Here is a 72,089-nt window from a genome sequence, read left to right as displayed (position 1 = left end):
TTTACCATAATATTGTCAAACTTGAAAAAAAAGTCCATTGGGCCAGGGATCAGGTAAATTTCATTTGAATATCAAATTTCATAAAATTACTCTTGCAGTGTATTTTTTAAATAGAAAAATGAAATGCAGAAATACTAGTACATAATGTAAAACTATTTTGATATACTATTTGAGTTGTCTGTGTCCTTTCACATTCTCATCTTTCCCTTGCGTTTGGTGTGTGTTCCACTAAAAAACAAATTTATAAGACAATATACATCTTATGTATATTTTCTATGTCATCAGCATCTATTTAATAAGCCATCTCATCTGAAGTTCTTTTGGTGGGTATATTTATGTGTACATTTTGTGTTCTCTCTCTCTCTGTCTCTCTCTCTCTCCTCCATCTCCTCACCTCTGCTTTCTCTCCCTCCCTCTCTTCTTTCTTTCTTCTGTTTTAGAAATTTCTAACTAAAGAAAATATCTTTATCTTTTCTTTAGGTTTCAACCTTAGTACCTGGTGATTAAGCTCTCAGAAAGAACACTTTACAATTGCTCCTATTGACACCAATAAGAAAATGTGGCAGTTCTCTTCATTTGGTTCACAACTGATAATACCATACTTATAAACCAAATATCAGTATTTTTAAAATAATTCGTGATTAGAACACCTGCATTTTAAGATTTTTTCCTGCTTATATTCAAAAATTAGATACATAGAGTTTTATCTGAAATGTCAGAATTGCGAGATGCACCATTTATCAAATGGAAAAAGGAAAGAAGTAACACTCTAGAATTTCATGACTCTCCTTTTATAGTTCTTCCATGGACTCACTTGTGACCTTCAGCAAATGGAGCTCAGTTGAGCTGACTGTAAAACGAGTATAGTCATACTGACCTGTCTACCAGTGGTGTTATAAGACTCAATAAATCAGAGCCTCCACAGTTCTTTAAGGTTCTCAGATGAATTGTGTTATACAAGGGTGAAATGTCAGAGTAGAAAAACTGCTTGTGCCTTTTATACATCAGTTATTACCAAATGGCCACTACAAAATAGTATCAATAGTATCACCTCACACCTTTATAAAATTATTCCCATTTTCTGAAACTAAATAGTTCAGCCACATAAAAACACGATGCTTAATGGATTGTGTTAACCTCAAAAACCTCTTTCATTATCTCAAGTATTCAATAAAACTATGTTGCCTTGTTATCTCTGATAACATAAATAAAGCTTTTTAAAACAAATTATGGATTAATAAATGCATTTTATGTATTTGCATGTTTCAGCATCTTTGCTTGTTTTTCAGATATGTTGTTGGGTGTTAATAGCTATGTTGTCTTTGCCAACCCAATATATAAGAAGTTGGTAGTATATTTTCAATCATCTATATTCAGAGTTCAAATTAATTTTACTTTGATTTTTTTAAACATCCACTGATTAAACTTAAGGAGCTAAACATCTTAGGCATTTAACTTCAGTGTTGTGTCCTCCCTTATCAGAGCAAAATTGGGCATTTTCCTATGCACAATAGAGGAAAAAAAGCAATTACTATCAATCAGTGACTAAGCAACAGATTGGAGTATTTAGAAAGACTCATTCATACACAGATTTGCAGCAGTGTTCAGCTCTTCTGATTAGATTCCATAGATTTTAAATTGTAGCTAATTAGGCTGTCATAGGTTCATTAATGGCTCTACTGATTCAGCACTCCCTCACCTGCATGCATATTAAAGCTCATTAGCTCCCTTGTCTAAAATACCACCTGCATTAATTGCTGCCGATGCACCAGGACTCTTCAGAAGGCTCTTCTGACAACGATGCTACCTGCTTGTAGTGCCCCGTGCCCCAGATAGCTCTTCAGGAGAGCTCACACATAAAGTTCATGGTGCTGCACATGTGGTGAGACTGCAGCTGTTGTAAGGGCAGTCAAGCCTGTTTTACGCTTAACAGCAGGATATAAATAATTAGTGATGCCTGTGCTGTAGGGCTTAACACAAGGCCAGTGTATCCCATTCTAAGCTTCTACTAAACCATCCCTCTCTACAAAATAAGCTCCCAAATCGTCTTTCTTTTGATTCCTGATTCTGTAAGCAGCTCCCACAAAATGCTAAGACTAAGCCAGAAGAGGAGGAACACTGTAGCTTTCTTTTAGTTCATGTCCTTGGTCTCTTGTGTATGTGAGATGAGCCCCTGGATAGGGCTTTTGAAATGATCTCAGTTCATAGCTGCCTGAATCAGTTACCAGCATCAATTAACTAATTATGACCTCACGTGTTTTAAAATATCTTTTATCCCTAAAGTCAAAATAGCCTTTTATTTATTTGTTTATTTATTTATTTACTTGGATATTCATTCCCTCAAAGAAGCATCTTTGTAGCAAAAGAATGTGGAATTCAGAGTTACCAACAGAATCTGATGAAAAATATTACTACTCATGTTAAGACAGAAATTCTACTAAGAATGAGCTGGTAAAAATGATAATAGTTTTGAAGTTGATTAATGATAAAAGTAAGCCTTACTTTCCAGCCCTTTTGTGTGTGTGGTTTTTTTTTTTTTTTTTTTTTTTTTTTGAGACAGAGTCTCTCTGTGTCGCCCAGGCTGGAGTGCAGTGGCACGATCTCGGCTCACTGCAAGCTCTGCCTCCCGGGTTCGTGCCATTCTCCCGCCTCAGCCTCCGGAGTAGCTGGGACTACAGGCGCCCACCACCGCGCCTGGCTAATTTTTTTTGTATTTTTAGTAGAGACAGGGTTTCACCGTGTTAGCCAGGATGGTCTCAATCTCCTGACCTCGTGATCCACCCGCCTCGGCCTCCCAAAGTGCTGGGAGTACAGGCTTGAGCCACCGCGCCCGGCCCCTTTTGTGTTCTTTAATTCTTTCTTCTTGGTGCTAGATCTTTTAATAGTAGGCTGCTACCAACTGCTAGTTATGACTTCTGGGTATTTCTGTGTCTTCCAAATTTATTATTGTAGTGACTCTTATTTGAGGGTTTCAATAATTGAGCGGGTCAAATTACAAGAAAATTCTATATTTTTATATTTATATATAATTGAGAAATCTTTCACTGTTTGCCTAATTTAAATCAACAAACAATAATGAGTAATCAAATTCCATACTTCATATAAATATATGTTAATTATGACTCTTCTATATGCATTGTATTTTCAGTGATCAGTAACTTAATATAACTTATCCCTGGGAAATAAAAAAGAATTATGAGAAAATGGGAAAATAAAGCAAAAATACATCCAGAAAATGTGCTTTGGGTCATAATAATGTAAGTTATTTTCAGATTATAGATAATTTTAGATATTTATTTTTTACTATTTATTTTATGTATCATTTCAGTTTCAATCCATAGGATTTAAAAATAAGATAATTTTAATAAAAATGTTAAAGCAATAAAATTATAAGTGAAGTTTCATTGTATGGGTATCTATAGAATTAAAAGAATGCATTTATGCACGTTATATTCCTCTGGCTATATTATTTTATATAATGAAATTAATTCAATAATATTTATTGGATAAATTATTAATAATTTAATAGTATTTAATACTTATCAATGTTCCCAGGTGCCTTAGTGAACTCCTGTTATTTATCAGCTTTAATATTTCACTTGGCACAGGAGTTAATAGAAGTCAACAGCTACTTAAAAATATGAGGCAAGAGGACTCCACCAAATTCATTTTATTTATTTTATTTATTTTTATTTATTTATTTTTTTGAGACTGAGTCTGGCTCTGTCGCCCAGGCTGGAGTGCAGTGGCCGGATCTCAGCTCACTGCAAGCTCCGCCTCCCGGGTTTACGCCATTCTCCTGCCTCAGCCTCCCGAGTAGCTGGGACCACAGGCGCCCGCCACTTCGCCCGGCTAGTTTTTTGTATTTTTAGTAGAGACGGGGTTTCACCGTGTTAGCCAGGATGGTCTCGATCTCCTGACCTCGTGATCCGCCCGTCTCGGCCTCCCAAAGTGCTGGGATTACAGGCTTGAGCCACCGCGCCCGGCCGACTCCACCAAATTCATAGTTATAAACAAATAAAACTATCCCTCTAGGTTTTATTCCTATCCCACTCCGATTGCGTCACTAGTATGGATGCCAAAATAAGAGAATAACTATCAATATATCTTGCTTCACAAGTTAATAGATAACTTATAAACTTTAGTTATATCTGGAACAGATACATTAGTAAAATATATAATCATTTGTTTCAAGATTTTTCAGCCATTTACTCCAAACCCTGGCCCACTGGATCTCAGATATTAATTACCTTGTAACTTCCATAATTTCTTAGAGGTAGGTACCCATCCTTCAAGAACATTCCCAGCGCAGGGCTCCTCCGAGACCAAGTCTTCAAATTTACAGTTGATTATTGGTGTTTTGTTATGGCTGAGGAACTACAGTGCTTTTTTCCATATGGGCCAATTTTAAAAGATTTTAAATTTCAGAATGTGGAAATTCATTACTGAGTGCAGCCTTTAGTTAAAATGTGAAGGGATGTTTTTTGTTCTCTGTATATAAACCCTTGACGAACATGGCGAGCATAAAAAAGCTAAAAGTAGTTTATTTCACTTTCTGCAGTGTAATGAACTAGATGCTCAGGAGCAGGCTGGGGACTGGGGAGCTCCTACTGCAAATTGACTACATTCTGTGCTGTAGGTTATCAGGAGGGTGTGGAGGGCTTCCTCAATGCCAAGTCCCCAGCATTAGTTGACTACATCGCTCCACTAAAAGCCGCAGTTCAAGTCACAGGAGCTTTCCACGCTGGTATGACATCACCAGTCTCTCTTAATACTTTGGTTCTTTCTATTACTAGACTGAGGGTCTTATGCTATTTCTTACTGGTTTGATTTGATTTGTTTTCTAAATTCTGCCAACACCTTTGCAAATTTTGTTTTCACAAAACTCTCTTCCACCCCAATTTGAGTTTGTCCTCTGTGTCTTCTCCGGCCCGTGATTTATATTGAGAGATATTCAATAAATGTTTGCTGAATTAATAAATAATAAATACATACATTATATTATTCAAATAATTTTATTTTGTTTAATTGATCATCTGCTTTATATCACTTTGTTCTATTTTTATTTCTGCTCTTAACTCTATTTTTTTATTTTCTTCAATTTATTTGGGTTATTTTTTATTTAACCTCTTAAGTATATTGCTAAAATAAATGTTTGTTCACTTTATTTTCTAATATAACATTTAAAACTGTACCCTTACTACAGACACCATCTTATCTGCATCTGATTTTTTAACTTCTAACTATTTTTCTCAGTTTATATTATAATACTTTTTAGACCAATAAGTTATTTGGATGTATATATTTTTACCCAAATTTATACACTTTTGTTTAACTTTTTCTGATAGTTTTAATTTAATTTTGTTTTACTCAGAGGAAATGGTACACAATTTTCATATCATTGATGCTTGTTACATTTTTTAAAGTTCTTTTTTTTCTCTCAGTGTTTCAGTTTGTCATCAGTTGCTTCTTTCAAGTTCACTCATCTAAAATGTCTAATCTCCCATTAATCCTGTTTGGTCTGTTTCTCATCTCACATATTCCAATTTTCATCTCTAGATGTTTTCAGTTATTTTTATACCTTCCATGTCTCTACTAACTTCTTGAACATCTGGAATACAGTTAGAGTAACAATTTTGATATCCTTTAATATCCTGATTCTAACATCTCTTTCATGAAAGTTATGGGTCCTTTGAAGTTAGTTACTTTTTCTCCTAAATCATATAGTCCTGCTTGTTTGCATTCCTGGTAATGTTTGATTGGACATTGTAAATTTCACCTTTTAGGTTCCTAAAATTTATTTTAATTGACAAATAGTAGTTGTACATGTTCATGGAGTACATAGTGTTGTTTTGATACCTAAAATGTATAGTGATCAGATCAGGGTAATTAGCATATTCATCATCACAAACATTGATTATTTATTTGAGTTGGAAACAGTCGATGTTCTCCTGTTTCATATATTCAGAACATTGAATGTTTCCTGTATATATGAAATGTTCAATGTTCTCCTGTTTCATATAATTTTTTTTGTTTAATTGATCATCTGTTTTATATCACTTTGTTCTATTTTATGGGTCCTTTGAGAACACTTAATGTTTCATATATATAGGAGAACATTGAATGTTTCCAACTCAAACAAATACTCAAATAGCTATTTGAAACTGTATACTATTATTAACTATAGTCATCTTACTCTGGTGCAGAACGCTTGACCTTATTCCTCCTATCTAGATGTAATTTTTCAAGCTTTAACCCATCTCTCCCTATCCCTTCCTTCTCACTACCCTTCCCAATCTCTACGTGGAATTTTCTTTTATTTCTGTAAATATTCTTGTGCTGTTAGGGAAATACAGTTAAGTTACTGAAAGCCATTTGTTTTTTTTCTAATCTTGCTGTTAAGATATATTAGACAAGACACAAGCAATATTTAAGGCAAGGCCTAATTATTTCTTATCACTTAAATGCAAGATACTTCTGCATAATCTACCCAGTGCTCTGTCAACTATGAGCTTCTTCTGTCTAGCGGGTGGAGATAGGCGCAGACACTATTTTCTGCCCTGTGTGAGCTCCAGGTACTCTTCTTTCTAATTCTTTTGAGGTGATCTATTTCACAGCCTCAGGTACTTTCCTTATATAAGTCACAAGTATATGTTGATCACTACTCTGCAGAATATTCATGGAATACTCGATAAGCCTCCCAAGTTCCCTGTGCAACTCTTACCTCACCAGTACTCTGATATGTGAATATTAGCCACTTACTCTCCTCAGATTCCCAACTATGTCTTCTGAACTCAGAGTTCTCAAGGCTTAAGAACTTCCAGGCTTCCTTGCACCTGCCATAGGGCTGGAAACTCTCAAGGTAGTCAACTGTGGTAGCTGTAGAACTCACTTGTTTCCCATCTCTCAGGGCTCATTGTCCACTAATGCATGATGTTAAGTGTATTAAAAACCAGATTTTCATACACTGTTTCCAGTTTCAAGAGGCAGAGTCAGTTTGGCCTCTATTCATTCATTATAGGTATAAGCAAGCGATCAATAAATGATGTTTGAAAAAATATGAATGAATGAGAAATTAAGTACCTAGCAACTTAAGAGTATTTTTGTTATTTTTTGTTTGTTTTTGTTTTTTTGGTTTGTTTTTAAAGTGACAACTCATGGAAAGTGAAAAGCAGCTGATTACTTTTTGGTATCTTCTATATCAACAACATTGACTCTTCTTATAATAGAAGCAGCTGGAGGGTACAAATAAAAATTGTTTTTTGTTGTTTTGTTTTGTTTCTCTCATGTTGTCTAAAGCTTTCAGTGCCAGGATTGTCACAGGCAATTGACTGCATAGAAGATGGTAAATTAACTATCTTCTTGTGTCAAAAGGTAAAAGTAAGCCATATTGAGGACGAAGTACCAAAAATTTGTTCTGCAAATGACTTTTATACTAAAAAAATATCTGACATGTTCTCAACTTAAAATTTCATGTTAGCATTTTAGGATGTTGTAAATTTTTCAATAGTTCTTTTAAACAAATTAAGGAATGTTATTTTCCATAGGGTATATATGATGCTGACAGATATTTAATATGAAGAGTAAAATAAAATTGTTATCCTGTTGTGAACAGTCTAGTGGAAGGTATACAGAAAGAGGAGGGGTTACAAGAGAAAAGCATTACTTTAAACTGTTACTAAAAATACCTTACTGTGTGTTTGCTATTCTTTTCTATTAACCAATATTTACCACAATAAAAAAAAATCACCTGTACAGCCCAGGTCATCTGCAGACTACAATGCCTAACCACTCAAGAGATATAGACTGGCATTTTGTATGATAGTGACAGCTGATTCTAACAATCCTTCAAGAGACAACACATCACAATCCTCAGAGATCTAAGAAGGCAATCGTTTGCACTTTATTTCACGCTTTTCTGACCTACCTGCAGTAATGCAAAGAAGTGTCTAATACCAGCATCACTAACATCCTTTCTGTAATTGGAATTCAAAACTCTTTCAGATTCTTAGATCAGGAACAAAGTCATTAAGTGTTTTAGCATTTGAAATTTATCTGACCACCTTTCACTCAAATAGAAACATTTATTAAGCACTTAATATCTGCCAGCGAGACTATTAAGTGCTGGAGATGACGATAGTAGTAATATCATTACTAATTATGTTATATACAATATTGCTTATATATTTATAATAATTGGCTTTCTAATCATGGGACTAATAGATTAAACCATATGAAATTAATTTAGATTTAAAAAAGGCAGTTTCTTATACTTCAATCATATAAAAAAGCCAATACGCTCTCAGTCTAAGGAAAAAAAAATAGCATCAAAGCAAATGCAAATCATATAGTTTGATGAATATAATAAGAATATATATTAAACATAAAATGCCACAGAGACAAGAAAAGGTTACTTCTTTTGGAAAATAGGATCAGTGAAGGCTTTATAGCTGAAGCAGACACAGGAACTGGATTTTATTATAAGTAGGTATTCATGAAGATGAGAGAAAGAAGACATGTTCAAAGTACAGATACAGGACATGTAAGATTTGTTTGAGTGAATGCACAAATACGGTATCATAGTAATATAAATAGAACAGATGCATGTAGGCAGAAACCAGATTATTAAGAACATCAAATGCCATTTCATGTTCATCAATCAAGAACCCCAACTCCCTCCCCAAATGTGTCTATGATGCACAAAATATTCGCCACAGCTATTCACATCCTCCAAAGACTACTCAATTCAGTGAGTCAGATAAGCCAAGCCACAGGCAAAAATATCCATTGATAACAGCTTCCTTTTGCAACTTATCAATGCTGACATGCTTTCAGTTTCAGTGGAGTTTTTATATATTGTGACATCATTTTGTCACTCACTGAAAGATTAGCTTTAGTTAGGATTACACTGGACTCGAAATTGATAAATTAATAGTAAGGAACTAATTATTATCCTTAGAAACAACTAAACAATGCCTAGAGCTTCTGAGTTGTGCCACAAAGCATAATTAACACGTAATTATTCACCGATTCAACAAATAATTGTTGAGGACTTACTGTGTGCCAAGCAGAGTTCTGTATTTGTCTCTAGACCATCTTGTCAAACTATTTCCTGCTCAGGCCAATAAACTTCGAGAAAGGTCTGGTGGACTAGATTTTTTAGCAACGGGAAAGGAGGGCTTTACTGACAGGAAGCCTTGTGAGGCACAAAACCAATCGTACATATTATTGTACACATTTATTTATTGTATGGTTTGAAAAGTGAACATCTGCATAAAACAATAATACCATTTACACCTAAAACGTATTACCCTTAGTAACACAATAATATAACTTTGGAACCCATTCACAACATAAAAGAGTCAGATTTGGGATATTTTAAATATGTTATCGTAGTATTTATGAAGAAGAATGTGTTCCCATTAAAAGGAATAGAAGTTAACTTTAGCACCTACTCTTGATGAGTTAATCTATTCATTGGTGATAAATAACATGCAGTCTTGCTTTTGATAAAGGCAAAATGACATAAGGTCAATTTTTAATATGTGTATAGATTTTCCTGATTGCAAATGCATATTTATAATTATCATTTAGAATTTCTAACTCATACCACTATTTACTATTTCATAAAATATTTTCTGTAAACAGAGATATAAAAAAGAGATTTTTCTGTTTTACATCATACTTAATACACTTCACAATCAATTTTCTTCCACTTGTGACACAGTGATGCAATTGCAGCTAAGTACATGATTTCTGATAAAATGGATTACATCAGATATACATATGTAAAATATCCACATACATTGTTGTAATGCATATATACACTCCACATGCATTGTTATTTATATTTATAATTTTATCAAAGACAAAAATATTTTGTTGTAACAGTTTTTCAGGTGTGCCCTTCTAAAGTCTGACTTCTTCATTCTCTCCTCTACCCAAAAAGAAAGCTTTTAACAATCTTTAAGAAGTCAGAACTGAAGGACAAATATTTGAATTCCTCAAAAATGTGTGATATGTAATTATTTAGCCAAACAAGAGAGCAATGCTTACCATATTCACATCATTATAGACTTTTAAATTTTGGTCTGAGTAAAAAGTATATGGAAATCCACAAATTATGACATTTACAAAACAATTGATTTTAAAGATTTCAGTCTCATTCACAAAATAATAAAATAATGAGTCACTAGCAACATAATTTTCATTAGGTATTTTTAAAATATCACAAGACAATAAAACAATTAAATGCACACATACGTCAGAGATATTGCAAGTTTGGTTCCAGACCACTGCAATAAGGCAAATGTAATAAAGCAAGTTACACAAACTTTCTGATTTCCCAGTGCATATAAAAGCCATTTTTGTACTATACTGCAGTTTGTTAAGTATGCAATAGCATTCTATCTTAAAAATATACATACTTCATTTTAAAATATTGTATTATTAAAACATGCAAAAGATCATCTGAGCCTTCAACAAGTCAGAAGCTTTTTATTGACAGAGGGTCTTGCTTCAACAATGATTTATGCTGACTGATCAGGGTAGTGTTTGCTAAAGGTTGGAGTGGCTGTGGCAATTTCTTAAAATAATAAAGTTTGCAGATTGATTGACTTTTCTTTACAAGAGTTATTTCCTTATATCATGTGATGTTGTTTGATAGCATTTTTTCCCACAGCTCTTCTTTTGAAATTGGAGTCAGTCTTCTCAAAATGTCCTCCTGCTTTATCAACTAAGCTTATATAATATTTTAAATACTTTGTTGTCATCTAAACAATGTTCACAGTATCTTTACCAGACATAGAGTCTATCTCAAGAAACTGCTTTCTTTGCTCATCTATAAAAGCAAATCCTCTTCCACTCAAGTTTCATCGTGAGATTGCAGCAATTCAGTCACCCCTTCAGAGTCTATAATACTTCTAACTCTCCTGCTATTTCCACCATATCTGCAGTGACTTCCTCCACTGATGTTTTGAATCACTCAAAGTCATCCGTGAGGGTTGGAATAAACTGCCTCCTAAATCCTTTTGGTGTTGTTATTTCAACATCTTCCTACACAAATGTTCTTAAAGACATCTAGAATAGTAAATCCTTTACAAAATATTTTCAATTTTCTTAGCCCAGGTTCATCCAGAACAATCACTATCTATAGCAGCTATAGAATTATGAAACGTATTTCTTAAATAAATAATATTTGGCATTCAAATTTACTCCTTAAGCAATGGGCTACAGAATGGATGTTGTGTTAACAGGCATGAGAAAACAACTGTAATTTTCTCACTCATTTCCATCAGAGTGCTTGATTGACTAGGTGCATTGTCAATAAGTGGTAATATTTTGAAATAAATATTTTTTTCTGAGCAGTAGGTCTCAACACTGGACTTAAATTAAAAACATAAATGTAATAGCTGAAACTATGAAACTACTAGAAGAAAATATAGGGAAAATGCTTCATAAAATTGGATTGGGGAAGGACTTTTTTAATCAGTCCTCAAAAACACAGGCAACCAAAGCAAAAACAGACAAATGGGATTATATCAAACTAAAAAGCTTCTGCACAACAAAGGAAGGAAACAATTAATAAAGTGAAGAGACAACCAGCAGAAAGGGAGAAAGTACTTGAAAACTATACATCAGACGAGGAATTAATATCCGTAATACATAAGGAGCTCAAACAACTCAGTAGAAGGAAAAAAATCCCATTTAAAATGGGCAAAAGACCTGAATAAACATTTATCAAAAGAAGACATACAAATGAACAAAAGATATGTGAAAAAAGTTCAACATCACTAATCATCAGAGAAATGCAAAAAAACACAATGAGGTATCACCTTACCTCAGTTAAAATGGCTATTATCTAAAGGACAAACAATAACAAATGTTGTTGAGGATGTAGAGAAAAGGGAACTCATACACTATTGATGGGAATGTAAATTAGTACATGCATTATGGAATAAAGTATGGAGCTTCCGCAAAAGAATGAAAATAGAACTACCATATGATCTAGCAATCTCACTTCTGGATACATATCCAAATAAAATGAAATCAATATGTCAAAGAGACATATGCATACCCATGTTTATTGTATTACTATTCACAATAGCCAAGATATGGACTCCACATAAATGCCCATCTACAGATCTGGGCATTTAAATGGATTCCCTATCTTGGCTATGGAATAGTAATACAATAAACGTGGGTGTGCACATATGGAATGCACATCCATGGAATCTGTAGATGGGCATTTAGGCGGATTCCATATCCTGGCTATTGTGAATAGTAATGCAGGTATATGCATTGAAATATATATGTAGTGGGATATATGTGCAGCTTCTTCACTTCTCTCAGCTTTTATAGAATTGAAGAGAGTTAGGGCCTTGCACTTGATTAGACTTTGGCAAAAGGAAATGTTGCTGGTTGGATCTTCTATCTACACCACTCAAAGTTTCTCCATATCAGCCACTTTCTTTTTCATATTTTCACTTTCTTATCATTCGTGTGTTCATTGGAGTAGCACTTTTAATTTCCTTGGATAACTTTCTTTGCACTTACAGCTTGGCTAACTGATGCAAGTGGTCTAGCTTTTGGCCTGTTTCAGCTTTTAACATATCTTTCTCACTAATTATTTCCAACTTTTGACTTAAAGTGAGATACATGTGACTCTTTTTCTTTACACTTGAACACCTACAGGCTACTAAAATTAGTATTATTAATTGGTCTAATTTTAACAGTTTTGTCTCAGGGGATAGGGAAACCCTAAAAGAGGGAGAGAGATCGGAAACAACTGGTAGATGAAACAGTCGAAACACACAGATTTATTGATTAAGGTCACCATCTTACATGGGCATGATTCATGGTACTCCAAAACAATTATAATAGTAACATCAAAGACAAAGACCACTGAACACAGATCACCATAAGAGATATAATAATAATTAAAAAGTTTTAAATATTGTGAGACTTACTAACACATGACACAGCAACTTCCCACATACTCTGGGAAAACGGCACCAATAGGCTTGCTTGACACAGCATTGTCACAAATCTTCAATTTCTAAAAAAATGCAGTATCTGTGAAGCATAATAAAGTGAAGTGCAGCAAAATGAGATATGCCTGTTTATAACCATAAATCCAGAATAATCCACTATATTTTCTGTGTCTTTGTAAGATTTTACCTTATAATTTTAAATCTATCCAATATCCTGTAGGAAAATTAAGCCATAAGCTTCATGTGTAACATAAATCTCTGATGTATTTTAATAATTTTAAAATCCCTGTACCCTCTATAGGTTGAGGGATAAGATCCAGTGATTGTTAGTACATCCATTTTTTATGAAGAACTAATTTGAAAATGAAAGTTACTTGCATATAAAGGTAACATAAATATACAGTGTATTTTTGTTGGCAAATTATATCTGGTAGATGTTTATCTGTATTTTCTCCTGACTTTCACATCAACTAATTTATTTTCCAACTATTCCAGAATTTGGAAAAATTACCCTAATGTCAATCAGTCGAGCCATTTCTAAGTAGTAGCATGGTGGCAGCTACTCGGTCGGCTTACCACACTTCCATAGATTCAGCTGGCAAGGAAACAATAAATATAAATAAATGTAGGCAGTTTATTAGGTACAGAAATGGTAGTTATTGGTGTCGTTTCCCTGAGCCCTAATTCCCACAGTGTGATGTGATGAGACTTGGGTGTTGCCTCCATATGCTATGGGTATGCATTGCAGGGGAGGAAACCCGAGATTAGGAAACCCTGTTCTATGGGAGACGATGGCAAGCCTGTCCTTTCTCCTCTCTGCAGGGAGACATTATCTTTATTATGTTTAAATGTATCATGTATCTCCAGTAAAAGAAATCTTTACTACACTCTAATGTCCTCCAGGGAGAGGGATATCTCCCTGTTTTCTGTCAGAGAATGTAAATAAATTTGCTCCAGAGAAAAAAACTCTGTCTCTCCTCTTCCACAGATGCCTTAGCATATATTACTGAAAATATAATTCTGGAGTATATGTGCTGTTAATGCCAAGATGTGTAAATAGGTGAGAAATTCATGGATAATGGTTTCCCAATACCCAATCAGGCATTAGAAATAACACATATTACTATGGTTGTTACTGCACATTATCCAATGTTCTGAAATATACTAGAAGGTATTTTTTTAATATCACCAAATATACATCCAAATAGCTAGTCTTCTTAAGGAAACAAATGCTACTAGCTCATATTAACACAGAATTTACTATTATCTTGCCCATGCGCTTTCTATCAATTTGAGATGCACTTTTTCACAAATATTTTTCCCCTAAGGATAAATGCTTTTTCATTTTCTTTTCTAATTCTCACCTAATATTTACTCCCATCTTAAATTCATGGGTGATTATTCTCTGCTCTGAAATACCAGAGTGTAGTTGTACGTGTGACTTATTCGTGTTTATATTACATATAACTATAGGCATGTACATGCAATTACACACAGACCACAGACTGGCAAGATATTTGTGTACTGTCTTCTAGATATAGCCAATACATAGATGTAGATGGATGTAAAGATCTGGAAGAAAATGTATTAAAATATAAAGATATAAAACTACAATATGTGATGAAGAGTGTATGTTGAGGATTCAAACATATGAAATTTCAAACCTAGCCCAATATTATTTTGTGTAAGATTGTTAGTTTATTTCAATCAAATTGTGATGTATTTTCACACAATTTTTAGTGTAAACTAAATTTGGATTTATTTCTCCTTTCAAATTTCTAATATATTCATGCTTTCTTGCTTTCTTCTTCAATCTCAAAAGTTTTTCTCTTTGTGCACTTCTCCGTATTAACTTTATTTTCTCTCTCTCTCTCTTTTTTTTTTTTTTTTTTGAGAAAGAGTCTTGCTCTGTTGGCACAGTCTTGGCTCCCTGCAACCTCTGTCTCCCAGGCTCAAGTAATTCTCCTGCCTCATCCTCCTGAGTAGCTGAGATTACAGGCGTGTGCCACCATGCCCGGCTAATTTTTGTATTTTTTTTTTTTTTTTTTTGTAGAGACAAGGTTTGGCCAGGCTGGTCTTGAATTCCCCATCTCAGGTAATCCGACCACCTTGGCCTCCCAAAGTGCTGGGATTACAGGCGTAAGCCACCGTGCCTGACTTATTTTCTCTTTCATTAAGTCCTGCTTTATTTTTATTATACATTTATACCTATCTTCTTTGGGTTTATTCTGTGTATCATTTTTTAAAAGCGTCTTAATCTGAACACAGTTCATAAATTAATATCAAATATTTTTATAATATAAATACTGAGCTATAAATATTCACATTAATTTCATTTTATAAGATTTGGCATGCAGTATTTTGATTGTCAATTAAATCTAAATTTAATTTCCATTATAATTTCTTCTTTGACCCATTATTTAGAAGTATGTTTTAAATTTTCTAAATAAATAGAAATTTGAAGGAGTTTTATATGTTTACTTACTTTTTAAAATTGATTTTCTTTAGCTACTACGTCAATGTCAATGTATTTTAGTAGCTAGAGGTCTATGCAATAAATTTTTTCACGTTTTTATGGCTTTGAAGAGGTAAAAGGGCTTTTTAGATTTTTTTTCATTTCCTGAGATTTAGATATACAATAAAAGTTGTTTAGGTCATGATCTACAGCCTTTGCAGTACTTACAGCATCATATTTTTGGATACAGAGGCCTCATTAATTTTTTAAATTTTTTAATATGATAAGCAAACTGTTGTCTTGTTCAAGTATATTTCTAGTAAAATTGAGTCTGAAAACTGAGCAAATGAACAGTGTGTGTACTATTTATTTGCTTTATGTTGTAACATCATTACAATGTTCTTCTTTATTTTTTCTTTTCACACTTTTGATAGATTCCCCAGTAAAGGTATTTGAGCCTGGGCTTTTCTTCATGGAAATATTTTTTTTTTATGACTAATTCAGTCTTTTTAGTTGTTGGTATATCCAGGTTTCATTTATTCTTGAGATTTCTTATTTATAAATTTCATATTTCATTTATTTGATTTTTGACATAAAGTTGTTCATAATATTTTCTTCTAATTATTGTGATTTATTTAGAGACTTTAGCGATGTCCCTTCTCTGATTTTTAATTTTGGTAATATGTTGCCATATTATTTTGTTTTTCTTAATGTCAGATTAGATAAATATTTATTGCTTTTTTGATCTTTCCGAAGAATCAACTTTTGATTTCAATTTGTGGATATTTTTCTATTTTTTAATTACATTGATTTTCATTCTTACCTTCATTATTTCTTTAGCTCTACATACTTTGCTTGATTTGTATTTCTTCTACATTCTTTAGGTGGATGCTAAGATTATCGATTTTAGATCCTGTTTTCCTTTTATTATGAGCACTTAATGGTAAAAAATTTCCCTTTTAGCACCACTTTATCTGCATTTTACCAATGTTGATGTAATATATTGATGCTAAGGTATTATCCCCTTGTGTTCCTAGAAACCTGTGAATTAACATGCTTATTTATTGGCTCTGAAAATATTTTCAAATTAATTTGAGAGTTACTTATATTCTGGCAATAAGTTTTTCATTTGGATACAGAATATCCTTTCCAAAATTCAACAAAAACTTAAATGATAGATATTTTAAGTTCCAATTTCACCTTTGATGTAAAAGAAGTTCTGAAGGTGGTCTTATTTAAAAGGGAATATTAGATTCTGGTCTGATAAAAGCATTACCTTTAGGAAACAAAAGAAAAAAAAAAGGATAGAAGTTTACAGGAGAATACTGATAAGTAGCAAATTCTGCCACATAAGCTGGTTCCCCACTAGACTATAGGACTAATTCATCAGTGTACCTCCCTTTAAGCCACTCAGTTATTCATATAGATGGTCCCCAACTTATGATTGTTCAATTTATAAATGTTTGACTTCACGATGAGTTCACTGGAAAGTAACTTCATCTAAGTTGAGGGGCATCTGGACTTACTGTTGCTCGAGTTACAGTTGTTTTTTGTTTTTGTTTTTTTTAACTTTGCAATGAGTTTATTTGGTATTAAATACATTTTTCACTTATTATATTTTCAACTTATTATGGGTTTATTGAAACATCCCCTCATCATAAGTCAGAGAGTATCTATGTAGCGCGAAATTTCCTTATAGTGCTTTCAAATTTTAGGGACTAAATCCAGGTTTAGTTTATTTGATCTTCAGAACAACTGTGGATTTTGTGTGCCCCTCTTATATAAATCTGTAAGCTTCCAAAAAGCAGGAGTCTTCTTTCTTGAATCCTCCACATTGTGAAGAATGTGTAAATATACATTTAATTAAGTTAGCATTTTGACTCACCTTACTTTGGGACTCAGACTGATCTTTGAGATTTAATTCAATATACTCAATCTTGCACGCTATAGGGCATAAATAAACTCCTCAAACTCCTATAAACTTCTCACATTTCATAACGTTAGATCCCTTCCAATTATCGCTGTTTGCATTTGCTGGGTCCTTAGCATCCTTTCCCCTCCATATTCTAAGGCTATACTCATCTTTTTTACTCCACAATTATCTAGATATTGAACTCAGTGATTTTTTTTCCCCCAAAACCATTCACTTAAGATATCCGTGTGTTTGCAAGTTGGGGTGAATAATGAAATTATGTATTAGAGAACTTCTGAAAATAAGCATCAGACATTTTTTGTTCTAAAGCCTTTTTTGTTCACCCTCCCATAAACATTATTTATTTTTCAACTATCTGCATAATCTTCAATTTCCCATAAACCTTCTCTGTCCATTTCCTACATAATATTATCTTGGTCCTCTATTATTTAAGTATTTCCCTGTGACATTTCCTCAAATTTTGAATTAATATTCTCATTATATTAGAATAAAGAGTGATTTAGATCTTTCAACCAAACTGCACACTTAGGCTATAACGGCATGTGGGTCTGTGGGTATGCGTGTATGTGTGTAATAAAAGCCTCACGAATATTATTTGGCAATGTAAGGGCATACATATTCTGCTGCATCCAACACACACACACCTGCAATAGAATTTTAAATCTTCTACTAGTGTTACTAATTAAAAGGGAGTTTATTTTTCAACTAGTGTGAGTTATTCAACCTCTCTAGAGAAGGTAACAGTAGCTACAATCCATCTCATCTTAAAATACCCACATTTTAATTTAATTATATGAACAAATATTTATTTAATGTCTACTCTGTTTGCAAAATGGCACTGGGAAGACATCCAAAAAGGGGGACAAGAAAGAGAAAAAGAGAACAGAAATAATTCCTTCCCTTAGGGGTTTTGATTTATTAGGCCAATAAAATTTCTAAAAAATCAAGCTCTTTTTTTTTCTTAAACTCTCTTCAACTGGTTTGTCCAGTTCTCAGGAGCAAAAAAACTTCTATTTTGCCTACAAAACTAGCTTTCATGCAGCTTGCCCTTGCATGTGTTGCCTATAATAGTACTTCATGGTATAAATAACCATTCCTGAAATTAGAGTACCTAATGAATTATAGATTTGAAACATTAATCCATGTTAAAATTAGATGTTTATGCTGTAGGAGAGGTACAAGATCTTTCTAGTAGATACCAAGCAAGGAATACAAATAAGGCACAAGTTAGAAAAGACCACTTATTATATATAACTTGTTGGGTTTTCTACTCTATCTTCAAATACTGAACGCATTAGTTTTTCTGAATAACAAATTTGAGTAAAATATATTATTTTAGAAAATCAACATTTAATTGCACAAAACCTGTATATGTTTATACTTAATGCATACTGTCATGAAAATACCTTTTAAAAGTTAAATTTTATTTGAAAAACTAAAAGGATGTAAAGGTAAATCTACAAAAATTCACAACATATTAGAGTAATATAATCTGGAAAAATTCTGAAATTCTCTTTATCTTATATTTTTTGTCTGGCGAGCACATTACATGGTCTACTTTTGTGTTACTTTTTTTATTATCTCTTTACCTAGTTTTGCATAGTGATCTTTATCTTACAGAACAAAAATGTCCTTGAGATGGGTGTATAGTGATCAACGATTTCATCATGTTAATACCTAGATACTAAAAGAACTATAGAGTGAGAAATCTGAGAGGTAATTATACAGTGCCTTTACTATCAAAGAAAATCTTTAAGGCCTGGCAGAGGAAGTCTCTGAATCCATCACTTATGGCATAGCCAGAAACAATAAGAATAATTACCACCTGAGAATAATTATCACCAAGTTATGTGATCCTACTATATATGGAACTAGTAAGGAATAGGTATGTAAATAAGTATATAAATTGTCTCCTGATCGAGAAGGGTTTATATTCCAATAGAAAGACTACAATGCAGACATAAGTCTAAATCATAGTTCAAACTAATTTATACCAAGTGTTAGGAAATTACAACTTCTGCTTCCATCAATATTGTAGACTAAGGTTTTACTATTTCTCCTACTATGGAATAATTAGAACACAGGATGACACATGCTTGTGGATAGATCCATCCCCAGCCACTAAAAGATTATTTTAGTCAGAGCTGGAAACCAAGAGGTAGCCAAGAAAGTAAGGTTTACTCTGTGGAAATATGCAAATAGCATCACCCCTGTTCTGTATATTGATCATGGATTTAACAGCAAATCAGAAGAGTCTAGAGTTCCTACCCTAAGGCTGGTCTCTTGAGAGTTGATAAAATAACCATGATAAGTAGCATTTCCTAGCTATCTTTAGGAGCAAAAGTAGTTTTCAAGTAAAGGAAAGTTTCCACAGTTTGGGCCTCCAAAACACATAGAGATTAAAATAATTATTTTAAATAAAATGTCACAAAAGATATAAGAAGACATTTTTACCATAATGAGAATTAGTAGAGACAAATGAAAAATAAAGGAAGATTTATGTCACCAAAGACGGCAAATATAAGAATGGTAAGATTCAGAATATCAAAACTAGGTAATGTATTTTTAGAGAAATAAAAGAGCTAATTATAATGAAGTCTGGATGGACAAGAATAAACAGACAAATATGCAAAAAAATAAGAGTTATAAAAATAAATGATAAAATTGTTGAAATCAAAACTCAGTATATTGTTTTAAATTCAGATTTAGATTCAACTAAGCAGAGAATTTGTGAACTGGAAAATAAAAATAAAGAAAACTTTTAGTACAGAAACATAACAACTTAAAAAGTATGAAAAACAAGTTAAGAAATATGGAGGATTAAAAAAAATGGGTAATACATATCTAATCACATTCGCAGAAGAAGAGAAAATCAGCAAGGCAATATTTGAAGAAATAATGATTCTGACACTTCTAAACGTATGGACAATCATGAATATACGGGTTTTGGGAAGCCCAGGGTGTCCAAAGCAGAAAAACAAATCCATGTCTAGACACGTTGTGCTGAAACTGTGAAATGTCCAAGACAAAATGAGATCATATAAACTGCTAGGAAGAAAGGACAGATAACCAAAAAGGGGCTGCAATTATTTTAACAATGGCAATAATAGAAAAAGAAAATATAATTATATCTTCCAGAAGATGAGATAAAAACATATATTAAGCTAAAACTGGGTCCCCAATGAAAGAATTTTTCAAAGATGTAGACATTAACTTCCCATTTCAGCTCTGCCACATAAAGAAAATGGAAGTCATCGCTCCTGTTATCACAAGAAAATGCTGACAACCTGAACAGCAGTGACTTGTGGTGGAACAATCAGAAAACTGGGCTTGGGTACAAGCGACCATTCTAAAAACTGAAGGAAAAAGCAAATCCAGTAGGTCACAGCGAAGACCTGCTTATCTAACCGGAAGCTGTTGACATCATAAACTAGAAAGAATATTCCTGTACTTTTGACAAATTCCTAGAGCTGAGTAAATTGAGAGAAAAGCCTAAAGACCCCGGTCTTAGAGGAATGTTCACACTTTCATGGTTTTTCTTCTTCAGTAATCCCAGCAGATTCTTACAATGAAGAGCCATGAAAGATTCCATAATATTTCTGACAGGGAGAGGAAAAAAGTAATCATTGTGAAATATACCCAGAGCTTCTTCCATAGCAAGACCTACTCTTCACTAGAAATACTTTATCAGACACTTTCCTTGGGGTGTGGATAAAGATGTTACTTTCACCAAAGCCCCCCATAACGCTTCTTTCTCACCTGAGGGTAAAAAAAAATCTATACAAGGAGAAATGGTCACAGTCCCACTAAAACCTGAGATATAATTGGAAGATTATAGGATGTCCTCCACCCCACACTACAAAGAAACTGGAGAGAACAAAGCAATAGAGAGAAAGTAAGGGAATGGAAACACAAATTTCAGGATTGTGATTACATCTTAGCTACAGATAAAATAGAATGAGATGCACATATATAGGCGTTGTTTGTTCTTAAATAGAAAAGAGATTCATATGTGGTATTTAGTCTGTGTTTTGTAAAATGTATGTTATACCTATCTACCTATCTATCTAGTATTAAATAGAATAAAAATAAACTATTGATTCTCAAGTAACTACAGTAACTAACAACTTGATACACCGATACATTGATGGAATATCTCCCGAGTCAAATATGGATTTAGCCTTTTAAGTCTATTTACATGCTCATTAAATTTTTAAAAGCTTGTAAGTCCTATAGTATCATCATATTTTATTGAATAAGAATATAAGCTCAGAGATGTGAAGTACTTTGTTCAAGATCACAGAGCTAGCAAGTAGTGGAAGTTGGTTTGTTACTAGGGTCCAGTTCCTTTGAGTCTTTGAGTACATTGCACTTACTGTCACAATTAAAACAATAATTCATAGCAATTATACTTAAGAAGAAGAATATAATGTTCACCAAACTCTCACTTTATGTTATAATACTTGGTACATGGTTCCTCAGTGGCTCTCTTCCTTGCTTTAGGAAACCACCTTGGCTGAGTAAGCACTTAACGAATATTGAGTTGGTATAGAGTACTGTGGTTGTAAAAGATCTAATATTTGTAGTAAAATAATTTTAGACATAATTTCAATACATATATACTCACTAAAATATACATCTGTGACTCTAGATTCTTAAATAATAAAGGCCGGGCGTGGTGGCTCAAGCCTGTAATCCCAGCACTTTGGGAGGCCGAGACGGGCGGATCACGAGGTCAGGAGATCGAGACCATCCTGGCTAACACGGTGAAACCCCGTCTCTACTAAAAAAAAATACAAAAAACTAGCCGGGCGTGGTGGCGGGCGCCTGTAGTCCCAGCTACTCGGGAGGCTGAGGCAGGAGAATGTCATGAACCCGGGAGGTGGAGCTTGCAGTGAGCTGAGATGGCGCCACTGCACTCCAGCCTGGGCGACAGAGCGAGACTCCGTCTCAAAAAACAAACAAACAAACAAAAATAACAAAAAAATAAATAATAAAGTACTTAAATCTATTAAATTTACATCATATTTGCATGTAATTTGTTGTTATTTAGAAATAATGAAGCTAGTAATGCTTTTTACATAGGTAATGTCTGCATTTCCATTTGTGAATATCTGAAAAGAAAATCTGAATACATTTAACTACATTTTCTTATCAGAACATTTCCATTAGAGAATGCCTAATCAATCATATGTGTCTAGTAAAACAAACAAATCCTTTGGAAAAATTCTTTGAAACTTACAAAACATCTCTTATTCTGTTTTTAATTATTATTTTAAGTTCAATGAGGTAATTATTTTTATTGAAATAGCAAAATTATTATCTAAAATTAACATACTTAAAGTTAATGGAACAAAAGCTAGTAGCAAAAATGTATGAATATCCATTATAAAGACACTTAGGATCATTAAATTTACTCATTAGCTATCTCATAAAATCAATTTTTTTTCCAATTTTATTTGCATTCTTTCATAGTTGAGAATTTGCGATGTCTCTCAATTACAGAAGCAAGCTTATCTCACTGCTTATCAATATTCTCACCCTTAAAGTGAGAATATTATGCTTTCTCTACCCATCTCACAGATCAAATGAAATAAGTTGTGATACACGATAATGTAACTTGTAGAGCAGAGAAAATTCCTGTAAGGTAATATACAGCTTTTTGTGCTAACCTTATAACTCTAAACATAAACTAAAATATCACAGTAACATGATTATCAGTTATATTATTAATTACATGATTATAGTGATATTAATTATAAAATGCTCCATAAAATTATGAAGGAATTTCTTAGTGGCATCATCATCCTTCTAATGCCAAAATAATTCTTTTGAATGTCATCCATGTCATTTATTTTATCAGTGCTATGTAGAATATATTTGAAACCTCCTGATTTGTTCCATAATAGTTATAAATTTCCCAATTTTACATTTTTACAGCTGTGATTCTAGTCTAAATTATAAGCATGGCTTGCTTTATTCATTCTCAATTATTCTTCAAGTACCTTTAATGTTTCAGGGAATAAATTATACATTGACAATGTAACAATGAAAAAGTTTTTCTCATGGAAAATTTGGTCTGAGTTATAATTTATGAAGTCATTGTCCATTGAGGTATGGTTAAAAATTCCAAAAGAAATATACATGTATACTGAATTTGAACAAGGAGTGGTGGAAGTCAAGTTATGCATTATTGGAATGGGAGGTTACAAACAAGCAAGGAGTGAAAGCTAGGATGACATACATGGTAATGGAATACTGTTGGAGTGTATGTATATGGAGATATATATATATATATGGAGATATATTATATATATGTGTGTATACACATATATAATATTTGTATTTATGTATATATGCACTAGTTAAATACACTCATAGACATTCTTTCTCTGTCAGAGGCCTAGAAGCAATGACACTCCATTGCTTCTCAAATAACAAAAAACAGGTCTCCTTGAAGAAATGGCTGATTACAAGATTAGAACAGAGAATATGTAAGAGTCTGAAGTATTTCATATTATTATAAAGTGAGGAAATGCTCAGGAAAAAGACAAAGGTTGGGATATGTCAAAGAGACATGGGAATCAACTGAAAGAACTCCCACTGGTTAAAGTTGGTGTAATTTTAGCTAATAATAATAATAATAATAATGAGTATTGGTTTATAACCTAAACTATAAAATAAATATGTACAAGTCTATATTGATACAAATAAATGCTTGAGAAAACAAATACATTGTGAAAGAATAGACAAATTTCTATACAAAAACAAATAAATAATTTTTGTAGATACTACACCCTCAAGCAAGTAGAGCATACTTCCCCACTCCATAAATATCTGCTAAATGTATATATTTTGTTCCAAAGACCGTGGTATGGAGAAAAGGTAAAAGAGTAATTTTCCGGTGGAAAAACTTGACAAACGCTACCCAGCCAGATGATTCAGATTCACATCAACAGAGGTAAGTCATACTGAGAGTAATGGGAGTGTACCACTGTGGATTTTTTCCCAATCACTAATAAGCCCTATTTATCCATGAGAAAAACATTAGAACAATCTCAGTTGAAGGACATCCTATAGAGTATCTAATCAGTTTTCCTCAGCACCGTTTAAGTCATTAAAGCAAAGGAAGTCCAAGAAACAGCTGCGGTCTAGAAGAGCCTAAGGAGACATGACAACTCAATGTGATACGAGAACCTGAATGAGATCCTGGAACAGATAAAGGACATTAGGTCAAAACTAGAGACAAATGAATAAAGTATATACGTTAGCTAATAACAGTATGTCAAAGTGGTTCATTATTTATGATAAATATAATATAGAAATGTAAGATGTTAATAGAAAAATTTGGGTGATGGATATATTAGAATTCTTTATATTATCTTCATTTATCTGTAAATCTAAATATATTTTAAAATAAAAATTTATTTAAACGAGTAAAGGTGTCACAGAAACTTACAATTTAGTACAAGGCCATAGTGCATTCTCATTTTATTTTCAATGTGATTTATTTTTCCTCAATTTGTGAAATTATGAATTTAACATTCCAAATGGAAAAACTACTTTGTTCATTAAAAATCATAAAATACAGAATATTCTGCACAGGCAAAAAGATAGAAGTAAGAAATACATTTGGGAACCATTATGAAGAATATTTATGAGGAACTATCTTTTGTCTACAGAACTTGGTAAAATAATGGTATCCCTTTGCTTATTCAGAAGTAGTATTTGCTTTGTGTTTCAAAGGAATTTTTTATCTCTTAAAGTAACTGTTTGTAATTTAAAACAATGATTAAAGAGATATAATTTTGTCCATATTTTTCATCACTAGTTTCAACATATCCCATTGAAACATCCGATTATACAAGGTAAGTAGAGACAGCAGCCAAAGAATGCCATCGTTCTTGCACCAGCCAAGTATGATATACTGAAAAAGGAAGAAATTGAAGAGGGGATTAATGCAACATAAAAGCCTTAAGCAGATATAAACTAAAGACATAATTAGGAACACTCAGCTGAGAATATTAGCATTTTCAAATGCTTATACATCTTATTCTTGCAAAAATGGTCTGAAACTCAGTTGTAAAATGACATTGACAGAATGAATGAGAATGATTCAGCAGCTTGTTATGGGAAAGATTAATAGCTCCTGTCCTCAAACAAGTTAATCTCTCTGTAAAAATATAGTGCTTTTAGGATACCTTAGAAGAAAAGAAATAAATGCTCACATTATAGATCTTGGTGTGTGTGCGATTCCCCAGCTGCACTAATTTTCTATCAATGTTCTCTTTCAGGGAGTGAAAATCTTTAGGCACAGTATACACTCTATAATCATTGCTTCTCTACCTTAATTATGCTAAGGTAGTAAATAAGTTAACATTTTGGAAATTAAAAATAATTGTAGACTGAGAGACACTCAAGTTTAAGAATTTAGCAGATTTTTCAAGCATGCAGAAAGTACCTCATACATTATTTAATTTTCACTAACATGTATTCAATAACAAAACTGTCAGAACTAAGTTTTCCATTAAGACATGTTTATAAAAGTGTATGTCAGACATATTTAAATACTTTTAAAGGATTTTCCTAGTTAGAACTGCAAGAGACCTAGAAGATACATTCTCTGCCATTGTATCTGAATGGAGGTATAACACCCTTTGACCGAAAAAGTTTTAGTAAGCTTTATCTAAGTCATTTACCATAAAACAGCAATAAGGAATCAGATTATAACTATTATGAAGGGATCCAATCAAAATAATACTAAGAATGAGATAGGTCAGAGGTTAACAGGGTAGTTTCTAATGGGAGTAATTTTTAGTATAATAGTTAAAAATAGAAAATTGGAATTGCCTGTACATTTTTTAACGTCTATATGCTCCACATTTCTAATAACCAAAGATAACATTATCATCATCAGTAATATTCTAAGCTCAATTTCTATTTAAAACTGCAATTTTTAGGATTAAAGAAGAGCAATTCAAATCTTTTCTGTCACTTAAGGAAAGGGTAGAGGCAGATACCCATTAACTTTTATAGAGAGCCTACCATATGCTAGGCTTTATGTTAGTAGCATTACATAAACCAAACACATTTAACAGTGAGAGAACTTAGGCAAAACATGGCAAAATTACATGTTAAGATAGCAGAGCTGGCAATCAATTAAGATGAGATGTAAATTAAGGCCTTTTGGACATCCAAGAGTTTATACCACATAATAGACATATACTAATTAATATCTACTAGTTTAGCTAGAGTTAAAAACACATTCATTGAATCAGTGAATAATGGTGATTGAAATGTTCTAAATGTTAAAAACATTAGCTTTGCTGAAATCTAGTAACAACTGCTATAGCTCTCATAGCTATAATATTGCACAAGGTTCCATAAGCTTTGTTGAGAAGTCAACCTTAAGCCTACTTCTCTCTGGACTTACCCTCCATTACTGTGCAAGACTGGTGATGCCAGAAACTGTTGTATAGATTGAGCATGCACTACAGCACTTTTGTTGATGAGCTACATATATTTATTTAGGAAGCTTATCCTGATCTCTCACAGTCTGTGTTCTCATCAGAAAGACGGAGCAATTGGATCATTGTATCAGACACTTTCAAAATGTAAGAAAATACACACCCCTATAAATATTTTCTTGCTTCTGCAAGAAATACACACACATACACAGGCATACATATATGTGTGTGTATGTATATATGCATGTGTCCATGTATACACATACATATGCATATATATACATTTATTATAAAGATTGTCTTTTACTTTGCATCATGTAGGCCTTTCTTACATTAACTGATATTAAAGAATCCTTGTATATATTCAAGGAACATGAAAGTCTACCTCCTCTTAGCCATTAAACTCAAATGGTTTTTCTATTTTCTTTATGACATATTTTTAAAAAGGGCAAGTTGGAAAAGAGAAAGTTGTTTTAACTTATCACTGACCTGCTTCTGAACTGAAATGGTAATAGACATACAAATAATAGACTGTAAAACATACCATTCAAGTAAATGCATCCCCATATTACAGTTATTTTATTCTTCAATAAGAATATTCATTTCTAGAAACCTAAAGACATATCCTGAGGACTTTTTCCAGTATATATATAGAGATGCTCCTTATCTTACAGTGGGATTACATCCCAATAAACCTATTGTAAATTGAAAATATTTTAAGTCAAAAATGCATTTAATACACCTAACACCACAGGAACATCATAGCTTAACCTAACCCACCTTAAACATGCTCAAACACTTACATTAGCCTACCACTGGGCAAAATCGTCTGGCAATACAGTACCCTGTATTGTAGAGTATTGGTTGTTTACCTTCTTGATTGTGTGGCTGACTGGGAGCTGCCTCTCACTGGCACTGCTCAGCATCACGAGAATGTTAAACTGCTTATTGCTAGCCTTGAAAATGATCAAAATTCAAAATTTGAAATATTTTTACTGAATGCATATCACTTTTACACCATCATAAATTTAAAAAAATTTAAGTCAAAACTTGGTAAGTTGGAGACTATCAAATATTAGAAATTTTATTTCAATTTGATAAGCATTCCTAAAACCTTGCAATTGTGTACCTAGAAGCACAGTACACAGTTCCTGTGAAGGTGAAATTTAAATGTGAATCATAACTACATAAAGAATGATTATTAAAATTTGGATAAAGGATACATTGTACTTAAGAATAAATAATATTTTCAGGACTAGAGCTAAAGTCACACACCACTGATTTCAGAACTAATAGCTTTTAGTCAATTATCACCAGAAAATTCTTGTTGATTCAGAAATGCATTGTTGTGAGAGATGCAATGTGTGCAGAAGGAGAGGATGGACACTAAGTCATCAATTTTGCCTTAAGCAAACATCTGCCTTTCATAATCCTATTCCTCCTTCTCAACAAGACCGAGTAAACCCATAAGCAAAAATGATTGATTATGTTGTATAGCCCAGGTAATTAAAGTACTTAACTAAATGGTGCTTTTAATTCTCTCATAATTGTAATAATAATTCATTTATTTTTATAATTTTTGCTTTTCTCAAAATTGCAGGGATGATAATTTTAGTGTGACTAAAGTGAAGATTTTAGTAGTAATTAAAGATTATATTCTGACAGATTTAAAATGATGACTTATACCTTAAAAATCAAATTTTCCTTCAAAAATCTCTTGGGTATGTCATAAACCAATAAGTTAGGTGATTATCTCTTTTCATTTAGGACCAAATTGAGTGACGTATCATGGGAGAGACACATACCTCAGTTTTGATAGATCACACGTTTTACTTTTTATGGCTTCCATTTTCTCATTAAAATTGTCAGAAAATATACAGGACATTGTCTTATTTCCCTCAATGAATTAAATCTATTTTATTCAACCCCAACTCACTTCACCCTGTCTCTCAGTGGAGAGCCTTCAGTGTTTAACCTGGTTACTCTAATCTCCTGCTCTGATTCTTTTCCACTTTTAGTCCCTTAGTCTCAGTAACAATTCCTCAGCTTCTCTTAATACCCTAGGTAGAAATTCTGAGATTTTCTTCTCTAACTTAAATGTCGTGCTTGTCTTATCAATTCTGCTTACTTCCTCAGTCCCAGGAGACCAGTTCTTCTTCCTCTTCATGATTATATTTCAGTCATCCACCTCATCAAAACATACACACATACACACACACCCCCCCCCCATTATTTTCACCTTTTATAATCAAATACTCCAAATTTCTGATTTGGTCTTTATTTCTCTATGTTCTATAAGTTACTTTTCTGAATGATTTTGTCTATTTCTAAGCCGTAAGCTTCCACTCATCCTAATATCCCCTAGCTTCATTCATAAATGACTGTTGAATATGTCTATCTAGCTGTCCTATATTTTGCTTTACTAAAACTGGGCTCCTCTGTACCCCTCCAAACAAGATTTTTTTCTGACATTCTGATACTGAACCGGGCCCATTCTGCCCAATGTGTTGTATACTAATCACTGAGATGACAAGTTTTGCAATAAAGAATTTATTCATGTGACAGTGAAACAAGGAGGCAGGAGAACAGGTCTGAAACCTTCTTCCTCAAAGATGGGGTTTTAGTGATATTTATAACATAGAAGAGTAAGGTTTTCTGAGGCATAAGGAAAGGTTTTGGGGATAAGGAAAAGTGAGGCAATTGGTGTTCCATGCAAACATAGTCAAGTTGTAAGGTTCTTCATAGGATACATGTCCACAAACTGGCATTATTTGCATGATCTGAGAGGGAAGTTTCTGGCCTTCTGACAGTAAAAGGTCCACCACCGGACATTCACATGGGCTCCGTTGAAGAATTGGTGGGCTCAGCAGGCTTGATCTGAAAAAAAACTGACTCTTAAGTTCCAGAAAAACAACTGAAGCAATTATTACTATGGTGACCCACAAGTCAGAAATGTTACCTCTAAGACTTAGCTATGTAACCTTTAAATATATGGACTCCAAGGTCAACTAGAAGCAAGTAAGTAAAAGCAAGTAAGACAATGACTGGGATTGTGATGTTCTTCTATGTTGTGGTTCCCATTTCTTGTTGTATAGTCATAGCCAAAGTCAGACAACTCTTGAGAGGCCTGCTTTGTCCAAGAATGTTGGATTCGTAGTTTTACTCTTTTCAATTTTATTGAGGAATGAGTCACCAGCAGCATCTCATATAGTCCTGTCCAGGGAGTATGAAGTTGATCTTAAACCAGTTTCTTTAGAGTCTGAAGGGCAGTTACTTGAAGAGTCTAGATGTTAGAGTCTAAACATTTTTAGTTAAAGTGAAAGCAGTCAGTGGCAATCTAATACGTTTTTGCATATGAGCTTCAGCTTGCAGCACCTCAGGAACACGGTAGCATCAATTTATCGAATGCAAGTCAGAAAAAATGGAAGAAAACTTGAGGAACATTAGCTTGGAGACTTGTATTCAGGAGAAAGTTTAGGACTCAGTTCAAATTGTAGGCAAATAATAAAAACTCAAAATAAGTCACAAGGCTAGACTCTAATAACAGGTGTACTATAGTTTTCTTCTAAAACACAATTTTTCTCTCTCCAGACTCCCATTCCTATCAAAGACATATCATAATAGGACCAATTTACTTATAAAATAAGTTTTCGTCTTATTAGACTTGAACTGATTATTTGCATGAAGTACAACAAGAATAATGATTGGTCATATAGACTCTTTTAAAATTAGCTTTGTTGGAACCTTGTTAGAAGGAACCGCTAGCTAGATATTTAAAAGCCTTAGGGCTAACCAAGCCAAAGATTTGCTAACAGACTGTGCCTGTAATTCCTATATCAACTGATGTTTCTCTTTTCTCGTGGCCCTAAAATATCTTTAGGTTCCTGGGCCTGTCAGAAAGACCTATTTTGCTTACCCCAAGGACAGAAACCTTGTCAGAGAACCATGGTAGGTACCAGGACAGACATTTCAAGGGACTTTTATTGACTCTATAAAGTCAACAAAACATAAGGATTAGCTATGTGACTTAGTAGATCTTAGTAGATGGTTTTTCAGATTAACTAGAAGCCAGGGACTAAACGCAAGCAAGGCATGTTAAGTTTGCTTGGCCTAAGCAGGTTAGTCCTTAGTTTCAATTCCTTATCTTAGTGAATGACATCATTCATTTAGTCTAGAAGCTTCAGTGATTTTCTATAAAGAATCTTTCCCCACATTGTATAGTAAAACAGTTCCCAGAGACCGGTTCTCTCTTCCTTTTTGAAGTGAATTATGAAGTGAATCATTGATAATGTAAGCACAAAGAAATCCAGAAGCTTTTCCTCCTTAGTAACTTTACCCTTGTTTCGTTTCGTATTTAAAGGTAATAATAACAACTGTTGAGCCTCTATTATGTGTTGGACATCCTGTGTTACATTGACTATGTTGCCATTTAATCTTGACAGTGGTCTTGCAACTTTGGTATTATTTCCAGTTCCTGCATGAGGAAACGAGACCAAATACACCTAAGTATCTTACCCACAATCATATGGGCAGTATGTAAGTCTAAGTTTGTTTACCTCTAAATTCTCATCTTTATAATATCTATATCACTTGTGGCCTCGAAAAGTGATAAATTCGACTACCTGCAAACATCAAATACCTGCAACTAGCATCTCATTCTTGTTTAGTAAGTTCCTCCTGAACTGAAGGAGGAACCAGTAATAACATTGTGTTGTTTTCTTGAAAAATTCTAAGAGAGTGAATGTTAAGTGTTCTCACCACAAAAATGATAACTATATGAGATCATGCATATGTTAATTAGCTAAATGTAGTCATTCCATAATGCATATATATTTCAAAACATCATGTTGTACACAGGATAAATATATGTAATTTTATTTGTCAATTAAAAAAAATTAAAGTCCTTAAATAGTCCTTTTTATATTTTAATAATTTGAAGTTCAAGACTTACCTGCTGAATCATGAATTATTTCATATAGAAAATCGTCATAATGAGATTCCATTCTTCAACCTTTATGCTTAAGTATCATTTTAATGGCTGTTATCCATAAAGATAAAACGTGTCTAAATCACTTGAATCTGAAATCCAATCAACGGTCCTTGAAATGGTGCCATGATACGTAATAATCATTTTCAAGAGGATTTAAATTTGGTTTTAGTTAGTATAGGTACATGTTTGATTTATTCAGTTGGTGAGACCATCTTTGAAGAAGTCTAGGCCGGGCGCGGTGGCTCAAGCCTGTAATCCCAGCACTTTGGGAGGCCGAGACGGGCGGATCACGAGGTCAGGAGATCGAGACCATCCTGGCTAATATGGTGAAACCCCGTCTCTACTAAAAATACAAAAAACTAGCCGGGTGAGGTGGCGGGCGCCTGTAGTCCCAGCTACTCGGGAGGCTGAGGCAGGAGAATGGCGTAAACCCGGGAGGCGGAGCTTGCAGTGAGCTGAGATCCGGCCACTGCACTCCAGCCTGGGCGACAAAGCGAGACTCCGTCTCAAAAAAAAAAAAAAAAAAAAAAAAAAAAGAAGTCTACAATTTTGGTCACCAAGGAAAACAGGTTTACTCAAAGAAATCCTTGTCTTCTGGTAAATCCGTGTGTGTTTTATAATGCCAAAACTAATTAATAAATATGTTGCACCACTCCTTGTACTTTGAGCAGCAGAAAATATTTGTGTGTCTTCTGTTATAAACAAAGCAGCCAGGCTTGGTGGCTCACACCTGTAATCCCAGCACTTTGGGAGGCCGAGGCAGGCAGATCACGAGGTCAGGAGATTGAGACCATCCTGGCTAACACGGTGAAACCCCGTCTCTACTAAAAATACAAAATATTAGCCAGGTGTGGTGGTGGGCACCTGTAGTCCCAGCTACTCGGGAGGCTGAGGCAGGAGAATGACGGGAACCCAGGAGGTGGAGCTTGCAGTGAGCCGAGATCACCCGCTGCACTCCAGCCAGGGCGACAGAGGGAGACTCCGTCTCAAAAAAAAAAAAAAAAAAAAATTAAAGCATTAAACTATAGAAATGTTTTCTTGCTTTCATCGGAGCCTCAAAACAACACAAGGTTATACTTCCAATTTTAAAGATAAAGCACATGTTCAGATAATTAAAATAATTTTCTCAAAGTGAAAAATAGACAAGCTCTTAAACAAAAAGGTCAGGATATGAATATGTGAATATGACTTTAAAATACACCAAAATAGTGGTGACTCAGTAATGTCAGCTTTGTATTTGAAGGACAGGATGATATTGCTGTCACTCCATATTGTCATATCACAGGTTATAGCAATAAAATTAGTTTATAGCAGCATTTTATTGTTGCTCATAAATCAGAGTGTAAAACTTAAACTATATGAAGACACTAGAGGATGTTATGGATAAAGAGCTTCCGAACATAATGAAAATATCTCTAGGTAGCAACAATTGAAATTTGTCTTTGAATTATTCCTGCTCAGTGGCCATTCAAAATTAAGAACTCATAATATCGTGGCCCAGTTATCCATAGTAGAAAAGAAATAAACTCAGCGATTTCAGCTTTACTGATATTGTGGAAATAATACAGATTGATTATTTGGTTAAGACAGAGAGGCCACTGCAAGCTGAATTTACAATTCAGATTTAATTTACAATTAACAATTCTCATTCAATGGATGTAAATTAAATATCTTAGTTCTTTTTAATAGTTTATTAAAATTTAAATGGATAGAAACTTGATTATGCTAGTTATGCAACTTGACATACTTAGACTTTTTTTAATTTTAAGAATTTAAGTAGAGAGGCAAATATTCTTGCATATTGAGGTGTGTTTATGTTTTTCTGTTCTTTTATGTTTTCAAATTTAATACTTAAATGTGACCAGCAGTTAGTCCACAATTTACTCTAATCACAGATGATCAAGATAATGAAGTTTAAAAATCAAATACCATGCATGTGGTAGCTTCTGCCAGCTGCAACTTGCTATGCTTCTACAATAAACATACAATACTTTTAATGTGACTGGTATAGACCTCCAACTAAGAGTTGCTAACTTAACAAGGAGCTAGCAAATTCTTTTAAAAAAGAATGATTGGTGTTTGGATATCTCCTGCTGTGTTAAAAATTTCAATGGCAGTAATTAGCAGCAGGTTTTTCCATCTGGGCATGATAGGCAGCAGAAAGGAGCCCCTGGAAAGGAGGATATAAAGAAAGCAAAAACTAGAGGGGAACTGTAACAATTGAGCAGATGACATGTTGTTTGATCAATCGCTACCGTCGTAATAAATGTTTCATAGAAAGGTATCAGAACTTTGTACAGTGAAACACTAGAAATTACATTCGTAAGATATTCATCAATTAGAAAATTATGTCTCAGCTTTGTGATTTTTAACATTAAAAAAGATAAGTACAATTAGGCACATACTGTTTTAATGCTAAACATTAGAAACATATTTATTTACTTGATTATTTTAAATATAGTTTCTGACTTGTTCAAATCATGGCTTTGATTTATTGGCAATTTTTAAGTGTAACATCCAGAGCATTTTCTTTTTTAAAGATATACACCATAAATCAGTACTTTAAGATCATAAAAAGACTTAAAACAGCCATTTTAGAAAAAAAGAGTTTGTACTATAAGTATCTTGGTCTTAAATGTTAATTATGAAAAATGAGCAAAAGGAATGATAAATTACTAAATATATTTTAAAAATATTCCATGAGTATATTCTTAAAACGAACAAGATATTTAAGAAAAATTTTCCAAATTGTTAAGAATGTATGCCTTATTTATGGCAAGGCCAACCTTGTAAACCCACATACTTTGGTCTGAAATCAGGTAGAAAAAAAGTATCTATCTATCTATTTATCTACCTATCTCCCTCTATCTATCCATCCATCGCTGTATAAAACCTATCTAAAATGAGAATTTGACATCTGAATTATTATCTGTGTAACAACTGGTGTTGAGATAGTTGTATCTGGAGCAAACATATCTGATAAAAGATAATGAGCTTTGTTTTAAAGAACTGATCCAAAGATCCCAGGTTGAGCTTCATTTCTTGGCAGCATCTATTTTTAGTACAGGAATAAAGGAACAGGCACTACCTATTTTAGCTCCAAATGGTGGGTTTGTTTCTCAACAAAAGGGAAGTTTTATATTTATTTTAAGAAACAAAATATCTTCTAGAACATTTCTTATCAGAACTAAAACTCTTAATGCATAAATCCTTTTCAATTTTTTAGCAGGAGATTTCATTCTTCTCTAATTCTGCTTAGGACCCACTTTAGTAAGACTTTCTGCCTTAGATTAATTACCCTGATCTAATTCATTTAGTGGAGGACAGCTGTGGTACGTGGGTTGCCCACTGATGTATTGTGTTAAATGACGCCCATCTGTCATTGCAGCATATCAGCATGGATTCAGTGTCATCCACTTCATTGGTTCTGCTGAGATGTGAAGTATGGCTACAATGTTTACTACTGTTGTTAATTTAATATCTACACCTTTAATAACCTGACTGCTGTCATTCCCTGAACAATGATACATGATGGCCGGCAAAGAACCAGATAGAAAGCATTAACTAGACAGCGAAGCAGACCCTCTAGTATAGTTAATTAGAACACTTGTGGGCAAAGTTGCTATCCGGGGCCCTGTAGGGCATTCTCCTAGGGAAATTCTTTATTGAGAAATAAAGTTAAAAGGATCTGTGTTAATAGCACTTCTGACAAATTTAATCATTAATTAATGATTAAATTCTGACACATTTAATCCTTCATTCTCTTAAAACAGAACTATTTTTTAATAGTCCTTTTATCTTTTTAAGAGTTCATCTCGGATGCTTCATTTCTTTATTGTCTTGTTACTTTACCACAGCTCCCCAAATATGTAATATATGTGCTTCATTGGAAACTGGTTGATGCAAGTATAATATACCATAGGTAATGTTTTGCTTTTAATGTTTTCTTTCTTATCTAAACTACCTTAGCCCAAAATCTCTTGAGAAGATCCAAGGATTTCAAAGTATACATGTTATCTATAATGCTTGATTCTGTTTTCAAAATAAGTCATTAAATATTAATATTTTATATATGTGAATTGCTTGTATAATGTGGTAAAATAAAATTTAAAAATAAGAGTAATATGCATGTTTACATCCTAAATACATCACAAGTTGACCTTATAAAATATTTAAAATCATTAAAAAATTGATGAATATACAAACAGAAAAATTTTGTTTTTAATACTTTATAAAAGCTAAAGAATATGTCATTTGATTTTTATGTCCATTTAGTTATTCTTTTTCATTTTCAATGTTTGTTCATCTTATTTACATTATATTCATGTTTAATGACCCTTTAAAAAATATCAATCTCTTCAAATTTTCCGTCCATTTTTTTGCCTTGAATGAAACTTGGTCCTATAGGTGGCTGCTTTCATTAGACTGTCTTCAAATAGGTTCTAATGTATTCTCCCACAATCTATATACTTACATTTGGAAAACTGAGTCATTATTTCAGTAATACTCAAAGGCCAGCAATACACAGTTACTCTTAACTTTTGTTTACATATAAATTTCTCTTTTAAGGCTTATGCTAGCTGGATAAAATATCTTCTCTCCCTCTTTATTTAAATTTCCTGTCTGTTCCACCTATTAAAAATCAAACTGTTTCAAAGTAAATCAACTGTGTACCAGAACAAGACTTAAGAATATTAACCAAAATAGAACAAAACAAGATTATCCAGCAACAACAACAACAACAACAAAACACCTAAAATTTATAATGTTTAATTCAACAAGTAATTACAAGGCATGTAAAGAAGCAGAAAAATATAACCCATAATGAGTAAAACCAATCAAAACTGACTGAGAAATTACACCAATTATGGAATAAGTGGATGTGAAACTTTTACAAGAGTTGTAACTATAATACTCAAGAATGCAGAGGAAAACAAGTTTGTTAAAGAAAGACATGAGAGATATAAAAGCCACTCAGATTGAAATTCTAGAGATGGAAAATGAACCAGACAAATATTTTCAGCAGATTAGACATTTGCAGAATAATGAACTTGATAATACAGCAATAGAGAGAGATTACTCAAAATAAGACACACAAAAATATTTTTTTAAGAAAACCAGTTTATTAGTAAGCTATGTGACAACTTCAAATATCCTAATGCATATGTAATGTAAGTACCTGAAGGAGAGAAGAAAGTGAAGCAGACAGAAAACTTATTTGAAGAAATAATGACTCAAAATTTTCCAAATCTAATGACAAATGTAAACCCACAGATCAAAAAGCTCAACAGAACACAATCAGAAGAAACAGGAAGAAAACTGCCTCAAAGGTACATCTTAATGAAATTTCTTAAAACTGTAATGAGAATTCCAGTTCCACAGTGTTGCCAGCATGTGGCATAGTACATTTTTTTGCTTCTATGAGTCATTTTAATAGCTGTTTAGTAGTGTCCCATTCTGGATTTAATTCACATTTCCTTGTAACTAAATACATTGATATTTGTTTATTTTTATCTGCTTATTTTCTATACATACATTGTTTTTGGTAAAATGTCTATTCAAGTCTTTTGATTCATGTTTTAATTATCTGTTTTCTAATAATTGAGGTTTTATTAGGTTGCCAATGGTGTTTTATGGCATTGGCTATCATTTGTTTAAAATATGAACTTTAAACTTCTGACCTGTTTAAGAAGTATGAAGGATTTGGGGCATTATTATATACACATAATATCAGTCCCTCAAAACATGCTGAAAATAACAAATATTAAAATTGTAAAACTTTTAAATATTATATGGTATATATATGAAATTATTTTAGTAATTAAATTTATAGAGTTTTATGTATACAATAATTTCATTATATTATAAAATAATTTTAATTTTCAGAGTCCAATTTTTCAACTTTTTGTTTCATGAACAATATTTTGATCTTATATCTAAAAACATCATGAACTAACTCAAGGTTGCAGCAATTTTTTCCTTTGTTTGACCCCAGAAATTTTATAGTCTCAGATTTTATATTGATGTCTATGAACAATTATTTGAAAAATGTTGGTTTCATTTTTTGTATAGTTTAAGAAATGAATCAGCATTCTCTTTTTTGTGTGTGATGCCATATCCCCAAATATGGTAGCATCACTTGTTGAGGAAACTATCATTCTTCATTGAATTGCTTTTGCTTTTCCATCTTTCTCTAAAATCAATTGACCATATACGTATGGGTCTATTGCTGCTCCTTTGATCTGTACAAACTCTGTCAATATCTTTTTTTCTGATTTCTAGTGCTTTATAATAATTGATAAAATCATATAATTCAAGTCCTCCATCTTTCTTCTGATTCAATTTTTAGGTTTCCTACTTTTTTTCTTTTTGCCTTTCTGTATAAATTTAAATCAACTTCTCTATTTCTCTAAGTAAATCCCACTGGTATTTTGAATAAAATTATGTTGAATCTATACTTATTTACTTCTCCAATATAAGAACATTATAATTCCCTTGAATTATTTAGATCTCCTTAATTTCAATGAGTAAATATTTTAACTTTCCATTCCAAAATTTGGCAAATATCTTTTTTAGGTGTATTGCAAGGTATCTTATATTTTTGATGCCTGGCCTAAATCATGAAATTAATTTCCAAAAGATAGTACATATTATTTTCTTACTAGTTTTTAATTTCTGTTGGTAGTGATTATGTTCCCTTTATTCATTCCTGATATTGGTAATTGGTGTTTTTTTTCCCTTGACTATTCCTCCTGTTTTCTCAACTCTTCAATGAATCAACCTTTGAATTTTTTATTTATTTCCCATTGTGTCTCTTTCTCTTTCAAAAATTTTTGTTCTTAATTTTATTACTTTATTTTCTTATTACTACCATTACTGGCAGGCAGATTTTTCTAGTTCATCCTTTATCTGAGTTTATAGTCCATGGCTTTGCACGTGGTCCTCATTTCCAATTCCTTGTCTTGTGCAGTCCAATGGCCTTTTCTTGCATTTTCTTATGGGATCTTTAAAATCTTCAGACCCCAGTTGCCTGATATCAGCACGACTAATATCCACCATGATAACATATACTGCCATACTATGGTGAAAGTATTGAAATATTTCTACAAAAGTTTGTTAATGACTGCTTTTCTGAGCTCCATGAGTGTCTTCCGGCCATCCTGGCCTGGCTGGTCATTCCCACTTTCACATTGTACCTGCTCATAACTCATCAGGGATTTTCAGGACCCGGCTCAGTCAAGGTCTCTGCCTTTGTAAAATAGGTGCTTACTTATTACGAATGTCAGCTCTCAAATGTCATTTAGTATCCTTAGGTAGATTTAGCTTCTGAGTTTGCTTAGCATTTAGGTTTTTATCCTTTCTCTGAAGGAGGATGGAGTGTGTTACTGGGATTTCTCCTTAGTTTTGGGGGGAAGTTAGCTAAGTATTTGCAAAAATAGTTATTGGTTTTCTGCCATCTAGTATTTTACACTGGAAGGATTTTCCAGACTATCTAGAAGATTACATTGCTAGATTGTTTTTCTCAAATCTCAATCTTATCTTTACCAATGATGACCTGGGGAACTATAATATTATCTGCCATTATTTCTATGTAAATTTTTCAAATATCTACTATTTGACTAAAAACACAGTTTGGAATTTAATGTACACAAATATTTGGCCCAGACATAGGGACAACAGATTGCATGAAAAATTATTTTTACAGACAGATACAAAGTAGGTTAACATGAGAATTATTTTCTGAGCTCTGTAACTCTTTCCATCATGCACCTTCATCACCATTTGTGAAAAAATGCTTTAGACAAACTCGCAGGCATTGCTGGAAATGATACAATTGAACTATTGAGGTATAAAAAGTTATGAAAAGAACTAGTCTTTTCAAATTGAGTAGTTTCTTCAGTAGTTGAATGAAATCTTCTATTTGCAACAAATCTAGGATGGTAGAATTATATACACAGCAGGCATAAATTGGAAAGAAAAATGAAGTAATTTGTAGTCTTGAATTAATAATAGTGATGTTTCAATCTCCAATTTTTTTGACCTATGAGAATTAACACAAGCTCTATGTAAACACTTATGGAAGAATCACTTGATTAAGAGATTTCTAGGGAAAAAAAAGTTCAGTCACAAATATATAAACATTAATGAGCAATAAATGATTTTCTTTGCAGTCAGAATCAACCGATAGTTTTTACTTCAGTTTAAATGTATTACAAGTACATGTGTTTTATACCTTACCTCTTGACACTCATGAACTCAGTGAAAGAAAGTAAAAGGGAGATATTTTTCTTTCACATTTTTATATCTAATAGACTGTCTTTGTTCAAACATCTAGGAACACAACCGATGTGTACGATAAACAAATGGATGATTTGTTACATTGACCTCTAAGCTTTTAAATGCTTTTCTAGGATCAAAATGTAAGAAATGATAATGTAGCAAAATGAAGAATTTCAGAGAAGCCTATGTGAAACCAATCCAAAATGCTTCTGGAGCTAAATATGCTGTGCATAGCCATGTGTAGCATTTGCCATTTTGAACATGAAAAGTGCTAATTACTAAATTGTATAGGTAGAAATCATTTGAAGTTACACTTTAGAAATTATATTTGTTATTTGTAATCTAAAATGCACTGCCCACTTAAAACATACACACATACACACATGCGTGTGTGTTCCTGTTTGCCTCTGCACATATGTGCGTGAGTGTGCAGTGTTTATGAGAGTAGATAGTTCCAGGACAGTTAATAATGTTCATTTGATTTAAGCAATGCAATCTATTACATTGGTTCAGAACATAAATATAATATATTGTTCACGAAAGATATTTATCCTGTGTTGGCTCAGGGAAGTCATTCTTTCTAGGTTTGGAGGTTGGTTCTAGCATTTGCCTACCACATGTTCTTTTGACAAGCTTCTAAATTTTGTTCTGCCCATTTTATCACATGAAAAAATAGGTATTATTATATCTGCCATTGAAAAGAAATTCATTGTGAGAATTTCATAATATAGTTCCTACATAACCCATGGCACAGCATCAGCTAGCACAGCATCAGCATATTTGGTATATATTTAGTGTATACCATTATTATCATTACTATCATCATTATTATATAATACTATAGTAAGATTTTAGATTATACCAACTCATTATAAAGTCCATTATTATTGTGAGAAAGCGCACTGTAGGCCGGGCGCGGTGGCTCAAGCCTGTAATCCCAGCACTTTGGGAGGCCGAGACGGGCGGATCACTAGGCCAGGAGATCGAGAGACGATCCCGGCTAACACGGTGAAACCCCGTCTCTACTAAAAAATACAAAAAAACTAGCCGGGCGAGGTGGCGGGCGCCTGTAGTCCCAGCTACTCGGGAGGCTGAGGCAGGAGAACGGCGTAAACCCGGGAGGCGGAGCTTGCAGTGAGCTGAGATCCGGCCACTGCACTCCAGCCTGGGTGAGAGAGCAAGACTCCGTCTCAAAAAAAAAAAAAAAAAAAAAAAAAAAAAAAAAAAAAAAAGCGCACTGTAAAATTTAACTTGAGGCTCCACTGAAGGAGAGTGAGCTTGTTGGTTCTAGTGACATCAGCACTAGGACTTAGTTCTAGCTTTGACTTTGACTGTCATGTTGCATGCTTTACTTAGCTGCTTGGGTATGAGACATTTGCCTGTCCCTATTACCAAATGTGTTCCAACTTTACACTAATCTCTAATATATTTATAAAACACCTACATTATATTGTGCTTTCTTTCAAAAATTTCAAGCTGTGCACCTACCAACTCAATAAGACATGAGAAGATGTAGAAATGGAGATAATGGCAAATATTGAGCTAAATATTTGGTGTAGGCCTCTCCTCAAAAATCTTCCATGAAAGGAGAACTCTTGGAGGGAGGGACCAATTAGCTTTCCTCATAGTCAGAGGTTGTCAAAATTATTGTACCCGTATGAAGGGCTGAACATAGAGTCCTGAAATCCCAGGCACTGGTCAGTGAAGGAGACTTTGTAAATGTACAGAAAAATACTTTATCTTTTCAAGCATCTGAGAAATGCTATTAGAATGTACCTGACTTTTTTTACATCTTACCCCAGGTATCTTTAAAACAGTAATGAAATAGCTCAAGTACCTAAAGTAGTCCTAATATTCTGAATCTAGTTTTTTTCAGTAAGTAGTAATAATAGCATTATAGCTGGTATATATTGAGTGATTCTTATATGCTAAAAATTGTGCAGGATTTGTAGAAATATTATTTTACCTTTCCTCAGGAAAATTTATAGATTAGGTGCTATTGATAATAGATTGGAGAGGAACACTGAAGCATATGAAATAAATGAGTACAACTCATTTATTTTTTAGTACAACTATCACTAGCACAATTAAGCTACCAACAATTACAATAGGAAGGGAATAATTAAGAGATTAAAAAGGAACTGTAAAGGAAAAGAGAGTTGAAAAAGGCTCATGAATTTATTGTTTTCTATGAATGTCATCAACAATTTCTTCAAAAAGTATTTAATACTCTTCATATCATAGGCTGACCATTATGAAGGATATAAGAGATTAGAGTGGGTGTTAGCGGAATGAGGAATGAAAATATCTCTTCTAGTTAAATCTACAATTGTGGAAAGTCTGCCCATTCTTCACCTCTAGGCTTAAAAGATTCTTCTATTTACTTTTTTCATTTTTTAGAAAATAAAAAATACACTTTTTTTCATAGAGACAGGGTCTCACCATGTTGCCCAGGCTGGTCTCAAACTCCTGGACTTAAGCAGTCCTCCAGCCTCAGCCTTCCAAAGTGCTGGGATTACAGGCATGAGCCACCATACCTATCCTTAAAAGATTATTAAAAAGAGGTGAAAATGTTATGAGATTTTATTATAAAATACATTGGTTTATATTTTTGTTTCAGTGGAATGGGAATACAGGTTACATATATATTCTTCAGTCTATAAAAAGAAATGCATGTTTTCAATCTCATATCTAAAATAAATTTGCTGAATGTATTTACTCTGTGTTAAGCCCACAATACCAAAAATTAAAAATAAAAATCTGTCCCTTGGGAATATCCTGATCATGTCCAGTTGGCTCTATTCAGATGGAGTAAGAGAATAGTTTTACAACAATCTGGCTAAATGTACAACACTGAATCATCTACTCAAAGAACATTTTCAGTTTCACACTATTTTTGTCCACTTGTGGTTTAGTCAAACCCACTTTAAAGGCATTTTTGCAACAGCCTTGATAGCCTGCATTTCTACTGGGCCCAGCCTAAGTGTCTAAAAGTTTAAAAGTATGCCGATGATTCACAGCAAGTCAAGATATGTTGTTTGAGTGATTATCAGATGAATCTAGATGTCAACTTTGCTTAATCTATACACGCAGACTAAGCCAGTCTCTATGACATGTCTGAAAACATCATGATAACCATTTGTTGTTATCCATACATTTTTATGAATGTTGCCCCTTGAAGACCCATTTCATCCTTGAAACATATATGAATATGCCCAATACAAATCCTAAGAATTTACTCTGCATATCAGTAACCAGAAAGAAAATCTATTTCTACAAAACAATTGTATAGCAATATTAATAGGAGCTTTTTTCTTAGCAGGCAAAAATTAGAAAAAAAAATCAAGGTTTTTCAATAAGAAAAGGGTAATAATTTTAGGTATATTTATACAATAAAGTTATACTCAGTACTAAGAAAGAATTAATAATTAATACATGTAGCAACATGGACAAAGGCTTCAAGCATTATGCTAAATGAAATTAGCTAGACACAGAAGAGTGCATTGTCTCTTACTCTATATGATATTCAAAATAGGCACAGCTGATCTATGTTACAAAAAGTATAAAATTGTTAAAAAGTTAATAAATATCACACATTATATAGTCAATGTTAGTTGCAATAGGGAAAGTTAGGTGTGTGTAGATACATAGTGTTTACACCTATTAATGTAACTTTAATTTTTAAGAATAATAAATGATTTTTTAAAACTTCCGTGTTTTCAGTTTAAGGAAAGTATTTCCCATAATTTTAAGTACCACATTTGGCTGTAAAGAAAAATTTAACAGCTCATATGGGTGCCAATTACAGTCAATTACACTCCAGTTTTCTGCCTTGTCACTACTCTACCTCTAAACAGCCATGTCGCCTTTGCAAGTGAAGAATTTACTGCTCATAATCCAAACTATTAGGGTGTTTCTGATTTCACGGGTCCTTTATTGAGAAATAATTTAGATACATAGCTTCAGGGAATAATGCCAAAACCAATTCTAAAGTATTTTCTCACCAAAGTTATAGCTTAAGAATATATATTATTGATGAACATAGACATTATTTACTTTAGGAAACCTGTTTGTTCACATTTCAATCACTTCTCTATTATAAACGATATGCAAAGAAGAAGAAACAAGAGTTCCTATGCTCCCTTTCCAAGTGTTTAGGAAACACACTCATCAATTCAGCATTGATAACTTTTTCTTTACTGTCTGACTCCCACCGCCTCTTCTAAATCTAGGGTCAAAAACCTTCAGGTCATTTCACAGAATATTTCCTACCTCTTAAGCCAATATAAACACTGTAGGTAAACAATTTTAAACAATTTAGGTTATACCTTCTTCAGGGAATGATGCCTCCACGTGGTTAAAAATATCCACACACACAGGCCGAAACATGAGCAAAGTGCTTCTATGAATCAGATGACAAAAGTGGCCGTAAAAATATTACACCGTCATCTTCATACTTGGGCTTTTCAAAAAGCACTGTTCACACTGAAAACCATCTCTACTTGGAGTATTCACTTGTTGATTCTGTTATCTTTCATTCTGCAAAGTTGCCTACCTTTAGACATCAGCGTCAAATCAATTTTTTTCTTGGTTAACTCTTTAGAGAACTTAATGCATCGTCATACCACCAATGAGCATGAACTCAGCTCTCAGCTGATAATGAACACTGAGCAACAGTAAAGGCACTCTTTTCCAGGTCAAAAAAGATTTCCGACCACCTAGAAAGTTACTAACAAAATCATATCGCTTATTTCAATTCAACACTCATTATCCCTCCTTCCATTACTACTAAAGTGACTATGAGCATACTAAGTTATTTCATACATTCTACTTTGAGAAATTTTATGAAAATGTTAATATACACAAAAATAACATGGTTTCATAAACTCTCACATATCCACTAACACCTCTAGCCGATTTCATAATTATCAATATATCAGCATTTTTGCTTCATCCATAAAATGTGTTCTCTCTGTGCTGAATTATTTTAAAGCATATACTAGAAATCTGAAAATTATATGGACTTGTTTACATAGTCATAATAGCATTATTCTACCTGCAAATATTAATAACAATTCCTTGGAATTATCAGATGCCAAATTGATGTTAAAATTTCTCTTCTCTTTTTATGATTATTTTAAATAAGAAACAAACAGGCCTATAAATTGAATATGGTTAAAATCTTCCTTAAACACATTTGAATCTAGAGAAATTATTTCTACTTTTCTATTTTTTTTGGTGAGGAAATTCACATTTCATTGCAATTATTTATTTTCATAAGTTATCTCCTTACCCATGTCTTTTCTTACTTTCCATCTTTATAGATATAGAAAATAACAAAAGGAGCATAAATTAGATGCTTGATTTAAAATATATATATATATATTTCCATAGGTTTTGGGGGAACAGGTGGTATTTGGATACATCAGTAACTTCTTTGTGGTGATTAGTAAGATTTTGGTGCACTCATCACCCAAGCAGTATACACTGAACCCAATCTGTAGTTTTTTTTATCCCTCACCCTTTTCCCACCCTTTCCCCCTGAGTTTCCAAAGTCCATTGTATCATTCTTATACCTTTGCATCCTCATAGCTTAGCTCCCACTTACTAGTAAGAGCGTATGATATTTGGTTTTCCATTCCTGAGTTACTTCATTTAGAATAATAGTCTCCATTTCCATCCAGGTTGCTGCAAATGCCATTAATTCATTCTTTTTTTTATCACGGAGTAGTATTCCATCATGAATACTACCGTGAATCAAGAAATGAATAATAAAATAAATGATTAAATGACTAAATGAATACTACTGTGAATAAAGAAATGAATAAATTTGCAATGAGTGAATACAGAAACTGTGACCCACAGTTCTTTAGGAGTTAAAGAGAAATCATTTAGGCTGATAGTGAGGGTAGGGGAGTCCTTGGTAAGGTTTTCCTCTTAATGAAAAGCAACCCCAAAATCCATTTTCTTTTCTAACAAACAGCAGCCTGTAAAATCAAGCTGCAGACATAGACTAGCAAGCTGGAAGCTTTCACGCGTGAATGCCAGCAGTTGTGCCAATAGGAAAAGGCTACCTGCGATAAGGCATGTTCAAAATGGTGGCTCCGTCTTCTCTTCTCTTTGCCAAACCATGTGTACAGTAAGGAAAAGACAATACAGTGCAGGCCAAAGACCCAATTTGCATAATAAGATTAGGGTGGGACAACTACCCTTCCCTTCACGCTATGTAAATGTCACACTTGGTCGAACCAATTTGTGCGCTCTGTGTAAATCACACACTGTCTCCTCAAGTCTGCCTATAAAATCTGGTGCTGTCTGCTGCAGGCTGGATTTTTCCTTTCCGGAGCCCCTCTCTCTCACAGGGAGAGAGCAATTCTCCTTTCTCTTTCTTCTGCCTGTTAAACCTCCACTCTTAAACTCACTCCTCTTGTGTGTCTATATCCTTAATCTTCTTAGCGCAAGATGACAAATCCCGGGTATTTACCCCAGACAACTACCCTGCTTCATATTGGGAATCTCGACCGGGATTCCAAGGTACATTCACCTGAATGGTGAGTAGAGGAGCAGACCCCAACTCTGTCCTTCCATTTTGAGGCTCTTGGTCTCCATTTTAGAACCAAATCAAGCCAAATACTAGGTCCACTTCAGTCACTTAAAAACAATTAGCGTGGCTGCCAGCCTTGCAATACTTGAGGGGCAAGCTTGCTGGGGAGAACATGAAGAATTTCCCAGTACCCACGGCTTGCTGGGCATCTTGACCATGTTTGGACCATTTTCCTTTCACAGAGGACCTAGCCGTAGCATGGGGATAGAAGAGGTCCTGGAGCAACTGAGGATTTCTGACTGCGGCTACCCCCTGGTGTTATCCAAAGGTTTCTGGATTGACCCCAGCCTTCGCCCACCCAATGGGGTGTCAGCAACGGAATCTTCAACTTTGCTATTATAATTTCTTCCTTTCCTGTCCGCAACCACCATGTCTCCTATTCTCTCTCTGTAAGCAATGCCGTGGATGTTTTACAGTTCAGGGAAGTAATTCTGTTAGGCAAAGTCAGGAAATGCTGTAGTAACTGGGGCTATAGCTCAGGGGAATGCCATTGTGATTTTCTGGGAACAGAGCGTCCCTCCCCCACCAACAGTGAGGTCACTCTCTGCTCTTGGTCTAGAGAACACATAGCATTTCCAGGTCACTCTCTGCCGTTGTTCTGGAGAGCATATGGCGTGTCAAGGTCACTCTGCTCTTAGTTTGGAGAGCACATAGCACTTCAAGGTCAACAGCGCCTCCTAGTGGAATAGAAATCCTCTCCTTGAGGCACATTGTCAGCCCTTTGCCAACACGCTAGCTTCCGAATTTTCCCTTTTTGTGTCCCTCTACTGGAGACCAGGCTTTAGGCTGCTTCTATAAATAAGAAAATTCTGCCTTAAACAATTAGGAGTAAAATGTCTGCCAAAACCAAATTTTAATCTCAATACTATCCCATCAGCAGAAAAACCACCATTTGGACCCTACATTTTTTGAAGTTACCTATTCTGCCTCCAATTAGAACAGTACTTAAATACAAGGGGAAAAGTCCAGAAATTAACTGGAACCATTCTCTAAATGTAAATGCTTTGGCATGGGCCACAATAGCAGAATATAGCGCTCAAAAAAGCATACCCCCCTCCATAAAAAAAGGGGAATGCAATAGTTTCCCAAATTCAACTGTTACACAGTCTTTCCTGAGACCCATCTATCCGGGACCCACACAGACCACATAAATCTAACGAGTCAAAGGGAAATCTCAAGTGGAGAACTAGAGTCACATGGGTAAGCGTGACTAATCCCAATCGATTAGTTCCTCTGGTTCCATGGCTGCAGGGAGGGAAGGGAAAATCACACCTGCAACCATGGGTGTCACATTTAAAAAGGTGGCAGGAGCCAGAAACCAAGGAGGGAAAACAGCAGGGGGGAACTGTCTTCCCCTCCATCCTGGGTCACACCAAAAGGAAGGAGAAAAAAGGGATGTCTTTTTCTCAGTTCTCTGACGCACTAGGACTCCTTTGTCCCTGAAAGTTTGAAGAAAATGCGGCTCATTTTCTTTTGCACAAGGGCATCACCCTCTTACTAGACCTTTGCAAGCACTACAAAATCAACCCAGCTCTTTTAGCAATCATATCAGGCAGGACTATAGAGGATGTTTCCCCAAATTAATTAGTGAAGCAACTTATAGGGAACCATCTAAGGATCCCCCTCATTCAGGGTGCCTGGAAGTTTCCTTCTCATTACAGGACCTTAGACAAATAAAGGGAGACTTAGGCCAATTTTCTGACAACTCTTACAGGTATATAGAAGCTTTTGAAAATTTAACTCAAGTATTTGACTTCTCATGGATGGATGTTATCTACTCCTAAGCCAAGCCCCAACCATGGCTAAAAAAAACCGGCAGTTCTGCAGGAAGCAGAGAATTTCAGAGGTGAGCAATATGTCTCCTATGTTAGGTCAAAAGGGGAAAGAGAAAATAGGGAAAATGAAGAAATTAGGGAATCATCATTCCCTATAGGAAGAGAGGCAGTACCTCTTGACAACCCAAATTGAAATCCTCAAGTGCAACTCCTAGATGCCCTGGCCTTTCCTGCCCCCTTATCCACATTGTCAGCTCCTCCAGCTCTACCACCCAAACCCCAAGACTTTTCTATGGTATTTTTTGTTCCTTCTTTCAAAGTTTGAAATGGCTCCTATCTCCTCTTTTATAATGTTCTTACAACCTGGGAAAAGTTAATTTCCTCAAACTATAAGTGCTTGCCTTGGAGTTCAGTTTGAGGGAAGGGAACCCAAAAGCCTGACATGCCAGCAAAAGGGTCAAAGTTTTTTTACTAGTCAGGCTTTTGGCTTATCTTTCCCTGTGCAAACTGATAAAAGAAATATTCTCTGTAAGGTTTTAATTAATGAAAAGCATTTGTGAGGTTGGTCTTAAGCTGTAGACTATCTGGTGCACTTTGCATGTCTTTCTGTATGGTTCTGTCAAAAGAGAGGGTACCTTAGGTTAGGATGCAGTCCCAGGACCCCATAAGCCTGCTGTTCAAACCAGGCCAACAAAATGGTCAGTAACAAACTCCGCTAAAGCCTTCTATATTGTTTTATGTCCTTGGGAACATGACCTGTAATCACATGGCAATTATTTTTTTTCATTCTCTGCCATTTTACAATGGTGGCCGTCTTCGTGTGCTAGTAAGTCAGTTTCTAGGTGAGGATGACAAAATCAGATAAGCCAGTTTATCGATTTGGGTAGTGCTAGCTGATCCATCAAGGGCAGGGTTTACAAAATATCTTAAGCACTGATCTTGAGAACAGTTTAGCCAGGGTAGCCTCCAACTGCATGACTCCTAAGCCATGTTTTCAAATCTTGTAACTATTGTCTTGGTCTGGTCCCCAGGCAAGAGTGAAGTTTATTTTCAGAAGAGGCCACTGTCATCTTTGTTCTGGACTATCCAACCCCTCCCAGAGTTGGTTCAGCCTATACCCAGGGATAGGCAAGGACAGCTTGGGGGCTGGAAACAAGATGAAATTGGTTGGGTTGGATCTCTTTCACTGTCTTAGTGACCATTTTGCAATGACAGTTTCAAAAGCTGCTTACCACCCCTTTGAAAATACCTCATACACTTGAGGCTAAATCATAACCTAATTAAATCTTGTGAGGTTACTTTCTGTAAAGTTCAAAAGCCAAAAATCTTAACCACTTGGCATAGCTAAAGTTGAGTAACAAGGTATGTAAAATACTTTTTTTTTTGAGACGTAGCCTCGCTGTTGTCACCCAGGCTGGAGTGCAGTGGCACAATCTCGGTTCACTGCAACCTCTTCTTCCCAGATTCCAGTAATTCTCCTGCCTCATCCTTCTTAGTAGCTGAGATTATAGGCACCCAACACCACGCCCCGCTAATTTTTGTTATTTTTAATAGAGATGGGGTTTTCACTATATTGGCCAGGCTGGTCTCGAAGTTCTGACTTCAGGTAATCCACCCGCCTCGACCTCCCAAAATGCTGGGATTACAGGGGTGAGCCACCATGCCCGGCCTGAAAGGATTTTCTTAAAGAGTGCTCAGCTTAATTAAAAGTAGATATCCAGCCAGGTGCAGTGGCTCAAGCCTGTAATCCCAGCACTTCGGTAGGCCAAAGTGAGTGGGTCACCTGAGGTGGGGAGTTCGAGACCAGTATGGCCAAATTGGTGAAACCCCACCTCTACTAAAAATACAAAAATTAGCCAGGCACGGTGGTGCATGCCTGTAATCCCAGCTACTTGGGAGGCTGAGGCAGGAGAATCGCTTGAGTCCAGGAGGCAGAGGTTACAGGGAAAGAAGATCACGCCACTGCATTCCAGCCTGGATGACAGAATGAGACTTCATGTCAAAAAAAAAAAAAAAAAAAAAAACAGTGGATATCCAAGCCACAGGTACATTAAAAAGGCCACTATGTTTTTTTTCTCTTCTTGCATCTTGTTTTCCTGAAAAAGGTTTTTCTTCAGTTGACTGAATTATTTTTCTTGATTTTTTGTCTTGTCACTTTTAATGCACACATGAGAGGCCCTAAGATAACTTCTGGTAGCCAGGCACCCCTTGAGAAAAACAGAGGCAGCGCCACAGACCTCATTTTGGAAAACAAAACAAAATAACACCTCTGTTTTCCTCATGAGAGCCAGGAATTAAATGTGGATAGATTCCTTTCAAAATCAAAGGCGCTCTTCTTTTTTGTATTGTATTATCTAACAGTTTTGAGTTTATCCACTCATTCATTGATGGGCACTTGGGTTGATTCCACATTTTTGTAATTGCCAATTGTGCTGCTATAAACATGCGTGTGCAAGTATTTTTTTTGTATAATGACTTCTTTTCCTCTGGGTAGATACCCGGTAGTGGGACTGCTGTATCAAATGGTAGTTCTACTCTAATACTTTAAGGAATATCCACACTGTTTTCCATAGTGGTTTTACTAGTTTATATTCCCACTACCAGTGTAGAACTGTTCCCCTTTCACTGCATCCACGTCAAAATCCATTATTTTTTGATTTTTTGATTGTGGCTATTCTTGAGAGAGTACGATGGTATTGTGTTGTGGTTTTTACTTGCATTTTCCTGATCATTAATGATGTTAAGCATTTTTTCTTTTTTTTTTTTTTTGGCCATTTGTGTATCTTCTTTTGACAATTGTCTATTCATGTCCTTAGCCCACTTTTTAATGAGATTGTATGTATTTTTCTTGCTAATTTTTTGAGTTCCTTGTAGATTCTGGATATTAGTCCTTTGTTGGATATATAGATTGTGAAGATTTTCTCCCACTCTGTGGGTTGTCTATTTGCTCTTCTGACTGTTTCTTTTGCTGTGCAATTGTAACCAAATGGATGTTTCTACCTTTCCATTTCATAAAGCTTGTAATCAAACTACTTGGTTTTTATATGTGAATGGTCTGAAAATCAGTTGCATTTATTATTCTCTTTGATGATCAAATTGTCCCACAACTGGCCCATGAGAGCCCCTACATGTTGGACTTTATGTCTTTTGGCACACTCCTGTTCATCTTACAGAGCTTTTGTACTTTCTTGTAGCAACCAAATATTTCAGGTTTATCTAAAACAGTTCTCACCTAAGAATCTATTTTATTTATTATTTCAAAACAAAATGATGCTTTTTTTCTCCAAGAGACTTGAAATATTTTTAAGCAGTATCATATTGAGAGATTATAATCTCAGAAGTTGCTGTGCACAGTATTATTGGATTGTCAAATGTTATGGGCTAAGAAATACATATATTTATATATGTATTTGCATGTAGACATAAATATGTTTAAAATCTATGCTTATTTTGAACATTAAATATCACACACTTTGAAATGTTTCCAAAACACAAGTAAATATCAACTGAACAAGTTTTTTCTTAGAAATTCAGGCTAGAATGATCCCACTAAGTATTCTTAAATAGAAGAAATTAGCTGTTTATCACTTCTTTTTTTCATTTGGTATGTTATTGTAATCTTCAAGAGTAGCAAATTCATGTGGTCATATTCTTGACTTCTCTGTGTATTTAAAGAATACAACATCTGACTGGGTGATTTTAGCCTACTTGTAAACCACAGTTTATGAAGATGAATTTGTTCTTTTTTTTTTTTTAATTTATTTATTATTATTATACTTTAAGTTGTAGGGTACATGTGCATAACGTGCAGGTTTGTTACATATGTATACTTGTGCCATGTTGGTGTGCTGCACCCATCAACTCGTCATTTACATCAGATATAACTCCCAATGCAATCCCTCCCCCCTCCCCCCTCCCCATGATAGGCCCCGGTGTGAGATGTTCCCCTTCCTGAGTCCGAGTGATCTCATTGTTCAGTTCCCACCTATGAGTGAGAACATGCGGTGTTTGGTTTTCTGTTCTTGTGATAGTTTGCTAAGAATGATGGATTCCAGCTGCATCCAAGTCCATACAAAGGACTCAAACTCATCCTTTTTTATGGCTGCATAGTATTCCATGGTGTATATGTGCCACATTTTCTTAATCCAATCTGTCACTGATGGACATTTGGGTTGATTCCAAGTCTTTGCTATTGTGAATAGTGCTGCAATAAACATATGTGTGCATGTGTATTTAGAGCAGCATAATTTATAATCCTTTGGGTATATACCCAGTAATGGGATGGCTGGGTCATATGGTACATCTAGTTCTAGATCCTTGAGGAATCGCCATACTGTTTTCCATAATGGTTGAACTAGTTTACAATCCCACCAACAGTGTAAAAGTGTTCCTATTTCTCCACATCCTCTCCAGCACCTGTTGTTTCCTGACTTTTTAATGATCGCCATTCTAACTGGTGTGAGATGGTATCTCATTGTGGTTTTGATTTGCATTTCTCTGATGGCCAGTGATGATGAGCATTTTTTCATGTGTCTGTTGGCTGTATGAATGTCTTCTTTTGAGAAATGTCTGTTCATATCCTTTGCCCACTTTTTGATGGGGTTGTTTGTTTTTTTCTTGTAAATTTGTTTGAGTTCTTTGTAGGTTCTGGATATTAGCCCTTTGTCAGATGAGTAGATTGCAAAAATTTTCTCCCATTCTGTAGGTTGCCTGTTCACTCTGATGGTAGTGTCTTTTGCTGTGCAGAAGCTCTTTAGTTTAATTAGATCCCATTTGTCAATTTTGGCTTTTGCTGCCGTTGCTTTTGGTGTTTTAGACATGAAATCTTTGCCCATGCCTATGTCCTGAATGGTACTACCTAGGTTTTCCTCTAGGATTTTTATGGTATTAGGTCTAACATTTAAGTCTCTAATCCATCTTGAATTAATTTTCGTATAAGGAGTAAGGAAAGGATCCAGTTTCAGCTTTCTACTTATGGCTAGCCAATTTTCCCAGCACCATTTATTAAATAGGGAATCCTTTCCCCATTTCTTGTTTCTCTCAGGTTTGTCAAAGATCAGATGGCTGTAGATGTGTGGTATTATTTCTGAGGACTCTGTTCTGTTCCATTGGTCTATATCTCTGTTTTGGTACCAGTACCATGCTGTTTTGGTTACTGTAGCCTTGTAGTAGAGTTTGAAGTCAGGTAGCGTGATGCCTCCAGCTTTGTTCTTTTGACTTAGGATTGTCTTGGAGATGCGGGCTCTTTTTTGGTTCCATATGAACTTTAAAGCAGTTTTTTCCAATTCTGTGAAGAAACTCATTGGTAGCTTGATGGGGATGGCATTGAATCTATAAATTACCTTGGGCAGTATGGCCATTTTCACGATATTGATTCTTCCTATCCATGAGCATGGTATGTTCTTCCATTTGTTTGTGTCCTCTTTGATTTCACTGAGCAGTGGTTTGTAGTTCTCCTTGAAGAAGTCCTTTACATCCCTTGTAAGTTGGATTCCTAGGTATTTTATTCTCTTTGAAGCAATTGTGAATGGAAGTTCATTCCTGATTTGGCTCTCTGTTTGTCTGTTACTGGTGTATAAGAATGCTTGTGATTTTTGCACATTAATTTTGTATCCTGAGACTTTGCTGAAGTTGCTTATCAGCTTAAGGAGATTTTGGGCTGAGAAAATGGGGTTTTCTAAATATACAATCATGTCATCTGCAAAGAGGGACAATTTGACTTCTTCTTTTCCTAACTGAATACCCTTGATTTCTTTCTCTTGCCTGATTGCCCTAGCCAGAACTTCCAACACTATGTTGAATAGGAGTGGTGAGAGAGGGCATCCCTGTCTTGTGCCAGTTTTCAAAGGGAATTTTTCCAGTTTTTGCCCATTCAGTATGATATTGGCTGTGGGTTTGTCATAAATAGCTCTTATTATTTTGAGGTACGTTCCATCAATTCCAAATTTATTGAGCGTTTTTAGCATGAAGGGCTGTTGAATTTTGTCAAAAGCCTTTTCTGCATCAATTGAGATAATCATGTGGTTCCTGTCTTTGGTTCTGTTTATATGCTGGATTATGTTTATTGATTTGCGAATGTTGAACCAGCCTTGCATCCCAGGTATGAAGCCCACTTGATCATCGTGGATAAGCTTTTTGATGTGTTGCTGAATCCGGTTTGCCAGTATTTTATTGAGGATTTTTGCATCGATGTTCATCAGGGATATTGGTCTAAAATTCTCTTTTTTTGTTGTGTCCTTGCCAGGCTTTGGTATCAGGATGATATTGGCCTCATAAAATGAGTTAGGGAGGATTCCCTCTTTTTCTATTGATTGGAATAGTTTCAGAAGGAATGGTACCAACTCCTCCTTGTACCTCTGGTAGAATTCAGCTGTGAATCCATCTGGTCCTGGACTTTTTTTGGTTGGTAGGCTATTAATTGTTGCCTCAATTTCAGAGCCTGCTATTGGTCTATTCAGGGATTCAACTTCTTCCTGGTTTAGTCTTGGAAGAGTGTAAGTGTCCAGGAAATTATCCATTTCTTCTAGATTTTCCAGTTTATTTGCGTAGAGGTGTTTATAGTATTCTCTGATGGTAGTTTGTATTTCTGTGGGGTCGGTGGTGATATCCCCTTTATCATTTTTAATTGCGTCGATTTGATTCTTCTCTCTTTTCTTCTTTATTAGTCTGGCTAGTGGTCTATCAATTTTGTTGATCTTTTCAAAAAACCAACTCCTGGATTCATTGATTTTTTGGAGGGTTTTTTGTGTCTCTATCTCCTTCAGTTCTGCTCTGATCTTAGTTATTTCTTGTCTTCTGCTAGCTTTCGAATGTGTTTGCTCTTGCTTCTCTAGTTCTTTTAATTGCGATGTTAGAGTGTCAATTTTAGATCTTTCCTGCTTTCTCTTGTGGGCATTTAGTGCTATAAATTTCCCTCTACACACTGCTTTAAATGTGTCCCAGAGATTCTGGTATGTTGTATCTTTGTTCTCATTGGTTTCAAAGAACATCTTTATTTCTGCCTTCATTTCGTTATGTACCCAGTAGTCATTCAGGAGCAGGTTGTTCAGTTTCCATGTAGTTGAGTGGTTTTGATTGAGTTTCTTAGTCCTGAGTTCTAGTTTGATTGCACTGTGGTCTGAGAGACAGTTTGTTATAATTTCTGTTCTTGTACATTTGCTGAGGAGTGCTTTACTTCCAATTACGTGGTCGATTTTGGAGTAAGTACGATGTGGTGCTGAGAAGAATGTATATTCTGTTGATTTGGGGTGGAGAGTTCTATAGATGTCTATTAGGTCTGCTTGCTGCAGAGATGAGTTCAATTCCTGGATATCCTTGTTAACTTTCTGTCTCGTTGATCTGTCTAATGTTGACAGTGGAGTGTTGAAGTCTCCCATTATTATTGTATGGGAGTCTAAGTCTCTTTGTAAGTCTCTAAGGACTTGCTTTATGAATCTGGGTGCTCCTGTATTGGGTGCATATATATTTAGGATAGTTAGCTCTTCCTGTTGAATTGATCCCTTTACCATTATGTAATGGCCTTCTTTGTCTCTTTTGATCTTTGATGGTTTAAAGTCTGTTTTATCAGAGACTAGTATTGCAACCCCTGCTTTTTTTTGTTCTCCATTTGCTTGGTAAATCTTCCTCCATCCCTTTATTTTGAGCCTATGTATGTCTCTGCATGTGAGATGGGTCTCCTGAATACAGCAGACTGATGGGTCTTGACTTTTTATCCAGTTTGCCAGTCTGTGTCTTTTAATTGGAGCATTTAGTCCATTTACATTTAAGGTTAATATTGTTATGTGTGAACTTGATCCTGCCATTATGATATTAACTGGTTATTTTGCTCGTTAGTTGATGCAGTTTCTTCCTAGTCTCAATGGTCTTTACATTTTGGCATGTTTTTGCAATGGCTGGTACCGGTTGTTCCTTTCCATGTTTAGTGCTTCCTTCAGGGTCTCTTGTAAGGCAGGCCTAGTGGTGACAAAATCTCTCAGCATTTGCTTATCTGTAAAGGATTTTATTTCTCCTTCACTTATGAAACTTAGTTTGGCTGGATATGAAATTCTGGGTTTAAAATTCTTTTCTTTAAGAATGTTGAATATTGGCCCCCACTCTCTTCTGGCTTGGAGAGTTTCTGCTGAGAGATCTGCTGTTAGTCTGATGGGCTTCCCTTTGTGGGTAACCCGACCTTTCTCTCTGGCTGCCCTTAAGATTTTTTCCTTCATTTCAACTTTGGTGAATCTGGCAATTATGTGTCTTGGAGTTGCTCTTCTCGAGGAGTATCTTTGTGGCGTTCGCTGTATTTCCTGGATTTGAATGTTGGCCTGCCCTACTAGGTTGGGGAAGTTCTCCTGGATGATATCCTGAAGAGTGTTTTCCAACTTGGTTCCATTTTCTCCCTCACTTTCAGGCACCCCAATCAGACGTAGATTTGGTCTTTTTACATAATCCCATACTTCTTGCAGGCTTTGTTCATTTCCATTTCTTTTTCTTCTTTTTTCTTTTGGTTTCTCTTCTCGCTTCATTTCATTCATTTGATCCTCAATCGCTGATACTCTTTCTTCCAGTTGATCGAGTCGGTTACTGAAGCTTGTGCATTTGTCACGTATTTCTCGTGTCATGGTTTTCATCTCTTTCATTTCGTTTAGGACCTTCTCTGCATTAATTACTCTAGCCATCAATTCTTCCACTTTTTTTTCAAGATTTTTAGTTTCTTTGCGCTGGGTACGTAATTCCTCCTTTAGCTCTGAGAAATTTGATGGACTGAAGCCTTCTTCTCTCGTCTCGTCAAAGTCATTCTCCGTCCAGCTTTGATCCGTTGCTGGCGATGAGCTGCGCTCCTTTGCCGGGGGAGATGCGCTCTTATTTTTTGAATTTCCAGCTTTTCTGCCCGCTTTTTCCCCATCTTTGTGGTTTTATCTGCCTCTGGTCTTTGATGATGGTGATGTACTGATGGGGTTTTGGTGTAGGTGTCCTTCCTGTTTGATAGTTTTCCTTCTAACAGTCAGGACCCTCAGCTGTAGGTCTGTTGGAGATTGCTTGAGGTCCATTCCAGACCCTGTTTGCCTGGGTATCAGCAGCAGAGGCTGCAGAAGATAGAATATTTCTGAACAGCGAGTGTACCTGTCTGATTCTTGCTTTGGAAGCTTCTTCTCAGGGGTGTACTCCTGCCTGTGAGGTGTGGGGTGTCAGACTGCCCCTAGTGGGGGATGTCTCCCAGTTAGGCTACTCAGGGGTCAGGGACCCACTTGAGCAGGGAGTCTGTCCCTTCTCAGATGTCAACCTCCGTGTTGGGAGATCCACTGCTCTCTTCAAAGCTGTCAGACAGAGTCGTTTGCGTCTGCAGAGGTGTCTGCCTCGTTTGTTTAGTTTACTGTGCCCTGTCCCCAGAGGTGGAGTCTACAGAGACAGGCAGGTTTCCTTGAGCTGCTGTGAGCTCCACCCAGTTCGAGCTTCCCAGCGGCTTTGTTTACCTACTTAAGCCTCAGCAATGGCGGGCGCCCCTCCCCCAGCCTCGCTGCTGCCTTGCCGGTAGATCACAGACTGCTGCGCTAGCAATGAGGGAGGCTCCGTGGGTGTGGGACCCTCCCGGCCAGGTGTGGGATATGATCTCCTGGTGTGCCTGTTTCTTGAAGCGCAGTATTGGGGTGGGAGTTACCCGATTTTCCAGGTGTTGTGTTTCAGTTCCCCTGGCTAGGAAAAGGGACTGCCTTCCCCCTTGCGCTTCCCAGGTGAGGCAATGCCTCGCCCTGCTTCAGCTCTCGCTGGTCGGGCTGCAGCAGCTGACCAGCACCGATCGTCCGGCACTCCCCAGTGAGATGAACCCAGTACCTCAGTTGAAAATGCAGAAATCACCGGTCTTCTGTGTTGCTCGCGCTGGGAGTTGGAGACTGGAGCTGCTCCTATTCGGCCATCTTGCTCCGCCCCCCGAATTTGTTCTTTTAAGCTGCTTTGGTTTTGAATGCATTCTGAGGAGAGGAAAGAAAAGCTAAGAGTTTCTGCTGTAAATAGAGCATGCTACCAGTAACCTGGAACAGCTCACTGTGTTCTAGAACTATATTTTGTTTCCTCTTGAGACTATCATTGGAAACTTAGCCTATCTCACCTCAAACATATAAATAATTCATACAAGTTGTCAAAAATATTTTGGACCTAAATTTAAAATCAACATTGTCCCCCCAAAAATAAAGTCAACACTGTCTCCCCCAAAAATAAAGTATAAAACAAATCCAGAATTAAACAGAAGATAAATTCCTATAAGTCATAAGCAAATATTTAAATAAATTTTGATAAGTATTTTTAAATAGTAAACTATAGTCATCTGTAAACATCCAGCTTAATAAAGTATTTTTCTCCTAACATCTTTATAAAAATGTGGAAATCTGTAGAAGCCCATATCCCTAGGGAACCAGTATTATGCATTACAGTCAAAAGAAAAATGAAGATTTCTAGTTGGTTATTTTCCAGTTAGTTTTATGTCTGTTTCCCCAAACAAACGCAATGTAGTTTCTTGATAATGTTTTCTACAAATAAATTCTTCTCACCTTGCTACTCAATTATTTTATTCACTTTGCCCTATTCTTACCCATTTAACTAATCATAATGCGTTTTGAATTCGGAAATTTACCTTTTCTTGACTGAAAGGAAAAATAAAACTGAAGAAGCAAAGACTTAGATGAGCCAATTGACCATGTTTCACTAATGTAAGTTATTTGTTGGAATTCAAATACACATTCTTAAGTTTCCACCACTATGTTCCAAACATGTAACCAAAGTATAAATTCTCATGGTCTCAGAGTAGACTATATGTGGACTTACTTATTCTTTGAATGAGATAAAATCCTGAATTACTCTCACCAGTAGAAGAGAAATACTGTGCAATGATGTAGGGAGAATTTGACTTGGAAATTAGAACTTATGAGTCTCAACTCAGCTGTATTCTTAATGTTGTATGTCATTTATGGATAGAATACAAATAAAAGTGAATGAGGTACAAAACTTCCATGAGCCAGTGTCCTCTGAAGTAAAATAAAGAAGCCAATATTTAGAAAAATATAAATTATATATTAAATTCTATATACCACAAATTTTCATAGAAAATATATAAGAGACAATCACCATGGTGGTATGAACTATTTTTTAAAGCAAAAATCACTAACTTTTCACATGTTAATACATAACAGAATCCTAGCTTGTGAGACTAAAATAATCCGATTATTATTTCTGCCTAATATGTCATATTTCAATAGGACCAAAGGTTCATTATTAGGGGAAATGACTATGTCATCCTTGGACCCTTCTGTATAAAACATAGTAAAGATTGTGTTGTTTTGCTAATTCTGATATTTGGGGATTTTTTCTTTCATTTTTACTTTATAATATTTAAACCTGAGTGCCCTTTTGAAGTTCTGTCTTAGTCTGGGTTTCACTGAAGCCAATCATGACACAAGCACCAATGAAGTAGTAAAGTAAGAACAGAGAAGAAAGAAAGGTCAATTTAATATTCATTAAGAGGATTGAACAACTGGATTTAAGTGTGTGAGGAAACTGAATACTACACAGAAATACTTCAAAATTGTCCTTGAGAATGGAAAAGGAAGGGTATTTATACACCAATCCCTTCCCTCTTTAGTTGAGGGAACTTCTAGACAAATTTCTATCCAGGAAAAGAGGAGAGAAAATAAATGAGATCAATGTGACAAATGACAGAGGAGTTATTATATATCCTAAATATATTATCAGTATAATAATAAAAGATTAAATACAACTTCATGCCAATTATTTGGCAACTTAGATGAAATAGACTAAATACTCGAAAAACACTAGCTACACAGCCTCACATAAGTAAAAATAGAAGTTAAAAAAATTTATTGAACACTTTTAGTGTTCAGGAGTCAGTGTCGAGGTGAGAAAAGATGAAGGAGAATATTCAACAAGAGAGAACAAGAATGTATCAGAGAAATAAAAAAGGTCTCAAAAGATACAAAATCACAAAAGACAAAAGAAAAGAATATTTCACAATATGACAAAATGTTGTGAAATGGTTATTGATAATAGGGTTGGGCAAGTTATGGCTGACTTACAAGAGAATGGTTTTAGTAGAATAATAGGAGTAGATGCCAAATTACAACAACTTAGAGAATATGTAAATAGTTGGGTAGTTGAAGAAACTATCTATCAAGTACCATTTCAAGAAGCATGTTTACTGAGACCAGGCACATCCATGGTCATCTAAAATGTTTGTTCGCATATTTTCTACTCCTTTAACACATATGGCACTCAGCTATTTAGAGGTGTGAAACGCCATGCTTAGCTTTTGGACTTTCACCGCTCTTTGCCTACTTTATCCTTCTGAGTTCACTCGACTTTTCCAGTTTCCCAGTCTCAATGAACCCATGCACATACAAACACATACTCATTCTTGAGAAATTGTTTCTGTTTCTTATGAATAACCCGAGTAGGTTTCTGAGAACCACATCAGTGCTTAAGACATTGTATGTACTTGTTTAAATGTATGCCTCTGTGAGATTCTAAAAGCAAAAATAATGTTTCATTATTTGCTGATTCAACCAAACACTGCATGTTCTCCCTCACAGGTGGGAACTGAACAATGAGAACACTTGGACATAGGGTGGGGAACATCACACACGGAGGCCTGTCATGAGGTGGGAGGACGGGGGAGGGATAGCATCAGGAGATATACTTAATGTAAATGAGGAGTTAACGGGTGCAGCACACCAACATGGCACATGTATACATAGGTAACAAACCTGCATGTTGTGCACATGTACCCTAAAACTTAAAGTATAATAATAATAAAAATAATTTTAAAAAGGAAAAAAAAAAAGAAAAGAAAAGTAAAAGAAAAATGTTCTGTGGTCCCCGGGGATTGCAACTTTTTGTAATCCATTGTAGATTGTTCTCTTACTTACAAACATCTCACCTCTTTTGTTTTTTTGGCACTGGGAGTAAATTCTAACACCCCACTATTCCTTCAACTAAAAACAATTACAATGCCCCTCCTGAAAAAGCAGCTGCCTTTGACTCTCTAACTTAGCCAGATTAGACATGTTTTAATTTTTTATATTGTCATGATAACTTACTCCAAACATACTCAAATGGTTCATAAATTATTTTAATTCCAGGACTGCACAATTCCTATTTTCTCTTCTTGCAACATTTCTTTCACACTTTCCACTCATCCTTCCTTTACTTAGCTTATTAACGGGATATAGACTTTCTTGTAAGTAGAGATCAACTGTGAAATCAGGTTATTATTTTCACTAGTCAATATATAGGAACAATATGTGTTCCCTGACAGACAAATGGATAAAGAAACTGTGGTGCGTACATACAATGGAATATTTTTCAGCCTTAGAACAAAAAAGAAACGATACTGCCATTTGCAACAACAGAGGATGAGTCTGGAGGACATTATACTAAGTGAAATAAGCCAGAAACAGAAAGACAAATATGGTGTTATCTCACTTACATGTAGACAAACAGTCTGAGTATGCATTTAGGTAGGACAAAGAAGTCTAGAGATATAATGTATAGCATAAGGCCCATAGTTAATAATATTGTGTGGTATACCAAAAATTTGCTAAATGAGTAGAAGTTAGGTGTTCTTATCAAAAATGATTACTATGAAAGGTGATGAATATTGCTAATTTGACTGTATTAATCATTTGACTATTAATATGTATATCAGAAGATTATATTTTACATCTTAAGTGTGTACCAAAAAAATGAAGTTAAAAAAGTGAGATTGAGTTAATGATATTGAAAATTATCTTATCAGTTTAGAGTTTGTAGGTAAACTCTTGTCCATGCGGCCATCTGTAGATGTGTATTCCTGACTTGTAGAATTCTCAACACTAGAACGTTGCAGTAGAATGGCAAGGGAGGGAGTCAGCCTACCTCCTTTAACTTACATATCATAACCACATTTTCCCTCCTATTCCATTCATACAACTTAGTCTATTGGTTACATCTGGCTGCAAATGATACTGGAAAATAGCATTTATTCTTGGCAACCAGCTAATATTCAAGGTTGTCCTACTATAAACAAAAATAGGAGAAAACATTGGGGGTACAACCTTCTGTCTCTGCTACCATCTACCCTTGAATATTCAAATACCCAAGTGCAAGCTTTTATGGAAAAACAGAACACACTCATCCTCTCTAAACTGAACCTTACCAAGGAGACTACCAGCCAAGCCTGCTCAGAGACTACACCTGCCTTGAACTTCAAGGTGATGCACAGTCCTAGCCATCAGGTGTAGATGTGGTGCTCATTACCTGGAAAATTATAAAATAAGAGCAATTTGTCTCCCACCATCATATTAAGGTATAATCATATACAGTAGGAATAAGATTAGCAGAATAATAATTCACATTCAGAAAGAGGAAAATGATAAATACAGAAAGAACTGATCAAAAATAAAGATAAAATCCTATCATATGGTGATGAAGAAGACTCCTGAGAATAGAATGAGTTATTTGGTAAACTGATCTGGTAGCTTCTGCTCTTCGAGAGGAATGGAAATCTCTACCCATTTTTTTTTTTTTCCCAAATCCCCTATGTTTTGACTTCTGAGGGATTTTCCCCTACTTTTTATCCTCAGTGGGTATAGCAGAAGTTGACATTTCACTGTGTACCTTGCATAGGCTGCACATTTTTCTCAGATTGACTCGCATTGGAGCAAATTGGAGTCCAAGGAGGAGCTTTAAGGTTAAGTTATCATAGTGTTTTACAGGCCAGGCTTGTGATTTCTTCGAATACTCTTTGAAAGATCTTTTTTCTTCCTCAGATCCATGTGCAGGCACCAACAGTCAAAGATCACCTCCAGAAATATTTTTTCAGCCTGAAGAGTATGTTTCTTTACTTACTGGCCTCCATGTTCTGCTCATTTCCCTTTCAAGGAACTGATGGTACCATGAGGCCATTTAAAACAATAACTTTGATTGGGAAAGCAACACCTTAACTATGTTTTTTGTCAGTGGCCTGGTTCTCATGGAGATGCTTGAAACGGTTTGGGTAACAAGTTTCTCTCTTTTTACAGCTGTCATGTTGCAAACAACTGCATTCATTTCAGAACTGCAAATAGTTGGTTTTGTCAATACTGTCAATGTGGTATTTTCAAATTATCAGGTTCTAAGTTTACTGACACATATCAAGTTCAAGAAGTGCTTGAATTTATGTTAATTGATTTCCACATACTTCAGTTAAACATTTTCTAACAGCATGAGCCAGACAGAGATAAATTGGATACATTGCAATAAACATAGATGCATTTTCTATAGGCTATTTTTCTAATATAACAGCAATTTAAGAGTTTGAAGTGTCATTATCAAATGTGTAGTTTAACTCACACATTTTACAAATGCACAAACTAGACCAAATCAAGTTTCAAGCTAAGATATTTTATTCTGTAAACAATGCAATATCTATCTAAAAGCACTATTGTACAATTGTTTGTGTAAATAAAACTGTCTTTGAACTTGATGTGTTTTAAAGGTGGCCATACATTTTTGTATGCTGATTTGCTTTTCTGGTATATAGAACCTTTGAATCTTTAGAATTAAATATAATGAAAAAAGAAAAGTTATGAAAGGTATGACTGTATTTTTATCATAAATTTTTATTGCACTGATAAAAGATGAAAAAGAAGATTAAAAAATGATTTAAAAATTAATCCTTAAATCTCCTCTTCAAGTGATTTCAGTTTCCAATTAATAAGACAAGATTTTAAGACTTCATATTACATACAATGAGATTTGTGTTATTGTCATGGTTGTTACAGCAAATAACCAGGGTTTAGTTTATTTTAAAAATAAAAATAATCCTTGAATCTCATTTTAGTAGGAGATTTGATGGGTAGGAAAGAGAAGTCACTAATCTGCGTATTACCTACATGTAGTCATACTGGCTTTCCCTTGGAGACAATATTTAGATATAAGATAGAAAAAAAAGTGAATAGTCAAAAATAAAAGACTATTTGCTAAGTCAGGAATAAAATTCTTGGGAACACTGATATTTTGGCAAGTTCACCACCTCACTTAATTATTTCTCAAATAACCTTGTGCTGGATGCCAAATTGGACCTTTCTAAAAACTGTTTGAGGAAAATGTAAATTCAAGTTTAAAACATGTAGGAAATAAAAATGTTGGCACAGCATTTCTTTTAGATGTTATTCATCAGGACCTTTCTCCTTCCAGATAGTAACAAAAATTATTAACCTTTATAATAAATTATTATCACAAATAAATATTCTGCCACTTTATTTGGGGGGACTTTATTGATCATTTTCCTCCAGAATTAACACTGTACCAAGGCAAAGAGGTACATAATCAGAAAAGAGTTTGTGATAAAATTTTCTTTCAGTAAGTTTAAAATATGCATATGTGGGCAAGATTCAAGCCTTTCGAGATTGACTAGCTACCAGTAATTTTCTAAGTAAATACAAAGCCGAAAGTAGGGAATGAGCAAAAGTTTAGTACCAGGTAGATCTTTGTTTTATTATTGAATCTTTCACAGGTTAGTTGTATAATTATCCACAACTAACTCAAACACTGAATCTTGGTATTCTTATCTGTAAATTAGGGATAGTGGTATCCCGTATAAAATAATGTTTAATATTTGTTGGTTATTGAATATTCAACTCAATTAACACAATAAGATAAAGTATTATTGCATAAATGAGATGTACAAAAAAATTTTAAAATGTGAGAAAGTAGTAAAAGTCATCTTGTGCTATAATGCTGTTACAACCACACATAAAACCAGGGGCAGTTTTGGGGAATTGTAACAAACACTTATGAGGCATTAGATACTGTTATTATCCCCATTCCCCATTTTACAGATAAGGGAGTTGAGTCACAGAGAGCTTAATGATCTGCCTTAAGTTGAGTAGCTAAGAAGTAGATAAGTTAGATTGTGCCCAGACACAAAGACAGAGTTTAAATGCTTCACCCCACTGTCATACTGCCTTCTTTCTTTCACATTTGGTAAGTTGCAAACAAAAACAAGCATTTTATTCTAAATGGTGTATAACACAATTAGTAAAACTAGAATTATATTTTCAAAACTACTGAGGCATTCTGAAAGGTGAAAAAAAGCAATCCCACATAAGATATAGGAAAATGAAACAAAGAAAATGGCAAAAAAAAAAAAAAAACTTTAAAAAGAGGAAACACAAAATAAGAGGACTATATTAGTGCAAAACATGTTGCATTTATTATTTCATAAATGCAAACAGTATGAGTTCATCTATGAAAATGAAAAAAAACACTATAGAACTGATTAGAAGTAAAAGCTCAACCATATGCTCTCTATGACTGGAGCTCTTTGCTGGAAATGACTCAGGCAGTTTAAAAGTAAAAGATTAACAATTTCATGAGTTAAATGCAAGCAAAAGGAAAATAATAATGAGTTTATTCCAGACAACTCTTCAGTTCTTGACACATAAAACCAGAAACCTTGATGATTATCATCAACTTTGAAGACTGTTTATTTTTATTAATCTAGTTTTTATCTCCATAGCAGGGCCAACCAGCTTTTCTCTTCCATTTTTCTCATATCATGTTGTCACTGACATCAAGCCAGTTCCTCAGGCAGAAATCTAAGGGCCAATTACTCCAACGTCTCCTTCACAAATTGCAAATTGGTGACTAGGTTCCATAACTAAGTATCTCTTAAATTAATTGTCTTCACTACATATTCACTCTACTATCATCTTTCATTCACTTACAAGAATAATGCAACACTTTTTTCAAAATTAGCCTTTTTAGTCCTGTCTTGCTTCAGCCACAGCCATCCCCCACCCAATACATTTATGTCTTAATTCAACAACACAACAAAAACAAATAAATCTCAGTTAAGTGCATATTGCGTGTCAGGTATTGTACTGGAGCTACGATGATGAATAAATCCTACGCAGTCTCTGTCCTCAGAGAAGTTTTAGGCTGCTAGATAGTATACACACATGTACACTACCACAACCACATTACTTAAGTTCATAATAATAGTTGACCGAGACAACCTAATGTTTCCTTCAACTTAACTAAACTTTAGATAGGCTTCTTCTTGCCTATGAACCCCTGAACTCCCTTCTCACTTCAGCCTCCATAGAATCCAGATAGCCTAACTAGAGAGGTCCATGACCTCCCTTTCCTTAGAGCACTTACTTAAAGAAAACTTCTAATTACAAATTAGTTCTCTGACCCTTTGAAATGCAAATCTTTTTAAAAGTCTTCCGCCAGTTTTACAACCCAGGAATGTCTTTCTCAAGTATCTGGGAGCCATTTTTTTTGAAATATAATCAAGGAAGATAGGGCCTCTATCTCCCAGTTTCGGTGAACGGTAGGAGCTTAAGTTCTCTGGGGACCTTGCTATAGTTGTAAAACTACATCCTGCCCTGAAGATGTGAGAATGTGTACTCTTCATCTGGGTAAAGCCAATTATCAAACACAGACGGCCTAAGATCCCCTTCCCTTATACACATCTTAAAAATTTCTCTGCCCTTTGTTTATGTGAAATTGAGTTGCGACTGTGCTCTGGTTTCTCTACCCTGTTTCAATAGCCTTGAAAAAAGTCTTCCTTCATTGTTTACCTTTATCCAGTGCAATTTTTGATTTGACAAAGTTTAGGAAGCGACAACCTGGACTTGCTTTCACCATCCTCACATGGATGGCTTCCTTTCATCCCCAGTATCACTTCAGATATCACTTCTTCACAGTGGCCATATCTAACCTGTTCTTTTTCTTCAGAGCACTTGTCCTGAGTTGTAAATACTTACCGACTTGTCTTTATTCATTTAATTTCCTATAAGCTAAAGCTCAACAATGTGTCTGGCTCACACCAACACTTCAGCTGAATGAACACATGAACGTGGACAATCTGGGGCTTTGAGACTAAGATGAGGGATAAGTAGGAGCTACTCAGGCAAAGGTGTAAGAGAGGAAATGAGGTTAGAGTGTTGTAAGAAGCAGAAAACATATGGGTACAAGTCTTAAAGCAATAAGGAGCTTGATGCAATTCAGGAGCTTTGCAATGAACAGTGCTAAATGGAGATTAGGATAATAAGGAAAGCTTCATGAGCTGAGGGTACTGAGATAATACATTGACCCAGACAATGTGAGTTAAAATCAGCTAGACAAATTTTTCGAGAATATAAATCTATATATGTCTTTTATCTGCTTTAAATCATACAACAGTCTCTCATTTGCTTCAGAAACCCATAATATAACATGAAAGAGCCTTCATATTCTGCTTTTTACTTACAAGTCTAGGTTCTTCTTTTACCTTGTTCCTCATGGATCCCAAACTTCAGTAATACTAAACTGCTTGCAGTTCTCCTACTGTGCCAGGCTTTTTCTAATTTAGCTTTTGATGTATTGCTCTTTCTTTGACTTTACATTTGGCTAATATCTATCTTTATTTTAGAATACAGCTCAACTGCCGAATATTCCTGCAAGATGTCTTCACCACTTTCCACTGCATTTAGGTTAAATGAACTTACCGTGTGCTGCTCAGTACTCATGGGACTGTCTCCATGATGTTACTCACCACACAATTTCATACGTGTGGTGTAAAGTCTCTCTGTGAACTACCACCTTCTCCCACAACTACACTGTGAACCCTTGACTAGAGGAAGAAATGTGCACTAACTGTCTTTGTTTTCCCAGTACATCCCACCATACCTGACACACAGCAGATCCTCTAATTAATAAGTTAGTTAGTTTTTGGATGAATGGTTAAGAAAATAAGTAGCTTCACAAAGGAAGAGGGAAGGAAAGGTCACCACTGCTTTTACATTTGATCCTCTGCTCTGCAAGCAAAATCATTTGGCTGATGTTTATATTCTGAGGGAAAACTATACAGCAGGTCCTCAAATAACGTATTTTCATTTTAATGTTAATGGGGGCGGGGGGGAAACAATTCCTGGCCAGGGTCACTGTTGGCACATTCTCCCTGTGTATGCATGGTTTTCTCTAGAAACTCTTGGTTTCCTCCAACATCTCAAAGATGTACATGTTAGGTTCATTAGTGTATCTATATTGTCCCAGTCTGAGTAAGTGTGGGAGTGTGTGGGAGTGTGCCTCGCAGGGTGGCATCCTGTCAAGGATGGGTTCCCACCTAGCGCCGTGAGCTGCTGGGATAGTCCCCCACCATCTGCAACCTTGGACTGGAATAAGGAAGTAAATAATTATGTTACTTGTTTTTGTAAATTTGTCTTACTTGTATGTATGGCTCACATTTATTTCAAAGTTTAATATTAGAGGTACTTTAGTCTTCATCTAGAAGTATTAGTGATTTTAAATATCACCAATATTAGAAGTATGTTGGGCTTACAGTCTAGTTGAAACTATGGTGAAGTTTGTATCAGTTATGGTTTCTTTATAAGTTGTTTACCTTAAAGTTACAGTTTCCCAAGAACCTACTGACAACTTTAAGTGAGGTCTTAATGTTTTTCTAGCTTCTCTGCTGCCCTCTGAGTGAAGTTCAGATTTGAAATTATCATTTCATATCCAACATAGTAGCATTGACAAAATACCAATTATGTTGTTCAATAATTCTTGGGCAATAAAAATTGAGTGGGTTACAGTTATGGATAAAGAGGATAGGGCTAAGAATGAGTCTAGAAATCTATATTTGCTTTATTTTACTGTTGTAACAAATAGCCACAAATTAGTGACTTAAACCAATACAAGTGTATGATCTTACAAAGTTCAAAGTGGATCCAACTAAGCTAAAATCATGGTGTCAGTAGAGCTGCATTCTGTCTGGAAGCTTTAAGGGACTATTGCCCATATCACTCCACACCTGTTTTCATCATCACATCTCCTGTGATTCTCCTGCTTCTTTCTTTCCTTGTGATTCTTTTTTAATTACAAAGACCATTGTGATTACATTGATCTCACCCAGATAATTCAGATTAATATCACCATGTCAAGACCCTTAAATTAATTTCATTTACAAAGCCTCTTTTACCACCTTTATTAATTTTCTTGGGCTACCATAACAAAATACCATACACTGAGGGGCTTAAAAAATAAGGCATTTATTCTTTCCCAGTTTTAGAGGCTAGAAGTCTGAAATCATGATTTTAACAAACGCAGTTCTGGATGCTCTGAGGGACAGTCTCCATTTCATGCTTATTTTGCAGCTTCTGGTGTATCCTCCCAATCTTTGATGCTCCTTGGCTTGTAGACTCTTAACATAAAATAGATACTCCAATCTCTGCCTCGATCCTCACATGGCATCTCCCCACTTTGTACATGTAACTTCACATGATCATCTTCCCTCTGAATGCCTCTGTGTTTGTTTTCTCTTGTTATCAGGACATGAGACACTGGATCGGGACCCACACTTATCCAGTGTGACCCATATTAACTAATTGCATAAATACATGCAAAATACCTACAGCTCACTTCAGTTAGAACTGAAAAGAATCCACTCTACATGGAATAGTCCATCTAGAGTGGAAATAACTACAGAAAAGAAAACACATAATTATAGTATAGCAAGTGTTGAGTTAATCAAGACACACACTCATTGCTACTGTATTTGTTTGCCCTTAGTCTTTTCATACAGCTCAGAGGATAGTAAACTAGTTATTAATTGTATCAAATTACTCAAACTGTATAATAAATGCCTTATTTTTTCCTCTTGCTCTGTGTATTTTATCTGCAGATGATATGTTACTTTGTTGTACTGGAAGTACCAAAGACATATTTGAAAATTTCTAAATAAGTTATTCTGAATGAAGAAATAAAATATGACTATTTGCAATAGAATCAGCAAGAGGCATTTCTCTCTCTCTCTATATATATATGTATATATATATACACATATACACATATATATATACACACACATATTTAATAACAGGCCTTTAAAATAATTTCTTAGGGTTTATGATTTAGTTAAATAACTTTTTTAGAGAATAGTAGAATCCATGTTTATAAACCTAATGTTCTTGGGATATTTTAACAATTGTTGTATTTCTGTCATATCAGAATTTAAAAAGTTGAGCAGAGGAGCTAGTTCCTATATAGCATCAAGACATTGTACTAGGAATATAGCCAAAGGTGAAGGAGGACATGATGATCTGTCTCTTTCATCTCCCTATTACTATTACTCCCTATTACTATTGTTATAAAAGGGGACTTTTGACCTGTTTCTAAGACTGGAGGCTATTTTAATGGCAAATACTATAGTTTTTCTATGTTGCCTATTATTTTATTTCCGTTGTCTCATGAAAGTCTTAAAATTATATATATATAAAAAAATTATATATATATTTAAATATGCACACATATATATTCAATACTACTGAATATACATACTAAATATGCACACATATATATTCAATACTACTGAATATACATACTACATTCTGGTTTTCAATACATGATTATACTGAAATAGGGATTAGGTAAACAGTCAGAAATAGAATTTATTATCTGGGTCAAAGAATTTAAGAAATGACTGTGGTTGGAAAAATACGGTTTTGCCCAGTTTTCTGTGTTATTTTAGAAAGGGGTTGCATGAAAGGTTAATACTATTTGTTAATCTTGACCAAGGAAAGAGAAACACAGACAAATGAAGCTAATTTAGAAGATCAGGACAAAAGCATATAGATCTGATTTTATGTGTCCGTGTGTGTGTATGTCAATAATAGTCATCTATGTCACATTTATCAAGTTTTATTTAAACTTGAAAAATATAATAATACACCATTTCTCTAAGTTTCTAATTCTGTTAAACCAATTGTCTAACAATTGGTAAATATTGGTTTGAAAAATTAGAATTGCTATTTTAATTGGTAGATCTAGGAATGTTTTAATGTATTATAAAAAAGAATGAAACTTTTACTCACACCTAATAATAAACACAGGAGCAGAATTCAAGAAGTAAAGTAACTTCCCTCCTAAATATTCGGGTCTTCTGCCGGAAAAGACAAGTAGAGAATGGAATGTAATTTCTAAAATGGATCCTTTTACAAAGTCACATTGTGCTGCTTAATGACACGTAGTTCCTGATAAGCATTCCAAATTACAAGGTAGTTGTTTAAATAGAATTGAAACCAAGGGCTTCATTGATATGCTTCCTAAAACAAGGGGCTCTTTTAATTACAAAAATCTATGCTGCTTTCTTTCCTGGCAGCGTTTGTGGGGGCTCCCATCAGAAAGTTCTCACAGGCAGCCAAATGCAGGAAACACACAGAGGTCCTTTGCTTTGCATAGTTGCCTAACACTCCACACTCTACATATCCATAAACCTTCCCAAGGCCAGGAATCAATGAATGTGTTCCTATCATATTTTAAATAGTCAAGGGAATGAACAAAATGGAATGCATGTTACTTTATTTTCCCTTTTTATTATTCTATAGCCATATGACACAAGATATTGGCTCACTTGGTCTCTGTTCACTAAACTCCAGGGTAGGAGAGTAAAGATAATTGGCAAAAGTACTGTTTATTACCAATTATACCTTCCACCTTAATCAGATTTGATTTTTCCTCCAACCACAGGAATTCTGATGAGTTGTATGCCTATATATGTGCATGTGTTGGATTCATCTATACAACCTCCTTTTGTCTA

This window comes from Macaca thibetana, chromosome 3, assembly GCF_024542745.1.
Source record: "Macaca thibetana thibetana isolate TM-01 chromosome 3, ASM2454274v1, whole genome shotgun sequence".
NCBI classification, from domain to species: domain Eukaryota; kingdom Metazoa; phylum Chordata; class Mammalia; order Primates; family Cercopithecidae; genus Macaca; species Macaca thibetana.
This window is presented reverse-complemented; position numbering follows the sequence as displayed.